This window comes from Pituophis catenifer, unplaced genomic scaffold, assembly GCF_029215685.1.
Source record: "Pituophis catenifer annectens isolate HBS135680 unplaced genomic scaffold, rPitCat1.0.hap2 SCAF_4, whole genome shotgun sequence".
In the NCBI taxonomy this organism is placed as follows: Eukaryota; Metazoa; Chordata; class Lepidosauria; order Squamata; family Colubridae; genus Pituophis; species Pituophis catenifer.
Window position 1 is genome coordinate 37,818,318 of NW_027256884.1, and position 72,089 is coordinate 37,890,406.

The 72,089-nt window shown below is 37.2% G+C and overlaps 1 protein-coding gene across 6 annotated transcripts; it reads right to left on the minus strand.

Annotated features, from left to right (window-relative positions):
* Positions 1–4,431: 4,431 nt before the first annotated feature.
* On the minus strand, positions 4,432–47,412 carry UBE3A (ubiquitin protein ligase E3A). 6 transcript variants are annotated; one of them, XM_070943375.1, is made up of 16 exons: positions 47,062–47,412; positions 36,411–36,479; positions 34,702–34,865; positions 32,357–32,471; positions 31,897–31,962; positions 30,875–30,927; positions 29,810–29,854; positions 16,554–16,864; positions 13,985–15,246; positions 11,598–11,742; positions 10,172–10,377; positions 8,977–9,141; positions 7,570–7,725; positions 7,405–7,478; positions 5,513–5,656; positions 4,432–5,144 (listed from the first exon to the last, which is right to left on the minus strand). In XM_070943375.1, exons 5-16 carry the CDS (start codon positions 31,924–31,926, stop codon positions 5,024–5,026), a joined length of 2,712 nt encoding a protein of 903 aa, XP_070799476.1. In that variant the 5' UTR covers positions 31,927–31,962; positions 32,357–32,471; positions 34,702–34,865; positions 36,411–36,479; positions 47,062–47,412; the 3' UTR covers positions 4,432–5,023. The 6 variants fall into 6 exon arrangements, with proteins under 6 accessions (XP_070799476.1, XP_070799474.1, XP_070799475.1 ...); XM_070943373.1 differs by lacking the exon at positions 31,897–31,962 and having other exon boundaries at positions 30,875–30,976; XM_070943374.1 differs by lacking the exons at positions 31,897–31,962; positions 34,702–34,865 and having other exon boundaries at positions 30,875–30,976.
* Between the last annotated feature and the right edge of the window lie 24,677 nt (positions 47,413–72,089).

Sequence of the window (72,089 nt, forward strand, 5' to 3'; positions counted from 1 at the left end):
GATTTTGTATGGGATAACACTCAGGAACAGAGAAAATGGAATCCAATAGGTTCAGAGATCAACCATCGAAGCATTACAATAAAGAAACTGGACATGGATTTCACCAAAAAAGACAAGCCATTAGATATTTTAATATGGGAAAATTACAATAAATTACTTACTGAAGAGAATCTCATTGAAAGACATTGGCTGAATAATAACCCTAATCATCTGGTCACAAAATAAGACTTGGACAATTTTCTTTCCAAGATTAAGAGCTGTTCGGGATTAATATTGACTAAAACAGACTATCCTTTTAGGTTTCTTAAGGGATGCTGCATCATTTACTAGAATCTAAGTATATATTGGGAATATCTTCTGCAAATGTTTTCAATTCCTGCCCTGTGAAAAACAGGCAGGGAAAGTTAGTGATCTTAACTGTCGTATTTTAGAATGATCCTTACCAATCTTCTATACATTTGATTAATAAATATAAAAAATATGTGAAAATCATGTACTTTTAAAGTTTTTTAAGTTAAAGTTCAAGCTTGTGGAAACAGACATTTCCTATCTTTTCTGCACCATATTCCTATTAGTTGGTTTAAATGCATGTTGATCTTCAGTATAAGTAATCAATTTTTATTCTACACTTTGTCACCATTCAGATTGTATTGATTTGAGTAACCTGAATCGTGAAAAAGTGTAGAATAAAAATTGATTATATTACTTATATTGAAGATCAACATGCATTTAAACCTCATGATTTTAAAAAAATATAATTACTTCTTAAAAGTTGAGAGCTTAATTTGAAGCAAAAATTAAACTGGGACATTTCAGCCATAGCATTTTATAGATCAAGTATTCTTTTAATATAAAAAAAAATCATATATTTAAATCAGATCTGACCATTTAGCAAAAGTAACAATAATGCTGGGATCCTCTTGGTGTCCTTTTCAAGTTGCTTTTTCTTATCATTTTTAAGCATTTGATGCTGCTAAATTCTAAAATCATTGATTATAGTTGTTTTTTTATTGTATTTTTGATTGTATGAAAAATTAAACTTGTGAAGGAAGGGGTTGGATGTAGTAATCAGCTCTCAGCCTCTCCATTTCTTGGAACAGTTGCAATTTACTACTATAATTATTTTTCTGTCTCTATTAATATGCAAGTATGCGATTTATGTAAATAAAAACAGGTTAAGAATTAATTTTCATAGTAATTTAAATGATTTAAGCCTGTGAACTTTTATTACATCAAATGCGTTAGAACCAGGTGCAACACCTTTTTTTGAATCTCAAAATTATCCTGTACTTTTGTCATTTTATTTTTGAACACTTATAGGCCTGTGATGAAATGAAAACTAAGGCCACTCAGAAAATGGCACACTTTTCCTCCCTCTTAATATGAATAGAAGACCAGGGCAGGCTGGCCCCAGAAATGTCTATGGGCACATAAATCCATGTATGCCATGTTGGTCTTGTATTAAAATGAAAATGGCTCTTTCTTAACTTATTCTCTCTTTGAGTTTATCCCAGGATGAAATTTCTGGTACTGGGCTAAAACTGAAGCCTTTATTTTTTTAATACTTAAAGACTGTGCATGAGCCTAGTAAGGAAAATCAATAGTTCTAGTACATCCCAAAAAACTTCTTGGTTGTTACTGTTTAAATCAGAATTACATGCAATCCATGTAATTTTAACCTATTATAATTCTTTGCCATACAATTGTCATACATGGAATCAAACATGGGTCTTATAACTCAAGTGGAGGTCTTGGAACGGGAAAATTCTCAGCAATTTAAGGCAGCTGCTGGTGTCAGCTCTACTAGGCCAGCTCAGAAACTATTCCCACAGGAAGACTTTATCCTAAATCAATCTAGCATAATCCTAGCCTTCCTTTCCTGAGCTGGTCTATCTCCTATAGCTGACATCAATCTTGGAAGGCTGCTAATGTTTTACTTTTCCACTCTCATACACCAATGTGTCAGGGAGGAGCCAATCTGAGCATCTTCCTAATACCATGGTCACCTTAAGGCAGCCCCCAACCTTTTGTGCACCAGGGACCAGTTCCATGGAAAGGTTTTTCCATGGTCTGGAGTGTGTGGTTGGACAAATTAGTATAGGCAGTCCTTGACTTACAAGAGGTCACTTAACAACTGTTCAAAGTTACAATGGACCATCCCAGAGCTACTTACAACTCTTTCAGACTTATAAAGGTCATACACCCCTTCCATAATCATGTAACTACATTTTGGGCACTTGGCAACTGGCTCAATATACAGCAGTTTGCAGCGTCCTGCAGTCACATAACTTTGTGACTTTTTAAAAAATCATTTTTGGTGTTTACTTTTGATTTCTGGCAAAAAAAAAAAAAAACTATTGGGGAAAAATGCATTTGCTTAATGACCATTGTAAAAGCAGGTTGTATATTCAAATTACGACTGTAACTTTGGGTTCAATTCTTTTGAGAGTACCTGTAGCCATTCACTTCACTCATGAATGTATATCATTTGTCAAGATTCCCACAACTGCTATTTTTAGCACATTGAAAGTAATTGCAGTATAAATCCTTAGCTTATAAAAGAAATTAGCAATCATTTTCATTTACATTAAAATGAGATATTTACTATGTGTAATTCTAGATTAACGTAACATTTCTGTTTAAGGACTATTAATGTAGTCTTGTATTTTTTGAAAACAGAATCCTAGCTATGCAAATCTTATTGTACAAGTGAGAATTACAAGAAAACTTTGATATTAGTTTTTGCTTTCTGCCTTCTGTAATTTAAAATATTACTGTATGTATCTCATAATTATTGGCAAGTGATCACTAAACAAAATATTTTCCTTCTTTCCTACTGGCATGTTTAATGTGAGTAAACATTCCACTTATTTCCACCATTTCTCATTCCATTTATTTCAAGAAATATTTGAGTGGCGAAAACCATCAGCCAATTTCTAATATACTGATTGTGAGGCCAAGCTTTACACTAACACTGAAGAATAGAATAATAGAGTTGAAAGGGACCTTTGAGGTCTTCTAGTCCAACCCCCTGGTTAGGCAGGAAACCCTATAGCATTTCAGACAAATGGTTATCCAATCTCTTCTTAAAAACTTTCAGTTTTGGAGCATTTACAACTTCTAGAGGCAAGTTGTTCCACTGATTAATTGTTCTCTCAGGAAATTTCTCCTTAGTTTTAGGTTGCTTCTCTCCTTGATTAGTTTCTACCCATTGCTTCTTGTCCTGCCCTCAGGTGCTTTGGAGAATAGCTTGACTCCTTTTTTGTGGCAGCTCCTGAGCTTGGAATACCGCTATTATGTCACTTCTAGTCCTTCTCGTCAAACTAGATATACCCACTTTCAGCAACCGTTCTTTATATGTTTTAGCCTCGTCCCCTAATCATCTTTGTTGCTCTTCTCTGCATTCTTTCTAGAGTCTCAATATATTTTTTACATCGTGGTGACCAAAACTGAATGCAGTATTCCAAGTGTGGCCTTACCAAGGCATTATAAAGTGGTATTAACATTTCACGTGATCTTGATTCTATGCCTTTGTCTTTCTATTCTATGATTTTATTCTTCTTCACCAAGAAATTCCAATGATATTTGGACCTAATATCATACTAAGAACATTACTTTTTTTTAAATTTGTCACTGAACCAGCATTGTTATTTTATTTGACACTGTAGTTACAGAAGAATTGTCTGTTTCTATTGCTATCACCAAGGCACAAGTTCACTTCTACACACCAGCTGACATTTACAGTGAGAGGAAAACCATCTTATTGTCTTGATAAAGCACGTATGATCCTTTTATTCATACTGTAATAGCAGCAATGAGCAGTGTGTAGGGATGCTCTGTAGAAAGGTAAAAGTTTTACATTCTGAACTTATGATATGCCATGTAAAAGAGAGAAGTGAATTTAGGATTTACTTTCTACACATTGAATGAATAACTTGGAGTATTACAATGCAAATGTCCTTTAAAAAATCATTTCCCCCTATTGCTAGATGAGGGGGAAAAAAAGGCATCTCCTTGCTGTAGCACTGATCATATGCCTTGATAAAGAAACAGCAGTATATTTTTTTTAAAAAAGCTTGCAGGGAAGACTGAATTATCTATTTAAAATGTTAATGTAAGAGAAACCAATAGCTTCTTTTTAAGTGCACTTCACATGCTTTTGTTTATAGACCCAACATTCCGATTTCTTCCATATTCCTATATTCTAAAGTTGTTTGGCTGAAATGCACTTTTCCCAGTAAATATTTCCTTAAAAAGAAAAAAGGTGAAATTAACTATGCTCACATTTCTATATGGCTAGAAATCTTGCTAATTAAAAACCCGGTATGCTACAAGACAAGACATGTGAAAGACAACATATATAATGAAATGACTTTTTGTTTTTGTTTAATTGTTGTGCTGTGGCTAAAAGTAAAGGTCTGAAGGCTGTAATTTAACATTCCAAGTTCTCCCTTCCATCTTTATTGATTCTAATGCTTTTCCACAAATGTCTTTGGGGGCTAGAACAGCAGTCATTGCATCACACCATTTTGTTTTCCAAGACTTCAAGTTTCAAAAGCAAAACTGTTCAAAAAGTACAGTTCCCGATTTTGATTTGATAACTGGGACAAAAATGTAGCACATACTTAAAGGTTACACAATCTACAAATGATGGCAATATTTTCCTTGGGAGAGTACAGTTTTGTTTTCTTGTAAATACTCAAAAAGGCTCAACTTCAAGCAGTAATAAAACACAAGCAAAAGTGATTTAACCCTTTAAAATAAATATTCAGGAAAACCTCTCTGTACATACAAGTGAAAGAATATGTAACACTTTCACGCTAAAAGAAAATAATTTGTTCATAGAAGCAGCTGAAATCTGCTGTTCCAGCCCAGAGTCCCCAAGTGAAGAAGGGAGGCCCAAATACAGGTGACTACGGTAGCTTGCTTGCTATAGCTTATGGCCTTTTGTGGGTTTTCTCTTATTGATTTTTTGGACAGGGACACATTGCCACCAATCGTTTTATCCCTTTTATTTAATTCATTACAGCATGCCAAATCCTTTGGCATATGTGATGGCCTTCAACAATCTCTCCTTAAGTTTCTCTTTGCTGGAATATTCCGGAAGCAAGAGGACATTAAAGCATGTATGAGATGTAGGTAACCTGGAGAAAGAAAAGAACCGAGTCTCAGAATTGTCTTGAAATATAAACAGTTCTATTAGCTTAGCATAAGAAATATTGACATGAGCTTGTTAAAGAAATGTAAGCAGTTATACCTATCTATGACCGGATCGAGACTTCGTTCTTGAAAGATATATTTTATGTTTATGTTTGAAAAAATAAAAAAAAAGATTAAAAAAAAAGAAAAAGAAATACTGATATTTTATCCATGTTTTATTTTTCACTTTTTAAAGAATTAGGTTATTCAAAAGCTGTTATGGGTGAGTTTATGTAACCCTCATTTAGGATAAAGTTGAAAACCTATTGCTTAAGTACATTTTCTACCTATTTCTGAATTTTAAAGACTTTACCTTTCGGTGTCAGGGCCATTTTTGGCTATAATCATCTTTAGTTTTCCAAGTCCTCCTACTGGTGCCCTGTCTGTCCCTGTTGTAAACTGGAGGAAGAGTCTTTTTTGCTCATCTGTAAATGAATGGACTATTTCCCAAAATTCCCTGCAGAAGTGAAAATTAAACAGAAAAAGAAACTATGCAGTGCAAATAATACAAATGAATGCTTAGAGATAATCTGCATAAAACTTGCCTTTTGACATTTGCTTCAGAAATAGCCAATACAAGATTATAATCATCCCAAAGGTGCTTTTTCAAGAGGCAATTGGACTTTCTGGTTTTTCTTTGAAGACATTTTTGCTTCTCATCCAAGAAGCTTCTTCAGCTCTGACTGGATGGTGGGGAATGGAAGGATTTATACTCCTTGCAACAGTCTAACATGCTCATACTCATTTGACCAGCTGTCTGCAAGGAGTATAAATCCTTCCATTCCTCCCCATCCAGCCAGAGCTGAAGAAGCTTCTTGGATGAGAAATGAAATGTCTTCAAAGAAAAACCAGAAAGTCCAGCTGGACCTTGAGAAGGCACCTTTGGGACAACCATGATTTGGATGACCGAGAATCTCCATAGGCACAAGATTATAATATAAAATATAACTTTCTGTCTCATTAAAGACATAATCTCTAAGATAATTTATACAGAAGGAAATCTGGTTACATCAGTCCAGCTAAAATATGTGGAGTGCAGAAAGCTCAGCATAGATTTATTTTCTTTTTAGGAATAATTGATTGGGGTATTTCAAAATTATATGAAAGTGACTGTCAAAATTTAAATCTTTCTATGTATGGTGACTACAATAGGTCAATTATGATGCCTGCATAAACAGAGTATCTCATATATCCACATGGATCTTACTATGACCAGATTCCATCTTTAATACTGGTGACTTTCTAATTACCCTCTTTTGAGGGATGCAAATAGCTCGCTTTCACCAATACAATAAAACTCTCAAGTTACTCAGCTGAGAGTAAGAAAGCTTTACTCACTGTTAGAAAAGAGATTTCTAATGTCTCCCTTATACAGTCCAAACATGTTGAAATGCTAGTAAGCAAACACTGATAGCTGGTAGAAAATACAGGAATGGTGAGACAACTTGGTTTTGTCCTCTTTTTTGGAAAAGCCCAAGAGCCAACACAACTAACTTTATCAGCCACTCAAGGCAGTTATGAAATATAAGTTATTTATATACGATACCTAAAATAATAAATTTTAAGGCGTAAAGAGACTGATTGTGACTCCAATATATACATAGAGAGTTAACTGATGCTTTATAGCAGTGGTGAAATGCAATTTTTTTTTGCTACCAGTTCTGTGGGCGTGGCTTGGTGGGGGGGGTCATGTGACTGGGTGAGCGTGGTCAACTTTTTTTTCTTTTTTTTCTTTTTAAAGCATTTTTTACTACCTATTCGCCTGAACCGGTAGTAAAAAAATGCTTTTAAAAAGTAAAGAAAAAGGTTCTGACGATTGCATGGCACAGCTGTGATCATCAAAACCTTTTTTTAAAAAAGCTTTTTAAAGCATTTTTTTACTACCGGTTCGCCGCAACCGATAGTTTTTATCGCTATTGGTTCACCCGAACCGGAGCGAACCGGTAGCATTTCACCGCTTTATAGGATCTGGCAGTTTGAAAAACAGGAAATGGAGATCACTCCAATTTTTACTACTTTTATTTTAACAACCATGCCCATCACTTGAAATGTCTTGTCTGAGAGTCTAGCTAAAGATTGAACACTTTCAAGTTTTCCCCTTTCTTTTATAATTGTGAGACTTGTATCATATTTGGCTATTCTCCTTGTTTGGAGATATAAGTACCACTTTCTGTAACTATACAAAGAAAAGCTTATTCCCCATACCTAATTATAAGAGAATCTCTGGTGTAGCCACCATCATATTCTGTGGTTTCTTCTAGAGCTTGGAAGTCTAGATTCTGTAAATAGAATATACTGTATCACCATTATACAATTTAGCACCAACAGCAAAATCAATATTTTTTTTCCCATTCAATTAAAATGCCTTACCCTACTTCCGCAAATAAGCAATTCAATCTCCTCAGGTCTAAATAAATATTTTAGGGGAGATTCGTTGGTTACCATGTGGAATCCTCTTCGAAAGGCCTTAAATTGTTTTTCCACTGATTTGTTCAGAATGTAGTCAGAATACAGATTAACAAATTCCTGTTTAATAAAAAAAGCAGACACACCAAGCTTCTTTACTAAGTCAGGTATGAGCCTTTGTCTCAAATAAAGCTAACTATGCTCTTCCCACCATCCTCTCAAAAACTAGATATGAACTTCCTCTTGTTTAGTAGCCCTAAGACTTACACATCTATAAGATTTTACGGATTCTTCAAACTATTTCATAAACAAGTATTTCATGTTTTCTTTATTTACCATTCACCCTTACAAAGCTAAAATCTAATGAAGTTATTAGAATTTTTCTTAAGATAAGTTGCTAGTGAACAGTGGCTTTTGATTCCTTAACAAAGGAGTCCCTATCTAACACAAGATATATTTTTATTCAGAGTAGCCTCTTCACTTCACATGCTATGATTGTCAATTAACTGAACTTAATTAGTAACTAAAAATGAAAGTTACTGATGTGCTTTCCTGACTTGCTTTTACATTATTTGTCATTCTTTTATTTTACTCTTAAATTAAAATTAAAATTAAAAAATATTACTTTAAAAAAAAACAGAAATCCTTATTTTACATCAAAGCACAGGGTGCACTCATGGTTCTTTTCCTTATATACTATTCTTCTGATGATAAAGAATATATGTAGCTCAGGGCTGAAGGTTTGGGTCGCTAGGATTCTCTGGGCTTAGTTTCTCATTGGCACTTGTTTCATTACACCCCTGTTTCCATAACATCTTCAGGACTAAAGATGGATTTAAGTAGGTAATGAAATATCTGTATATGAAAATCTAAGCTTAGAACACATAACCATTACCATTTCCCCTCAATTTAGTGCATTCTAGGTAATAGTTAGGAATTCTGAAAGTTGTAATCTCAATGCTTGTTTGGAAGCCAAATGGATATATATCATGAATACCAAGATGCATCAGAAATGCAGTTAGAAACATCAGAGAAATTCAGCTTCTAGTCAGGCACAAACTTCACTTATCTGAAGTAAAATTCTAGCTCTTATGAAGCTCTAGTTGAAAGCTTATGACAATACTTGGAATGGTTAAAAAAAGTTTGGGAGCAGATTTTAGCGCTCCATATACTTTTGGTCCCTACTGTGGCATGGGTCATTGTAGTATTCAAAACAATGCAAATCATATAAGCAAAGATCCTGAAAAAAATAAATTTGCATAATACAAACAGGATGCAGAATGTATTTACTCAATATGCTATCTTTGCAGTTTTAGAATACCACTTACTTAGATAATCACTGTATAATTGGTGGCAGCCATATTATATTACCTTTCTGTTTTCATTTGTAATAGGGATTTTGTCTCCATTTTCCTTTAAATCATGCATCATTGGATTACCAAAGAGATCTGTATGAGATATCTGGAAGGTTATCATCATATCGTCTTCCACACTTCCCTCATACTGCAACAAGTCTCTTAAGCTCTGGTAGAGAACCTAAAACAGTAAATATATTTCATGAAGCCTTAAAAAGCACTTACAAGAAGCCTGATGCATAGAAGGTGTACAAACATTAAGAACCAAGCTAGATGTAGGCATCTACTTATAACAGTCATTTGAATATTAAAAGTAACTGTTGGAGATTGAGAATTTGATGAGAGAAGAAGGAAGTGCCTTAATTTGTTTCTTTCCCCAAGGGATGCCTTGTTTTAATGAAGCTACTCTTTAAAAGCTGTTTTTTTTCATATCCTGGGAAAATACTTCTTTCAATAGCTGGAAAAAAGATGGCAAGCCACAAAATTTAAATCACTCATCACCAATCCTCTAATCAGATACACCGTTTTTCCTCATTTAAAAACCTATGCAATATTGGGAGCATACTGATAACTTAATCACAACTAATTATGCTTCAGAAGCTAATGAACCTGGGAGCTGTCCCCTCCTCAAAATGTGGCTTCGCTATCTCATACTCCGCTAGCCTGTTTCACCTGGAACAAGCTAGTGTGCAATGTTAAGATTACACAGCCATTTAAAAAGAAATAACAAAGAACCTTTGTTAATTAAGGCATCCTGAGGAAAAGCCACATTATACATTTCTTAGCCACATCACTGCCGGTCATGGCAGTGTTTTTATAAATTAAGCCTGTAAATGCTGAATTCTGTTTCGGACAAATAACAGTGTGTGGTCATCTTTTTCAAGGTTAGCAGAGAGTTCTACAGTATATTTATTAGATGTGTACAAATCTTATTTGATACTAACATTCTTAAACTCCACATTAGCAGTCATATGATTGATAGCCTGTATAAATGCAGTGCCAGAAACAATCTCAGCAAATTATTATTACTTCTCTATGAAATTCTGAGACAATATTGATCCTCATTTCACACATTTTTTTTAATTAAAAAGAAGAGATGTTAACACACCCATACAAAGGTAAACATTCAGAATATACTATAGTGTCACCAGGTTTAAAATATAACAACACTGAAGTGCGAACTTCCAAACAGTAGGAAAACTTTTACTTACAGGATGAGAGTCTGCCAGATCACGAAAAGTTCCTTTTTTGCCCATTAATTTCCTGTAGACAACCATTGGAAAATGGACATCCAGAATGCAATTATTGTAAATAGCCAGGCCCAATACAATCCCAATCAGTGTAAACTGTCCCTCAGTTTCAAAAGAGGATGGGTTAAACCAAAACAATTTTGTGGACTCATCGTAAGTGAACATTCCTATAAAAAAAAAAGTTACAGGATTTCAGATTTAATGAGAACAGTTCAATAACCAGCCAATTTCTGATTATGAATTTTTCACTTTTAAATTCCATGTGTTATTTAGTCACTTTAATTCACAATATACTGTTCAGCACATTGAATAGACATCTGCACTTTATACGAAAGCCCAAAATGATAACGCCACTATTGTTCCCTAATATTCATTTTAAATGAATAGAACTTAAAAAACTGAGCATTGAGAGAAAACAGCCAAGAGTTCAGGCTTTTATCAAGTGTAACAAATGACTTTTGTATGTATCTTTAACATTATAGAGATTCAGGAAAAAGATATAGTACACACGTTCCAAACTTTTGTATATGTATACAAAGCACAATGGAAGAGAGCATGATATAAAACTCCTTATTAAAAACCTATGTCAAAAACAACTTGCACACTTTTTCTAACATTTCAGGGAAACATTAAACTGTAACTATCTTTGAATGTGCAAGATATTTCTGCTGAAAGAGACATTTTATGTGCATTTTTACAGGCAAAAATCACATGTATCTTTTTTAGAAGGATGTTATGTAATTTTACTGAAGTAGATTTTTTTAAAAAAATCTCAACAAAACCCAATCATCACTGAGTGAATAGAAAGCAAACTTTTCTGAGATAAGAAAATGAATAATTTCCATCTTCTGTATTAAATAGATTTAATGCAAAAGCATTCAATCACAGCAGGAATCAACAATCAATTTAGGTAAAATCAGGACCATGTGATTTCACACAGTACGTGTTTGTATTAATATAAATATTTAAACATCTAAACAAATTAATAGTGGCTGCAAACTCATAAAATCATATAAAAACTTAAAGGTATTTCAATAATTTGGGTATTGCATGAAACTATATCAATTTCATTTTTATTTGAAGTCAGCAGATTCCACCCAATGATGTCATAGGTAAATGCTTTATTTATTTGGTAGATTTTTATCTCATTTTCCTGCCCGAAATCAGCTCAAAGTAGCTTACAAGGAGATCTTTATTCACTTTTTCCTCAGAACAGCAAGACTGGGCTGGTGAGTGTGGCCCTCAACCAGCAAATGTCTTATGAGAGGGGATGGACTTCTGGTTGGGTATCCTCAATCTTGGCACAATACTTTAATCACAGAACATGCAGTGAGAAAATGGTGGAGTGCAATTAACCACACACTAACCATGAAAATTACTTACTTACCAATATCGGGATTGAAGATTTCTTCTACAACTAGTTGAAAAAATTCTTTGGAAACTCCTCCTTCATCAACCCCTTGTTCTCCTTCAAATTCTACATACAACTGCTTTTTCAAATCAGCTGGATTTTCCATTGCAATCATTTCTAACTACAGGGTGAGAAATAAAATAATCTTTGAGTAAGTGCATATCATTGGACAGGAATGTAATTTTAAAATCATCGAATGACACAATGCCAAAGCTTCAAAAACATCTTTTTAAAGTACATACTGAAAACACTGCGACTTCATTTTGGGGAATAGCTACAATGGGTTTTTATAATATAATTTTACTCTGCTAGAGAATAGGGTCATAATGAATTTACAAGGGAAGGAATATACAAGGAATCTGTTTTTGGCTTACCTTGTCGAGAAGCATGCAATTAAATTAACTGGGTTGAAACTCAAGGGTTAGAAGCATGGTAGAAATACACCACATGGGTGACATTTCAGTGAGATAGGTGTGGAAAAAGGACATATAAAATAGTAACTTGCTTTATAAACTGTTTATCAGATTACTGCCAAAGAGTGAGAATCAAATTGTGGTATCACTATTTTCACTAATCTTCATTCTGGGTTAGCTTTCAAAAGACTGCATCTTCTGTCAGCTGCGACTAACTTTCCTTAAAGAGAGGCCTAGCATTGCAGTCTTCTGTACTTTTCCACTGTCCCCACTCAAAGGGGGGGGGGGGGGAGAGAGAGAGAGAGAGAGAGAGAGAGAGAGAGAGAGAGAGAGAGAGAGAGAGAGAGAGAGAGAGAGAGAGAGAGAGAGAGAGAGAGAGAGCTTTCTGCATCCAGTACCACCATGAAAGTCTCCACTGTACAGAATGACATTTTCAGGAAAGTGCAGGTAATATTTTCTTAAACATTGTCCCATTTTATGATTTTTTTTTGCCACAGTTGGTAAGTGAATCGCTGCACTTGGTAAATTAGTAACCCAGTTGTTAAGCGAATCTGGCTTCCCCATTTTGATTGTCAGAAGGTTGCAAAAAGTGATCACATGACCTTGGGGCACAGCAATGGTCATAAATATGAACCACTTGCCAGTCATCTGAATTTTGGTCACATGATCATGGGGATGCTGCAAAGGTCGTAACTGTGAAAAACAGTCATTAAGTCACATTTTTCAATGCTGTTGTAACTTTGAATGGTCACTAAATGAAGTGTTGTAAGTTGAGGACTACCTATATGCTGCAAGAAACTCAATGAATTTCAGGATATACCCAATTAGTCTGAAGCATCTGGGATCAATCATATATTAAAATATCAACAAGCAAATACTTTTGTTTTGCATATTCTACTATTGGTGTCTTTCTCCTTTTCCATGAATGCACCATTTAAAAGGAATGTAAAGTTTTCCCTGGGAAAAGGAATTCTCTTGAGAATCTTGATTTCAACATATTCTAATCACTAATGGCTAGGTATGACTTGGATGTGGATCAACATAATATGTGACAATAAACAATTTAGCCTAAGTTAAGGTTAAACAAACAATTGCTTAACAAAGTAGCAGCACTTTATGTTTTAACCTATTCAGTCCATATTTTCAGAAAAATAACTGTATTACTGGATTGCAAAATGGAAAAAATGTTTTTTTAAAAAATATATAAGAATTAATTAACAAATGAAAATCAGCTAAGTCAAATAGCATGTACTTAAACAATTAAAATTTAAGGAGTCCATCAGAGCTAATAACTGGCAATATTCATGATTTAACAAAACTGTACCACTTGCTCAAAATAAAAAAGGCAATAACTGAAAAAAACACTAAAAAAAAGGCAATAACTTCCTGAACTGAAAAGCACATTTTCCAAAAAATCTGCTTTTCAGATCCATATTAAAACAAAGATGGTAGTGATTTCCTTTTTTACTCTTGTATCGTTTTCCATGGATACATCAATATGATGAGGTTATCATGATGTTAACCCATAGCTACTATTGTATATATTCCAAACTTATCTTTCAAAAAAATGTATGTAGTGCAATTATTTCATCTTTGTAAAGTCAAGTTCAAAATGCTTACACTTTGTTTGAATAATTATATTTGGAATGAAAACTGAAACAAAATACTGTAGAAATGTTCATAGCTAATTGCTTTGGTCTTGGTCAAAGACAAGCTATCAACTATTTTTTTCGGTTAAATTTGAACCAAGCAGAATATGGAATGATTTTCATTCTACTGCACCAAACTTTTTGTCTTTGGTCAGAAACTCTATCTAGTGTGTAAATAAGTTTTTAGGATACATATCATTTTGAATATGTCCAGAAGACCCCAAAGAATATCAACAAAACATTAAGGCTCCTAATTTTTTTAAAAAACAGCAATATATGTTTTATATATCAAGCCACTTACCCGAACAAGAGCATCATCTATGATGTGATCACGTCTGACTTTGAGTCGCAAATATGGGTTTAACTGCTGGCCTTGAACTAAACTGTAAAGGACAGTTATACGACGTTCACTGTACATACGGATTCTGTTGTCATAATACAATCCCAGGTTCTTGGTAACGGCATTCAGTATAAAGGGGCATGTCATAAAGGAGAATTTATTTTCTGTTTCTACCTTGAAAAATGTATAATCTTTGTCCATTTCTAGAACATCATTCAGTGGTTCATTGATAAACTCTTCGAAGGGGATAAGTGGCTTTCGGCAATCTATAGTTTTTACGCCAAGTTCAGTTTCCAGAGGGTCTACCCGAGGTCCTTTTTTATTTCTTCTTTCCTCACCCAGGAGTTCTTGTAGAGTTAATTCACTAGATTCTGGGATAGGCTCTTCATCCTCCTCTTCATTATGATCTGTGTCTATATCTCCTCCTACTACATTTGCATAGTAAACCATTTTTAAGCACTTTGAAGCAGCAACAATAGCATCATCATCATTCACTAAGTTACGACTATTGAATTCATTGCTTATGACTTTGTAGGTTATAAGCTGCTGAAAAGTTTCCATCATTCGTCGAATCTGGTCTGCGCTGTACTTTGACCACAGTCTGACCAATTTTGCTTGAGCTGCAAGGGGTAGCTTACTCATTGCTTTGCAAAACAACGGTAGTGCCATTTCCAGGTACTCAGGACTATGAAGATTGCCATTTTCCATAACAATAATAAACAAGTTGAGATAGTTAGGATCTCGAGAGTACACATTATGATAAGTCAAGTCACATTCAACATTGGGTGACAAGTACACAAGTGCATTTAAAAAGGCAGTTTCTATCTTTTCATTAGAAAGTAATCTATTGTAGACCCGTCTGATTGCATCGATATCTACAGATACTTCATCTGGGCCTAATTTTTGTAGGTTGTTATCCCCCTGTGTACTGTCACCCATTCTTGATGACGACGAGGATGATGATGATGGTGCAACTAAATCTTCTTCCATGGCAGAAGAACATGCAGCCTTTTCTTTTTCATCTTCATCTTTATCTTCATCTTTTCCTTGTAAAGACTTCAATTCTTCCTTAGTATGCTGCTTGGCTTTTCGAAAACTCTGTACCAAGGCCTCAGCACTAGAAAATACTCTCCCAACGACACGGATTAAGGGAGAATAGTCTTCTTTTTCTCTACATAGTTCAAGAATTTCATATACTTTTTCTTCTGTTAAAAAAGTCACATCTAGATATTTAAAAACAAAAACAAAAATATTCTTGAAGTCAAGTTAAATACATTTACATAGAAGGCATTAAAAGAATGACTATTTACAACCTTCAGCAGTAATTAAGTTTCTGCAATCAGAACACACAACTTAGAGTTTCCTACTTACAGAAACTGTATACCTTACATCTGTTAATTAAGTTTCCCTTTACAAACGTTTAAAAGTATTCTGGTTCTAAATTCTGAATGGAGGAATAAATGATCCCAACCTGATATATAGATATATTTTTAAAAATTATGCCAGAATGAGAGATTGTTTTTTTTGTTAATATAAAAATCATAATCAAGTTACAGGTAATCCTTGATTTATGATTATAATTGATCTTGTAATTATGGTAATTAATTGTGATTGTAGAGTGCATTGGCATGTGACCTGACCCAACTTTAGAACTGCATCCTGACTTTCTTTGTAATCCTAGCTTCTTCAGCCTAGCGCTGCAGTTCCCCTCCTGCCTGCTGGCCAGACTTAGTCTTACACAGGATGAAATCAATCCATCAGGCTGAGCTTTTGCTCTCAAAGAAGCTGGATAAAAAAAACCCTCCATTTTTATTCAGCTTCCTTGACAGCAAAAATGCTACTTGCCAGAGAGATTCCACCTTGTTTGGGACAAGGTTTCTCCATAGGGCAGCATTTTTGGTCTCAAAGACGCTGGGTGAAAATGGACTTTCTCACCCAACTATTTTGAGAGCAAAAATGCTGACTAATGGAGGGACCCAAGCCTGTCAAGCAATGCTTTTGTTTTCAAAGAGGCAGCAAAACCAATATTTGCTGGAGACTGGAGTCTGTTAAGTAGCTTTTTTGGATTTAAGGAGGCTGGCTGAAAAAGGTTTATCCAGAAATCCAAGCAGAAATCCAATCTTGGATTTCCGGACAGATCTTTTTCAGCAAACCTCTAGGTGGCAGTGTGTTGTGACCTTCCCTGTTGACTTTCTGGGGAAGCCGCAAGAAAGATTACAAATGGTGATCACATGATCGCAGGGTGCTTGGTGACCTGTCGTAAGTGCAAACACATCACCAAGCATCCAGATCATAATTATGTGACTGCAAGACTCCTGCAGAATCCACAGATTCCAATGGAGGTTGTGAGTCCCTTTGTTCAGCGCCATTACAATGTCAAACAGTTGCTGAACGAATGATCATTGAGTGAGAACTATCTGTATTATTATATATAATCAGGATAATAAATTGCTCTGTTGTATGATACAACGCAGACTATACAAAGTTGTATCCAATGTTGCATCCTTGCTGAACATTCTGTAATGCTCACCTTTAAAGTCATCTCTTGGACCTTGCATTTCCTTCTTGTTCATTTTTCTGTCAGTGCAGGCGTTGTTGTGGGCACCTTTGGAATTATTTTCTAAGTAAGCCGAGCTTGTTCCTTTCTTGGAGGGATGAGGATCACAGAGTTTTGCATTAATCTTATAAAGGTCGAGGGCTTTAATGGCTGCTGCATTGTTATCCATACGCAGAAAACTTGGACAGGAAGCACAAAATTCATTCGTGCAGGCTTCATTTCCACAACCCTCAGTTAACTGATGGTAATAGCGTTCTATTAGATGCTTTGCAGCTGCTCGCTTCCTGTACCAAACATTCAAACAGTAAGTACATGGATTAGTATGGCTTGCATATACAACCTCATTCAATTGGTCAGCAAAGCACAGATTAGTAAAGCTCTCAAATAATCTCTCTCAGTTTAAGAGATCTAGAATTATAAGATGCATCTAGTAAATAAAATAAAATGTAATTTTATGTTTAATTCTGTATAGCTTGGCCTAGTGGTTTTTTTAAAAATTATATAGTGTTTAAGAAAGCAGTATTTCTTAGACAAAGCTTAATTAAACATTAACTTTCAATTCATTTCATTAACAAAAATCTAAGGAAGAAATCCTTAAACTAAGGCCTAAGCTCCATGACAGAAGAGTAACTGTCTTCATTGTATAGAATTTTAGTTAAAACCATGTAAAAATGAAATGAAATATCTTCTTTTTTGGAATCAGTTCATAGCAGTTTATTTCTGCAAGCTGCCTTGACTATTGAAAAGCAGATAGGCGGTACAGAAATTCGATCCATCAAACAGTGCAAGTTAAGTGCAACCACTACCCAGAAAACAACACATAACCTTGGTACAGGTAGTTGACTTAAGACCACAATTGAGCCCAAAATTTATGTTGCTAAGTGAGACAGTTGTTAAGTGAATTTTGTCTGATTTTATGACCTTTCTTGCCACAATTAAGTGAATCACTGCAGTTGTTAAGTTAGTAACAGGGTTGTTAAATGAATCTGGTTACCCCATTGACTTTGCTCGTCAGAAGGTCACAAAAGGGGATCAGGTGACCCTGCAACCATCAAAAATATCAGTCAGCTGCCAGGTGTCTGAATTTTGATCAACTGACCATGGGGTTGCTTTAACGCTCATAAGTGTGAAAAATTGTCATAAGGCACTTTACAGTGACATTGTAACTTCGGACAGTCACTAAATGAACTGTTGCAAGTTGAGGACTACCTGTATAAGTAACAGAAACTAAGGTATAAAAAAAGTCTCAGGCAGAGTCAATTCCTTTTCTGGAGTTATGATCAAGCTCAGGATAAAAATGACATATTTTGTTCCATGTTGTTTCTCCAATGTTCCATTTCCCCATAATTGGTTTACAAAAATATTCTAAGCCAGACCTAGGCATTTTACCAGCTCCAGGTCACATCTAGTCCTTTGGTTGTCCCTGTCTGGCTGACATTACATCAATTGGAAATTAAAAATAGAATATAAATAAAGTACACAATACAACTGTGTTGCTTTTACTTTGAAGGCAATTACTGTTTCCCCCAGTTTATATTTGTGGAAATAGGCACCTACATGCGTGCCTATACACCTTCACAGCCCAATTGCTTCAACTGTCTGCAACAGTTCCAGTTTCTCATGCGATCTTTTCCGATTGATGTTAGTTATGTGCTCATTCCTGTTCTAAGCCATGGAAATTTGAAGAATGCATTCACCAATAAAACAGCAGGCACAAGTTTGATTTCTGCTGTCTGTGGATGGAGCCTCTTAAAAAAAGGAGGTAAATGACAGAGAGTGTTTTAAGCACAGGTTCTGTTACTAAGAACCATCATTCTGGACTGCTGTTTTGTGGAGACCCTGGCATAAATTGAGATCACAGATGGACCTGAACATTTAGATTCATTGTTAACTATTACCTACCAAGGCAATAGTTCTTCCACCTTAATATTTCTAATTATTATACTTGGGCACTCATTAAAGTAATGTTGAGTCCAGTCTGGGGTCAGGTTAAAAGAATCTGAAGTAATCTAAAATTGCATGAAAGGTATCTCTTGGTGATCATTTACAGTATATGTGCATTATAGACTTCCTATGATGCTGAGTTGTCATGTTGTTAAATACAAGTGCACACTACACATTTACATTATAAAGAAGCCTCAAGCCAGTATGCATAATTTTACTACTGTAATGGGCTACACTGAAGTGACTCAATTATTGCTGCTTCATTACTGTAATGGAATGTAGTAAAGAGGTGGATTCCCAGAATGGAGGGAGTGCATTCCAGAGGAGTAAGAGGCAACTCAATACAAATATTGTGTATGAGAGAAAGAGGGTAGACAGTCCCTCCCTAATAGTTCATGGGGTATATTGTAGATGTGGACAGTAGAGTCTTGAGTCTGGCAAGATTTTGTCTACTGGTGTAAAAACAATAAAGAACTCAGCTTGGAAAACATCATTCTTGATTTTGGGCCTGATAAATTAGTGGACTCAAACTTGTGAATATTTGTGCAGGTTTGCATGCCAAAAAAAAACAAAAAAAATAAAAATAAAAACAAAACTCAACCTACCCACCCCACTTAGCATTTGCTGTCACTGCTTGCTATGGGGATATTAATTTTGCATAAACAAACATGATCTTGGCCAAAATGTCTGTAGGTTGGGTGAGACTTAGCAGTCAGCAACTAAAGTAAATTCCATTTACTTTAGTGGCCTAGGATGAACAATAAAGAAGTGTGTTTTACATCCCCATTATTCTCCATGGCAGAACACTGGAAAGATTTTTGACATTTGTTCTAGCAGTTTTTGTTCTAACAAAACACTTAAAAGGTTGTAGTAGAAAGTGCCAAGTATCTCTTCTGTTCTAAGTTCAAAATAAAACTTTAAAAAAGAAACTCTGTTCAAAACTTGTCTGAGATACAAGAAATTAGATCCACAATTACACAAGAAAAAAAATCTGCAAACTGCTGCAGGCAGAAAAGGGATCCCTTCTTTCCACAGCAACCCTTTTAGGCTTTCAAACATCTGCTGGAACAACATGGAGGTAACTGGGAGCTGCAAGCAGAAAGGGGAACGAACTAAAAGTGTTCTCTTTTTAGCAACTAATTATCTGAATGACAGATTCTACTGAACTAAATTCATTTCTATAAGTAGAAGGAACCTCCTGTTTGTGCAATATCTGGACTTAATCCATTATAAAGAGGTACACAGTATGTATGATAAACAAACATATTAGTACAAGGTTGTGATTTAAAATCTACTGATTCAATTATGGATGACTCTATAAAAGCAGTACATTAATTTTAATTTTATAATAATTTGCATATTTGGCAAAGAACAAGAGAATTTTTTTAAAAAAAATCAGCAGATTAAACAGTAGGAATGAGCGATGACTTAAGATGATGATTTTTGATAAAGCCGGTAATAATTTCACATGAATTTATAGGTAATTAAATGGTTTGGCCTGAATTTTACTTTGTTCTCAGAATGGATTTGTGAGCACACAAAATAGTAATATGATTGTACACAGATAAGAACATGTGACCCAAAATATGTCCAAAATGAGCTAATTTATCTCTTTAAGATTGTCTAAAAATTTAGATTTATTTATTTATTTATTCATTTGTAGCCTATCTTTATTATTTTTACTAATAACTCAAGGTGGTAAACATATATCCAACCACCTTCCTCCTCCTATTTTCTTCACAACTCTGTGAGGAAGGTTGGGCTGAGAAGCCCTGGTGGTGCAGTGGCTAGAACACAGCATTGCAGGCTAACTCTGCCCCTGTCTGAAGTTTGTTCCTGAAAGGCTCATGATTGACTCAGCTTTCTATCCTTCCAAGGCTGATAAAATGAGGACCCAGGTTGTTGGGGACAATATGCTGACTCTGTAAACCACTCAGAGTGCCGTAAAACATTATGGAGTGGTATATAAGTGCTATTGCTATATACTGAGAGACTAAGTGACTGGCCCAAAGTCACCAAACAGGCTTACAGGGCTGAGAAAGGACTGGAATTCATGGTTTCCCAATTTCTAGCCTAGTGCCTTAGCCACTAGACCAATCTGACTGTCTGACAAATCTTATCACAGTGAACTAACCTTATACCTTGTAAATGACCATAAAAACATGGTTTGATACTGTTTTATAATTGTGGCTTCTTAAAATCTCTAAATACTCACTTTGAATTTAAATTTAATTTAAAATCAAAGTAGACAAGCAGCAGACTTACACCTTTAAAAGCAATTTAAATATGCCCCAATCTTATACAATATTAATTAAGGAACATTTGATTTTAAGAGTATGACAAATGGCTGAGTACAAGGATTAATCCTCTTGTAATATACCTGATCACTTGGTACTCCCCCAAATGCATTAATGCTGCTGCTTTGTCCCAGGATAAAGATACTGGCAGGAGATGGGGGAACTGAAGCAGTAAGATAGGGATAGTAGGAGTATGCAATCTGATGCTTCTTAGATGTTTCAGACTATGCCTCCTTCAAAATCAGAATGAATAATAGAAATCACGAGAGTTTAGTCTGAAAATATCTGGTATGGGACTTAGCATCACTCATCTGCCAATTTTTCTTTAAAATGGATTGTCTATGTTATTCCCAACTCGGACAGACTTGGATGTAAAGACAACTGTTTGCTATATATCCAGATTTTTAGTACTGTATTTTACTTAAAATAACAGAGAAGTTAATATGTAACAAGATTGGTATTGAGAGACTGGGATACAAGAATAATTAAAATGCTTTGTTTTGAATAGCTTTTTTACCAGAATCAAATAACTATGGAAGGTTTTGGTGGGCTTGTCTTAGCTAGTATGTTACCTCCACAGCTTAATAGGATACTATGCAGGAGAGAAAGTTTCAAATTTGCCTATAATTAGACACATTTCTTAAATAAAACAAAAATACTATTTGAATTGATCCAATCCAACTTTCAAGAAGAAAAGAATTGTAAATCCCTTAAATAGGAGAGGTTCAAATATTTATAAAAATAATTTCTCAATATGCAAAAAACATTAATACTTTAAAATCAGTTTCATTGACTAAAGAAATATTTCAGAACAACCTCATGCAGAGCTTTTTGTCAGCTTTATACAATGAGATTTTACATGCGAGGAAATACTAAAGAAGAATATTAGGTAATTTATAGCATGCTGTAAGTTCATATGGTAAATAAAAAAGGAGAATCATCAATCTTTAAGACTGGCAAGATCTTTCACAATTTTTTTGTGGCATAGAGACTATGGATTTCCCCCAAAAAACAATGAACTAAATTGGATTTAGATCGGTTACAGTTCTTGGATAGATTTATTTATTTATACTACTTTTATGCTATCTGGCTCAATCATGACTCCTGACAGTTTACATAAAGTATAAAAATATTGAAACAGCAGAATAACATAGAACCAAAACAAAAAATGAAAATAAAATAACATAAGCAAGTAATCATCTAAGTCACATAGAATTTGGTTAGCTTTGTTTATTTTATATTCATTTTTTCTATTACAGTTGCAACTCTAAGGGCAAACAGGTACCATTTTACAATAACATTATTACAGTTAAGTTTGCTTCCAGACAGAATTCAAAGGCAAAGCTGGAATTTGAAATTTATTCAGGTAAAGAATTTGGACTGTTTCTGCAAAAAAACAGAGCAAATCTGAGGTCTTCTGTACAGGTTTTGCTAGGGGTGATTCCTCTTTTATTGTACATATGAGGTACAACTACATGTTTTTCTTTTATCTACAATGGCCTAGTCATGCTTATGAAATGTGTCTCTACGTGTGCAGGTGCCTTCAAGTCATTGACTCCTGGCAACTTCCTGGACCCTGCAGTTTTCTTGGAAAGATTTCAGAGTGGCCTGACACTGTGTCTTTCCTAGGGCTATGAGTAACTGGCCCAAGGTCATACAGCTGGCTTAGTGCCTAAGGGGGGGTGGGGGTGGGGAGGAACTAGAACTCAGTCTGCCAGTTTGTAACCCAGTATCTTAGCTACTATATTAAACTGATTTTTGTATAGCATGAATATGTTATTTGATGTTAGGATGTAAGGAGTACACTGCTTCGTATAGGTAGGATCGTGGATTGACAAGCAGCCTGTGAGATCCAAGTGCTTCTGTGGAACGGGATGAGCTCCTGTCCTTTGCTCCAGCTCCTGCAAGGGACATGAAAGGAGCCCTCAAATAGGTGTCCCCCTGGGCAAAGATGATGTCTTTTCAACCTAATCTTTTCAACCTGGAAGCGCCTTGGTGCTTCTGACACGAGTGTGATGCGATGTTAGGATATACAAAACATTTTGTGTTATGAGCCATTCCATGCACAGAATAGCTGGTTTTAGGTGATTCATGCTCCTAATGACATATGTTCCTGTGATGCCTGGTTCTGCACAGAGAATGAAGCAGATACATTTTGTTCCGGATGAGGACTGGAATGAGATTGTTTCAGAAAGAAATGCTATTGCTGGTGGTATGAGGCAGGAAATGGGGAAAAGTCAAAGCCAAGGAATATCCCATGCAGACATCAGTAATAGCAGTGGCAACAGGGAAATGAGGCTTGGGTAGCTCTAGGAAGAATCAGGTGGCAGGAGAGTTCCATGCAGACGATGCAGAAGAGGAAGGGGCAGCTGTGGTTGGGAAGCATATACCTGTCTTGCCCTGTAAAATCACTATTGTCCCTTCATATTATGTTTGGATAAAATCTGGAACAACCAGAATATCCGGCCATGAATGGTGTGAATGAGTTTTAATGTTTTTAATGTTTTTAATTTTTAAATGTTTTTTATAATGATTTTAAATGCATTGTGAGCCGCCCTGAATGTTTGGAGTGGGGCGGCATACAAATTGAATTAATAAATAAATTTGGGGATTCATTTCTGTCAAATCACAACCAACCCAAAAGGAACAGCACGCAATGGTTTTTCATTTCATACAGGCTCCTACATTTCAGCCACCTTGGAAATGCTTTACTGGATTTTATATTCCTCTCAAAGGGGCATTTTTTAGCATCAAGTTTAAGTGCAAGAATGCCTCTGGGTCCTGGGTCCCGAGGGAAAAAAAAACCATGGAGGGCAGTAGCCCAGTGCTCCATTTGCAAGTGAGTTATCTAAGCAGGCCAGAAACAGAAACAAAATGAACTCGAGATGGTAGAGAGTAATCTAAAGGCAGAAGATGAAAGCAACTTTATCAGCATGTGATCTAAAAGATGTTTAATGACTAGTAGTTATTAATATTCCAAATGGATAAATTAGCACAAAACATTGCCCTCATCTTCTTTGTACTATGAACAATTAAAATATTTATTTTGTTTCAAGAGAAATTATGATAGAGGCAATGCAAGATGAGATAAGACTATGAGACTAAAAATCAATTTAACATTATAGTTTGAATAACTAATGAAGTCAATTTTGCTTATCTGAATATCAGAAAGAAAAAAAGCAATAAAGTAACTGACAATCTAGTGTTGAAAACAAACATTTTTTTATACAGTAATTTGGGTTATGTTTGCTTCTCATCCAAGAAGCTGAAATCAGAACTGAACTGAAGAAGCTTCTTGGATGAGAAACAAAATGTTTTCCAGATAAAAAAACCAAGAGTCCACTTGCCTTTTGGAAAAGCACTTTTGGTATATGAAATGTCTTCTTTATGTAGTTTTAGGATGGAACAGCAAAAGGATGCATTCCCTTTCTAAATATTGGCAAACGTTTACCTAAGTTTAACAAAGCTTTTAGAAAGTTTGGTTTGGGAAGATGTATGTAAGTGAAATAACACGCAACAGGTTTTACAATACATGGTGCTACCACAAGTGAAAAACCTAACAAAGAAAATACCCTAAAATTTTGGAAGAACTTGTGGAAAAACAACAAAAAGCACAATGGTAATGCAAAGAGGATCAAGCAGTTGAAAACACTATAAAAGTGACTAGAATGGAAGAATGTTCACATAACAACAGAAATAGTGCAAAAACAAGCAAAGAAAGTCAAGAACTGATGTGCCCATGGTTTAGATGAGCTGCATGGATTCTACTGAAATTATTAACAAGTTTGCATGCAAGATTAGCAAGCCAGATGAATCAGATTCTGGAAACATCAAAAAGCTAACAACTGGAAGAACTTTTTTGATTCAAAAGGATGCAGAAAAGGGAAATAAATAGGCCAATAACTTGCCTGCCGGCAACATACAAATTATTTACAGGAATTATTGCAAACCAAATGTATGGATTTTGGAAAAAATAAATTGAAAAACAAGGATTTGCTGTCTGTAGAACAGAAAGGGTGCTGCAAAAATTCAAGAGGAACTAAAGACCAACCTGATTATTGATAAACTGGTTTTGAAGAATTCAAAGAAAAGACAAACAAATTTGTTTGTGGCGTGGATTGATTATAAGAAAGCATTTGATTCTCTTCCACACAACTGGATTGAAAAATGCTTAGATATTTTTGGAATTAGCAGCAACATCCAGAAATTCCTGAAGACTTCCATGAAGCTATGGCAAATTAAGTTGATGGCATGTGGAGAAGAACTTGGTTGAAATCAAACAAGGAATCTTCCAAGGTGCCTTATTGTCACCTCTGTTATTTGTACTTTCAATGGAGCCACTAACAAGCATTTTGAACAAGACAAACTGTTGCTATGAATTGGCTAAAAAGGTTTGAAATTTCCCACTTGCTCTACATAGATAATTTAAAATTCTTTGGAAAAAACAAAAGCTAAATTGAGCTCACTGCTAAAAAGCACCGATGAGTTTAGTAGAGACACTGAAATGCAATGGCATTGACAAATTGCAACGATACCCAAAGGGTTGTCTAGATATATGCAAATTTATCAGATTAATTTATTAGATCTGAATATTCTGACTTTGCAAAAAACCATCTTACTTGGAACTGCCTATATACTCAGATGTTACCTTAAGAGCTCTTAAAGGGTCCTTGGTTAGGACTTGAACTGTAAAGTTTTGAATCTGTAAAGGACTTCAACTGTAAAGTCAGAATCGAATTGAAGATTAAATCAACAACAATAGGTACCATACCAAAAAATCTTAGATGGCACTTAGAAAATATGCACATTGACAAAATTTCCTTCTGACAATTACAAAATGCTTGGGTCTGAACCTACAGTAAATTACGGTGATACATTACAACAACATTCTAAATTCTTGAGAACAGGATGTGTAGGAAGGTCAACTCCAGTTAAAGAACTGGCAGCTGTAATTTCGCATTCTTGTGCATATGATAACAATAAAGACAAAATCACCATCAGTCAATTGCAAAAGGCATCTTTACTTGGAAGAGCTTATATCTTGTCATAATACCTTTAACACTATCAGACATCTGCCTATCCCAGGTGCTTGGGAACAATAAAAATGCCAAATCCAGGCTAAACATCTACATTGCCCAACAATAATCAAAGAAATTACAATAAAATAAATAAAAGATAAAACTTAAAAATGGCAAATGCAATAAAGCATAGGATTAGATTTTCTAAACTGGTTTTTGAAGAAGAAATATCAGATGAAGATAATTTTTGATTATCTTAATTTTTAATACAGGCTTATATACATTTGTTCAGTAACTGTTCAAAATTATGGTGGCATTGAAAAAAATGGAAGTTATGACAAGTTCTCAAAGTTCTGGCCATCATAGCATAGTCATGTGATCACCATTTGTGAATTCCCCTGCTGGCTTCACACAAGAAAAGTCATTTGGGAAGCCAGCAGGGAACATTTTGAAAATTGCTCTGGTAAGTTGTTCCCATTTTTTCTCATGCCCATAGAACCCCATACCTGCAGTCTCCACTGGCTCTCCTTGGACGTGATAACCCAATGACTACTTGTACTTAAAGTTAGATTAAAAACCACTTAGCATTACTGCATCCATTCCCTGGAATAAATGCATACAAGTAGGCCTCTGTTAATTATGGTAACTGGAACCAGAATTTCTATCATTAAGTGATGCAGTGATGTCATTTTACCACACTGCTTAGGAATTGCTGTCATTAACCTAAGTAAGGTAAGAGATTGCGTCCTCTTCAACATCCCCCACCATCTATCGTCCCCCATTTCTGCCTTTTTGGCCGCTCTGCCCTCTGCTACCTACTGCCTTGGCTCTTCTTGCCTTGCCACCCTAACGGACTTTCACCATTTTTTTCCTCCTGCTGCTGCCAAGGCATGCCTGGTTTGGCCCTGCCACCCTTGTCCAAATAGCATGCAGCCTTCTTGAAAGACTTTGGAAGGCTCCAAAGCCTTGCAAGAAGGCCAGATGCCTTGGACAAGGATGCACACAGCTCTGGGAAGAAGGCACAGCCAGCAGGATCTTGTGAAAGGCCAGGCTAAGTGTGCCTGATCAGCAGCAGGAAGAAGAAAATAAAGGTCAGTGGGGTAGTAGAATGAGTGAGGTGGGGCCCAAGGCAGCAAGGCCAAAGGAGTATAGGGAGACATAGGCAGTGAAGTGTAAGACAGCCAAAAAAGCAGAGATGGATGGGGGGGGGGGGGGAGAGATAGATGGGTGGGAGGAATTGAAGTACTCTTTCGTCATAAGTGCAGTTGGGTTGCAAAGCATCCAAATTTTGATCACGTAATTCTGGAGGCACTGCAATAGCCAGAAATGGCTATAACTACGATTTATTCAGTTGCACTGTAACTCTGAATAGCTGCTGAACAAATGATCATTAAGCAAGGGTACTTGTAATTGTTTTGAACATCTGTATGCCCAAGTCAATGGTTTATTAGAACTATGGTAGAAGAGTTCTGAATCAAATCCGTCCAAACCTGAGTCAAATTATATTCTATGGTGTGATTTTTGGTGTTCTAACAGTCATGCCAACTATGAATTAGCTTTGTTTTATTCTATGGAGAAAATATATTTTTCCTGGCATTTCATTTTTTAGTATCTAAAGTGTGACACATTAAAATTAAAACATGCTATTGTTTCTGACTGTGTATCAATGAAACTGATTTTATGTGATAGCTTTTTAGAATATAAATATATTATAAGTGGATCTCAGTTAAATAATAAACAATTTATTAAGCTAATGTATTAGGAGATAGTCCATTATTTTATATTAACAGAAAACTGCTTTGGCATGAGACGGCAAAAGCATTTATTCATTGGCATATTATTATTTATGCTTCTTAAAGAAGAATCATTTAAAGTTAAATCTCTAGATGAGAAAATTAAAGTACTGGCAATGCTTTAGGCATGCTCCTTAGGGATACGGATCTTTAATTTCTGCTAATTATAGCTTAGGAAGCTCAAGGGCTCTGAAATAGAATTTTTATTGCATTTTATCATGTAACAATATTTAGAAAAGAGAAATTTCAGTAATTTTTAGACAATTAAGCCATGTAGTTCTCTATTAGATGCACTTTAGCAAATAAAAACAGGTATTAGATCAAGTGCTTTTAAGAAAGACATTCTAAATTATGTAGTTACACATTTTTAACAGATGATGATGACGAAGATGCTTTTCTACAACAACTGAGATGTTCTGTCTCAGGAACTGTGTTTGTAATGAATTTTATAAAATTTGAGTAGAGTGTACCGATGATACAAAAAGCAAGCTAGGTTTATCTTTTTCAAAGACAGTCTCATGCTTTACCTTCAATGAGGGAAATATTAAAGCTTATCTTGACAAGAATCCAAGCTTGACAAGAATCCAACCAAATAGTGCAATTATATAATTTTTCCCCATCTATGTGAATGCTACAATTTTAATAGTGACCTTACTTGTTGGTTCAGCTTTTCTGACAAATCTGTATAAACTGGATTTGTTAAGCCATTAAGCTTCTGATAATATTGGATTCATAATTAAGTTACTTTAAACTCCAAATAGTGAAAACCCAGCAGCCATTATTTTATTGGATATTGAGAAGCTTTTGATGGAAGACAAAAATATCAATTGTGTTATTATTTAAATTATTCCATTTACATACACATAAATTAAAGAGGCACTGATGTTTAATGGACCCCTTTCTCCCAAAACCATCAGTTAAATAAAAGTTGAATTGTATACCACCTTAAATTTAATTTTATACTTTAAGACTAAATCTATATTGTTGCTAAATCTGCAGCAATGGATGTCTGAAATATGTTCTATTTAAATTACTCTTTTTTGGATTAAAAAAAAAATTAGTCATTTTTTTAAAAACTGATTTTTTTTATGATGCAGTTTACCATGATCTTTTCTTCTTTTAATTTTAAGGGCACGTTGTTAATAATTTTATGTATGACGTTACTAAAATGCCCTCAAGCTTCAAAAGTTTGGAAATATCCAAGTTATGGTTAAAAAACCAGGACATGGCTCAATTGTAGTTGCACATAATGAGTAGTAGGAAACTATGGCTGTTTAGAAACAGCTTACCTTACTGGTTTGAAGGTGGAAAATTAACACTACCAAAACTACCATAGGCACTTCATCTGGAGCTATCCATGTTGTATTCCAAAGATTGCAGCTGCTACAGAATGCAGTGGTTACGCTTCCAAGTGGGTGCCTGACTATCAATATCTTATTCCACTTATGAAGTAACTGCCTATTAACTACATGTACATCATTTTCAAACAATCTGATGTAGGAAACTGTACACAAATATTACACATATGTATAAATTGTAGGACTGTGCAGAACCTTCAAAAGGAGATCTGTGCCTCTTTAGAAGGACTTGTATAAGCCCTAATAAATTGTATACTTTAATTTTAGTTAATAGGGTTCAACCAATCTCATTGCACATATATGTTGTGCACTGACAATAAAGATTTGAATTGAATGGGACATTGAATATTACTCAAGCACTAAACTATAGTGTTATATTTGAAAAATATAACTTTCTGAAAGCTGGATTTTATAGCACATTAGGATCTTAATATCCTTATTATCCATAATGGGCATTATTTCTGTCATTCTGCTGGGAGAAACAAGCTTTCCAATTAGAAGAAGCAACTGAATTTATACCCACTCCTCCATTTCTCAAATCTTGTCCAGCACCATGGGGACTGTCTGGAATAAATTTTGGAGCACAGACAGGGAAGACAGTGGGAGGAAATTCAAAGAAAATTCTGTTGCATAAGCACCACCCCATTAGATAAAGTTGAATACAGTCTATAGGATTTCAGTGTTGAGTAATTTCTTTGAAATACAATTTAAAGGTAAAGGTAGCTGTTACAAAACTGCCATAATACAACCCTGAAGTTGCATCTGGCTTTAACACACAATATACCAAATGCATTCTTTAGTAATGCTATTTATACTTACATTCGGCTAGTTTCAATGGTTTCAGAGTGAGGTTCTCCTGGTGATCTGAAATGTTTAAATAAAAACTTAAGAAACTTTGTATGTAGGTAAGAAGAATGTGATATGGCTCTATATTATGTGATGTTAATGCTTCACTAATACCTAGTTTTCATAGGAAAGATGTTTACAAATAAGGATGCCTACAGCCAGGAGAAGGATAAATACAAGCTCTGGTCATATTGCTTACAATTAACTGCTTTAAATATCATTTTATAAGGCAAATAAAATTTGTAAAAAAAAAGAGCTAATGAAAACCTCCAAAACCTCCAAGTATGGAGATTAAATTTCAGAATATATCAATTTTCCTCTTCTGAACTGCAAAGCTTCAGATCCATGAACGTTAGTTGATTATACAAATATTATGTCATTATTTGAGGCAAAGTTCAGCTGAACTGTTTATTTGAATAGTACTATAGCTGAAGCAATGAGATTTGTTACCTAGGAATATACAAAATGTTTCGAGTGTGGGACAGCTGTTTCAAGTGCAAATCAAGATAAAAATAGCTAATTTCACATGCAAGGTGTTTCACATTCAAAACAGTTTGTTTATTGCTATTGTTGTCTATTTGGGTTCCTCTTTTTGCCTTGTCTTTAAGATTTTTAGGGGCTAGAACTAGAAATGACATATTCTTTAGCAAGGAGAGCATGTTAAATAACTTTTTAAGAAATAACAGAAAGCTCATTATGAATATACTTTTGCCTATGGTTTTATTCCATGGTAAATTGCTCCAGCTTGTCTAAAGAATTGTGTATCACATGATGAAATTGTTAATATATATATAATGGAAACTAGGATCTATTTGGGCAACTGCAGTAAAATTTTGAAAAGTTTGTTAAATCTAACACTAAAAATGAGAAAGAAAAGTCATCCAGAAGCATTCTAAACAGAATAAAAAAATGTTGAAATTTCTGAAATAATATGATGATGTATATGTGATTGTTATATTTTTGGATAAAATAAGCTCCAAAATTCTAACAATTTGATTTGATGTTTAAAATTAATTTTTAATAGTTATAAAAACTAACCTTTCATTCTCATTGATCTTGTTAGTGTCTCCTAAATAACAATTTCGGTCCAGCTGTAAACAACAAACAATGGTTTGCCATAAACCAGGCTCAATTTCAATGCTGAAGGGAAGATGAAATGTAAAACCCTTGAGGTCCTTCCTAGATAACTCACTAGCCATTAAATTTGACTTTGGGTCATGTTTGAGTCAATGACTTAGCATACCAATATTATTTTATTTTATTAGACATTTCAAGTTCAAAACTAGGGTGGATTTGGATGACCTATAAAATTAAAAAATAAATCTTAATTTCCAGATTTTTAAACAGCACCAGCAGATTCTTATTTAAGTATACAGTCTTCTAAACTCAAGTTTGGAATATATGTGTATTCTGTGATTTATTGGCCAGAATGTTCCCTTTTAACACTTAGTCTGATGAAGAGTACTGGAGAACACAAAAGTTTAGCAACTATTTTGTGTTACTTATGATGGTCTAATAAGGGTATTGTAAAAAAAAATTACATGACATTTTATTTTTATATCCTAAATGCTTCTTCAAAACCTCTTTCCACGGAGCATCAAATATACCCTTGATTCAAAGGTGTATTTATTTTTCTTGTTAGTCCATAAGTATCAACTGAGATGAAAAATAATTTCCATGTTACAAAACAAGTGTTTTAAATTTTTCAGAAACACAGCTGACCTGGTTTTCATCATCAAAAAATGTAAAATTATTGATTTTATAAAAACTATTTAAATTAATGCTGATCAGCTTCAATGTGTCCTGCAGGGAATTTGTATGAAAACTTTGAAATTCTAAAAAATTCTTTATATTAAGTAATCCAGAAAGAACTACAGAGTAATCAAATGTTCAGCATAAAGCACTTGCAAACCTTTTTAGTTGTTACGTATTTAATATAATTTTATCACAAATGCTTTAAATTTTCAGCCCTGAAATATACTGCAGAAAATGTGATCACAACACACACCCACTAATCTGAACACTGCAGCATGAACTAGCAATTTCAAATGGTGGCTCACTTCCAAAAACCCTCGGAGCAACTTCTCCATTCTGCAAGCCACTCCTTTTACCTCCACTGTAACTCCCTAGGAAAGAAAAAGCAAAGGTATGCAAGTTTGCTGCATTTAGCAAGATTACCAAGTTTCCTAACAAAACAAAATTTTAAAGCAAAAGATAAAATTTGTTTGTTATATGAAGGATTTTTCTCTTTAAAAAAAATTCAAACAGATTTAGACAGTGGTGGGTTCCACCAACTATATGGTGGACCAAGATAAGTATCTTCCAACGATAATTCTGAAATGATAATATTTTAAAATATTATCACGAACGTTCAAAATTATACAAAAAGGGATTGTCATCTCTAATTTACTTGCCTTGATAGTGTCCTCCTAAAATTTAGTAATTAAATAGTTATGAATGCAGTTGATTTGTATTTAAAATATTTGTTTTATAAAAGTTTTGCTTTATCTTGATATTTACCTTTTACAAGCTGTGGCCATTCGGTGACATTGGGGTGATCACAATTTTGTGTCGTTGATTAAAAATACGTTCTCGCCAGTCTTCTTGTACTGAGCCAAGCATAGGCTTAACAATGCTAAATAAACAAACATATGGTAATTAATTGATATACTCTGTATCCATTTTCCCCCCAATAGTTCAGTTTTTAAGAGCTATTTTGACTTCTATAATCAATTCTGAAATATTCTTGAACAAGGAATATTTGTCAGGTCAGTAAAAAGCCATTCCTGACAGAAGTCATTTTGAAAACATGATTAGTTCAACATTTCATATCTGCAAAATTCTATAAAGATCTGAAGCCTGCTCCTTTTGGTACACAAATATGTAAAAGAGACCTAGTCGTTGCTATGATCCAGTAATGCCATCTAAAGTTTGTGAAGTTGGTATACCATATAAAGAGGTCCAAATACATGACAATTAACTTTCGCTTTTCCTGAAAGCTTTTCCTGCATAATCCCATTTGTACAGCAACGTAACTGCTGAAATCGGTTTGCTTCCAGTTTGTACCAAAGATTAAGAAAGTGAGTTTAGTCATCAAGTGATTTGTGATTTTTCTGGCTAGAGATGAACTTTTTTCTTGACTATGCAATAAAGCCTAAAGGGGCTAGCTTCATGTTCTATAAAACAGAATAGTACTCAGAAGAGAAGATGAAGGATTAAGAGAGTCTGCCTATCAACATCTGAACAGTAAACTCATATGGCTTATTTTAATGCAAACTCCTTGCAAAGAATTCTGAATACACATTAAACCTCCGGACCTTCTGCAACGTAATAACTGGTTTAGCTAAGATGACCAAACAGATCCCTTATGGAAATCACTGAGTGTGAATTCTTTTGTTTTTTTCCCTTTATTTCTCATTGCAAGAAATTCCTCCTTATATCTAAAGAATTAGCTTCATTGGTTTAATAAGACCTTTTCTAATAAAATTAAGACCTTCCTTTTGAAAAAGAATAATAGTTAAACAGTTGTCTTTTGAGTTTCAGGATAGGCACTTTCTTAAGTTTCTTAAAATTCTTAAATTTTATACGTTTTGGTTTGGGGCAGGAGGATCAAAAAAACATCTTTTTATTTTGTTGGAATTGAGCTGAACCCTATTTTTACTGGAGAAGCTATCATAATGTCCTTGCAATCATATGTTCACAATTCGGGCACTGGCAACTGGCTTGCAATTATGATTGCAGCATCCCGTGGTCACATGATTTGCAACCTTTACTTCTGGCTTTCCACAAGCAAAGTCAACAAGCAAGCTGGCAGGAGGTTGCAAATAATGATCATAAGACATCACACCTAATGACCAAGTAGGATTTGCTTAATCACAGCAACCAGAACCGTTGCAACTACTATTGTATGTCAATATGGTGACATGACATTGTGCGTTAATGACTACATCACTGAGCGACAGTGTTACCGGCCCTAATGACTTGTTAAGCAAGGAATACCTGTATAGGTCAACTTAGAAGTGCAGCAGAGCACAAGATTATTCTTCATGCCCACAATGGAATATTTTTTGGTCTCAAAATCATTGTAAGTGAGTGAAAGATGGATTTTCATGGGTAAAATCAGAACGGCAGAAAATATTTATTTGCAAAGGCTCTGTTTCAATATTTATCCTAAGCTCAATAGATGAATAAATTACAAATAACACACATATATTTTCAAATTTTGATCATCATTTGTGAATATTTCATCAACCCAACTGGTATGATTGAAGATTACAGATGATAGAAGTTGTAGTTAGGCCTCTAGAGGTCATCTGCCTCTGATCTAGAATCACAGTTTTTCTAATAACATGAGACAGAGCTTCAGGCCCAATCATGGGATTGGCATGAATTTTCAATCCTTTTTCAGACTTGTCTTTTTAAAATATTGATTTACATGGGGACCCATCTCACAAATGTGAGCTGGCTAACAAGGATTAAATATTATGAGTGCGCTAGTAGATAAAACTATTAGCTAACCCACTATTAGCAGATTAGCTAACCCACTAATCAGAATGACATTTATTGTCAATGGACTGCATCCCCACTGATATAAAATGTTACATTCAAGGAATATATAAAAAATTAGGTACATAATAAAAATAGTAAGAATATGAATTCAGTGACTGCATACTTAGCAATGTGTAGTTCAATGCAACTTGCTGAGTCTTCATTCACAAGATATGCAGCATTCTTTTTACCCTACGGTAAGGTTTGATAACCATTGTTTCATATTGTTCTACTACTTACAAAAAATATTAAAAGAGGGCAATACAGTTTGACATGCTTTGACTCTTCCCACATATTTGCATTAGTTTCAAGCTTACTTGTCAATTGTTTCCTGCAGTTTGGCTTCACTGATATCAATCGTAAGGCTGATCTTCTACTCTGTCATGTCGCTATCAGCCAGTGATTATTCAGCAATACTCGTACCCACAGTACCCTGAGGCCTCCCATTGGCTTTCTTCTCTCCAACTGAAGACATCCATTGCTGAAACAGAACCAGACGATGTCTTATACGTTTCTATTACCTTACCTTGTTGCTTTTAATATATAATTCTTAATTGTTGGTTTTAAATTGTTTTAACAATTTAAAACATTTTGTAAGCTAGAATACTATAAACTATAAACTAGTTATAAAGTGGGATTATCAAAAAGCAGAGATAAAAAAATTGTAAAGTATTGCCTGTTCAGGCTATCAAATGCCAGTTACCGAGTAAAACAGCTCAATAGTGACAACATTGTAAAGTTGAGTAAAGTGACATAATCTGCCCTTTGATAATACTATTTAATTTTTCTTAAATTAAAAATTAAGTTGACTCGAATCCCAAGAATGTTCTTAAGGCATTCACAAATTATGACTGTGCAATAGTAATGCTTCACAATACACTGAAGTGCAAACAAAGCAACAGTGTTCAGGTTTTTGCATGGATGAAGGAAAGTGACTATGCATTGGAAGTCATGAAGAGACAGTTGGGTTAGAGTTTGGAGCAATTTCTGAACAGTTGTGTAAGCCTTGTAAAAGACATTGCTGCTTTAATAATCTAAATGGAGCAGCTTTGTTTGTATACCGTTGATTATGGAGAATGTTATAAATACATATGCCTCTGGTTGGGTACCTATATAGATAGAATGCCAGGTTCTTGTATTTTGCTATATATATATATATATATGGGAATCCAATTGGAAAGACTACAACTTCGTTTATTTGCATTGGGTTGGAAACAGCAGTTGCATGCACGGACATTTTCAATATACAGGCTGCATTTAGGATCCAAAATTTTGGTCAGAGAAGAGAGGTATAATTGAATTAGTTGTATCTTTTGCCTCAGGTATAATAAGTCTTTAGTGAAAAATAAATTGCTAGCAATATAGAAATATGTAGAAAACATGATATAAGAGCCATATGCTCTTATGTAGAAAAATAGACTAAATGATTCTTTAAAACTGTGTATTAGAAACTTCCCTTCAGCAAACGTCGTATTTCAGTTTCAGCATGCAATTTTTCAGCTATAACAAATTGAACTACAAAGAAGCTTGATGGCTTTTTATTGTTGTAAAAGTAGACCAAAACTCATTTAATTGGAGCTAATAGCCATAAAATTAGTTTTTAGCATTACTCCAAGGAAACAAGCAGGAATATTTTTAGCATATAAATAAATTATTGGAACAAAAAGCATAACAGATGGATGACCATACATTTTAGACATACAAAATGTATGAAATCCATTTTTGTGTTATGAAAGTTCATTGAACAGTTTAACTAAAATAAAAGTAGCTCAATTTGTATTCTATCCACAAACAATTGGCATATAACATTCAAGTAGAGCTGTTATCAAACATTATCATTCCCTTCTTACAATTATTACAGGCCAATACTTACATTCCATAGACACTTGTATATTACATGAAAACTGATACTTAGCAACTGAAGATTATAAATACCTGTGTAAATATTTCTGTAAATTAGATTTAGTAAGTGCAATTATTTTTGCTATTAGGAATACAGTAATCAAGATATAACTATTCTACTTACCATGTTTTTCTATCACTTCAGCAGAATGTTCTTGCACAGTTGCCAAATAGCCTTTGGTGGGTTGCAGACCTAGAACATATTATCTTATTTAATTTTTGAAATAGTGATATATAATTTAAAATACATAAACTCAATGCTAGCCTCTTTGTAGACTCATTTGGGAAATTGATTCTACACTCAAGATGTTTTTTTTTAAAAAGCTATGAATTAAAAGTTATATTTTAATTTTTTTTTTAAAAAAAGTTTCCAACAGTAGTATGTAAAAGAAATAGATTTCATTTTACAAAAATAAAATTTATGGCTTATAATAAAATCTACATCTAATATCCCATAAGTACATTGTTATCATCTCAAAAGCTAAATAAACCTTGTACCAAAGTGCACAAAATCTTGGGTTTCTGGACTGAAATTGCAGCAGGAATTTGGGTGGGGAAAGGTATCAACTTGAAAAAAATGTATCTTTTGTACTAAGATTTTTAATATAACTAACATTTGTATGCATTTAAGCATTAAGTTAGCATTCAGCATGATTTAGGAAATACTTGAATCACTAATGAGGAACTGATAATTAATGCAACTGTATGTACTGTAACCACAAACTCAATTGGGTAATATTTCCTTTGAATGAACTGATTCGCAGTTTGGTGAATTAATCCTTAATTTGCCTGCCCAAATTTTGGTGGTGGCCAACAATCTACTTCCATAGCTAAGTCTAATGCCTAAATATATGTCTTTTTTTTTCTTAAATATATGTTCCTTTGTTCTTTGAGAAGCTATATCAACCCATGTTTCACTTAAAGTATTTGAAAGGAAGCACACTGATATTTAAAAGTTTTGAAAACTTTTAGTTAATCCAGAATATGATAATCATTTAGTAACTGGTTTCAATTTCCTTGCTACAACAAATTCATCAGTTCCTGGTCACTTCTAAGAATGACTATAAATATTGATTATAATCAATAAGATCAAGAGTAGCAATGGGCAACCTGTACATTCTTATCAATTTCAGTCAGCACGACCAATGGTGATTGTTGCTGATAGTTTTAGTTTAGAACTCCGCATATTGCCCATCCTTGTTTTATGAAGCTTTTAAAAGATCACATATTTTCATGTATATTTAGGCACTGTGATTCTTTGGAATGAGTCTTCTTACTGTTTTACCACTATCAGAGTCATAATTAATAGCAATATGAAAGAAGAATTTATCCTTAAGATTGTTAAGGGGTGTTAAGAAACAACATATTACAGCATGCTTTATTCAAACTTGTGTTTGCCATCCAAGCACAAAAAAGTTTTAATCCAGGATATGCTTTTTCTCTTAGTGATGTGATTTTATTAGATGGTCTTATAAAAGTTTGAAATAAACACACTGGAAGCTCTCATTTATTGTTGGCTGTGCTAGTTGAAATTCTCTACTCAAAATTCAACAAACAACAATAAAACTTTCCATAACATTCAAGGCTTTATAATTCACTCACTATATTAAAAATATAGCAAAAATATAACAAAAATACTTCTACTATAATAGACTAGAGGAGTTTTTTTCTGTTTTCAGAGGCTAAAGGACCTAAGGCAACTATCAGCAATAACTATAGCCCTTTTAAAGTATTAAATATATGTTTACAGTTAAAAAGTGTTCTTATTTCTAAATATGATATTGAATTTTGCTGGCATGAATTTGAAGGGTTTAGGACTATATGCAGATTACAAACCATGGACTGCCTGCACATTTTAGATTATTTTTCTGATATTGTTATTTTCCCGAGTCTTTCTTCCTTAAATTCAGCCAAAGGATGACTTTCAGCTAATATAACTTGACTTTTAAATAATTTTGGATTAATCCCCTGGTTTAAAACAAATCTCAGTTAATGTTGAAACAAATCAATATTAAATCAAAAATTTGTAAGTAGCTGGTTAAACAAAATACAAATTCTTATTCAAAAAAAAATATTTGAAACAAATTACAGTAAACTTGCCAAGAATCTCCTTCTAGCTGGACCCAGCAAGAAAGATGTTCATCTATGTCCAACATTTTATCTGCATTCCTAAAGCATCATCCCAACTGTGCTAAATCATAGTTCAGCATTATATGCAAACATTCCTTTTATATTCTTAGAGCAGAATAAAAATTACTCAAGCTGTTTACCTTTCAAAAGTAACTTATACTTAATAATTGCTTTAATTTTAATGAGGGGATTTCTTAAAGCAACTACAACTTTTTAGCATTGCTCAGAAGCTTTAAAATGACTTTCTTTAACGAATAGCAGATAAGTGCTGATCTCATGCTCACAAGGGATTCAAAGACCTTTTATCTAATTATTTTCCAAGTGTGCCCAGCCATTATATATAACTAATCACACACCAATGTGTCATACACAAATCTAAACAATTCTTCACAATCAGATATATTTAATATGGAAAAACAAATATAACTCATAAAACTTGTAATGATAAACAATTATATGGCATCATTCTATTATTCAATAATCATGATATTCGTTCAAAATGTTAATGTCATCAATTTATACATTTTAGCTTTCTACTCTCATCTATGTATCTTTTTCCATTTAAAAAAAAAACAGCATTAACTATAGTTTGATATCACAAACAACTTTTGTTGGGGGAAACCTGGAAATTGAAGGAGGGGTGGGGGGAGTAATTTTTCCTATATTTTTGACCTTTTGAACTAAGCCATAATGAGCCAAAGTAAACCTCCAAATCTGAAAGTCCATTTCACCATTATCATGATGTTATGGCACCAATCACTGCAGAACTTGCAGTTGTTGCAAGTTTAGTAGTGAATCTGACTTGGTTCTCCTAATGGATGACTGTTGTTGGGCAGTCTGAAATTTCTTTTAGTTCAAGCCAACATAACAATGGTGACAGATTATGAAGGTTTTGGACAGAAGCATCTGGAGAGCAGGAGTGAGCAAAAATACTCCTGTCCTCCAGACAAACCTTAGCCATTTTGAGTTCAGCTAGGGATTTCACTGACTTCAAACCAATCAAATAAGTTAAGATGTCATACACTTAGCTTGCTTCTCTCTGTTAGAGTTTAATAGTTGTCCTGCTTTCAGCAGAAAGATTTTCAGCAAAATCTTCAAACATATTGTCTGGTGGAAGCTTCTGTAAAAACTATTGAAGTACATATGCACTACATGCATTCTATTTAATTTTTGTAAACTATGTAGATGTAAACTAGAGTAAAGCAAAAATAATTTTGCAAATTTATTTATTTAGAAAATATATATATGGCTGCCCACTCCCGCTCAATGACTCTGGGTGGGTCACACCAGTTATCTGCTGAGGACTTTCTGTACGTAAAAAAGTCAGCAGTATTTATAGAATTTTTTTTTTTTTTTTAATTTGATTTATATGCCGCCCTTCTCCGGAGACTCAGGGCGGCTTACAATGCTTTAAGCAATAGCCTTCATTCTTTTGTATATTTTATACAAAGTCAGCTTATTGCCCCCACAAACTGGGTCCTCATTTCACCTACCTTAGAAAGGATGGAAGGCTGAGTCAACCTTGAGCCTTGGAGAGATTCGAACCAGCAGAAATTGCAGGCAGCTGTGTTAATAACAGGGTGCACTAAACCCTTGTACTATCAAGGCTCTTAAGATTTTCATGGCAAAGAAATAGTTTTAAGGGAACATAGAAATGAAAGAATTATCTAAAATGTGCACCAAATCTTTCTGCATATAAAAGACAATTTTACTTTTCTCTCCAGGTTACATATTTATCATACTGCAGTTTACTACAGTTTCTGATAAAGTCAGAATAAAATAGGGATGGATATAGGTCAATATTTCTCATTCCCCACTGACATCTCCACTTCTTAGATATGTTCCCCACTTCAGGGGCTAGTTTGGGTACTCCAGTCAACTTGGTTTCTTGAGAACACTTTTCCATTGCCTAAGAATAATTCAGTTCCACATATATGCTGTCTTAAACCTATGGATGGGTGTGAGAACAGAATGGCTTGTTGGCTGTTCAAAGACAGATATGACAATAAAAATATAAGACACTGAAACTTATCTAGTTATATTGACAATATAGTCCTAATCTGCTTTATTTATTGATCAAATCTAGATCATTGCCCATCTCACAGGAAGTAACTCTGGGCAGCACACAATTAAATAAAACAACAAATATATAAGAACAATCATTATACAATTTTAAAAAATCATTATTAAAGATTAAACATTGTAAAAATTAAAAATATACAAAGTACAAATATACCAACTAATATACAAATTACAAGGCATGGACAGAGTAAATAATACTACAATGTCTCTGATTCCCTGAGATCCCCGGGCATGGTGTCATAATCAGTCTTGAGGGACTTCTGAAACATTTACAGGGATGCAGCCTAATCTGACTTGGGGTGGGGAGGGAAGAATGTTTCATAAGATGGGTGACACAGCCGAGAAAGCTAGCCTCTTGGGTCCCACCAAATTTAAGTCCAAATGTGATGGATTACAGCAACCAGCAGCTTTCCAGGAAGAAGGGAGCATATTCCAAGGATGGGGGTGATCTGCACAATCTGGAGCTGGATTGGTAGAGATTTAGGATAGCTACTCTCTAGAACTCCCAGAGAATATGTATTAGTTTATGGTAGTATAGTTTAGATTGGCAAGATTCAGTCTATATGATGTAAGCAAATAAAGAACTGAATTTTGGCAGCATTGTGCCATGTCATTGTTGGGCTAGGCCTGACAGTAGCAGATGGTATCTGCAACATGCCTTCTCTCAGATCTAATGGGACAGGGTGATGTAATTGGGAGAAGCAATTTTCTACATAACCCAGTCCCAAGCCATGAGCTACTGTCTCTCCGATTACAAAATTTTCAAAGTAAATCTAAGCTTTTCAAAACACAAGAGGTCTATTATAAAAATTAAAAGATGTGAAGGGACTCTGTTGCAAATAATGCTTGTGATATCATTATGCAAATATCTCAACTTATATATTTGCTTTGGACACTGGAACACAAATATTAATGGTAGGATTTATATCCTGTGTCATTCTGGTTTGCTGTTGAAATTGTCAAACTGAAAAATGTGCGAGATGCTGGAAAGATTCTGTTTTTAGTTTAATCTAGAGTTACGCAACCTGGGCTACAAAAATCCAAACAACCAATAGAAGATATGAGAAGAGAGATATAGTCAACTTTAAATCTCTATTGAGATTTCGACTGACGAACCAAACAAGCAAGCACTGTTGAGAGCATGCTTTGAAGTTTACACTGATAGCTAGTGGATTTTTGTAGTTCAGATCCCGGAACCACAAGTAATATCTGCTCAATAGCCACCTTAATATCCTTCAGCAGTCAATGCAGTCGATTGTAGCAACTGTTGTCCAAACCATTTGGAGAATAAGATATCCAAAGCCTTTTTAACCATAGAGTTATGTTGCAAGAATTCCTAGCCTTGAATAAATTCCCCACCCAAACTTTAAGAGACACAGTTTCAAGTCTTTGAAGTGTGCTGAATGCTGTGATCGACTTTGGATTTTAAAATGTTTCCAACATAGCCAGTTATATACAGAAACCAGAATAGTTCCATTCCCATTACTGGTTTTTCTCAGAGAAAAGGGGATGAGAACTAGTAGCCATTTATTTAAGCATATGCTTAGAAGAATATATTGCTGATGGGTTCCAGTCACTGACTCACCTGGATCAGACAGGATGTTGTAGCTGCACTCATTAGAGATTTAAATTAACTGATGAAAATTACTCTTGGTTGCACATCTGCCAGCTAAGTTAACTACTATTTTCAATAATGTCTTTGCTATAGAAAGGGTGGGTAGAGTCACTTCTAGGCAAGATGGGCAGCATACAAGTTGAATAAATGCCTGAATGCATGCATGTATGTATGTTCCTGGTTTTGATAGGTCACCTTTTGAAGTTAGTCATTATACAAAATGGTACATGTATGTGTGTGTGTATTATATAAAGTTTGTTAATACTACTGAGGTTTTAAGTTATGAATGGAAATACTACATTGCTATCTGCCAAACTCTGGTGTATATATAGGGAGAACATTGTGTGGATATTCTTGCTGGTTAGAGCTTTTAGGCATTATAAAAAAATGCAAAATTTAAATGAGATGCTTGTCTATTTTATGCAGATCTCTACTGGAGGATAATGGATCACTACTATCCAAAACAAACTATATGCTTTTTTTGTTGATGTTTACTTCTAGCTATGTTTAGTGAAGCAATGGTTAGGTTGACACATACCGTAGTTTGGGTTTCTGAAGAAAAAATTGCTTGAGGTCCATGCTCATTCTACAAATTCTTGAAATTGGTAATATTTAAAATCAGAACTTGAATCACCATATGAACTATTGAACAATCTATTTTTTTAAAAAAATCTGCTCTTTGGTACTCTCTCCTGGTATCTCCTGATGATGAAAAGAAGTATTCATCAAAAAAAGAATACAGAATTAGTTATTGTTCAGTTGCTAAGGTGTGTCCAACTCTTTGCAATCCTGTGGACCACAGAATACCAGGCTCCCCTGTCCTCCCATTTTCTGGAGTGTGCCCATTCATGTACATTACTTCAATGAGACTATTTAATCTCATCCTCTACCATCCCCTTTTCCTTTTGCTTTCAAACTTTCCCAAAATTAGGGTCTTTTCCAGTGAGTACTCTCTTCTCTTTAAATGGTCAAAGTATTGGATCTTCGTACAATGTTGGTATTTCTATCCTTAACAAATTTTATTCTTAAGCCACCTGATTTACTAGTATGCACATGTTCCTTTTCAATCTAGTTATGAAAAATAACATGGCATAAACATGGGGCTCCCCTTGAAGAGCACTCGGAGGCTCCAACTGGTCCAGAATGCGTCCGCGCGGGAGGTTATGGGCGCAACCCGTTGTGCCCATATGACACCCCTCCTGTGCGAACTGCACTGGCTCCCAGTGGTCTTCCAGGTGCGATTCAAGGTGTTGGTTGCCACCTTTAAAGCGCTCCATGGCATAGGACCCGGGTACCTTCGAGACCGACTGCTGCCACCAGTAGCCTCCCACTGGCCAGTTCGCTCCCACAGAGAGGGTCTCCTCAGGGTGCCATCGGCCAAGTTATGTCGGCTGGCGACACCCAGGGGGAGGGTCTTCTCTGTGGGAGCCCCAGTCCTGTGGAATGAACTGCCCCCGGAAATGCGTAAGATCTCTGACCTCAGGGTATTTCGTTGTGCCCTTAAGACCCTGCTGTTCCGCCAGGTCAGGCTATCAATGTAATAATTTTAAATCGGAGTTTTAAATTTTTGGGGGTTTTAATATTGAGCCGAAATTATTTAATAATTTTAAATTATTTTAATTGTTGTTTGTCTTTGTGCTTTTAATAGGCTGTACACCACCCTGAGTCCTTCGGGAGAAGGGTGGTATAGAAATAAAATTATTATTATTATTATTATTATTATTATTATTATTATTATTATTATTATTATTATTATTATTATTATTATACTTGCAGGGAAACTGGCTTTCTACTTTCACTTTTATTTCTCTGAACTAGAGGATCTGGATTCTGCTTGGTGGTTGCAGTAATTTATTTAAATAAAATTAATATGTTATGGCATTCATCAAGCTACTTCACACGTGTCCAAATTATAAAAAACAGGAACGTATTTCTGCTTGGAATCCTAATTTACATAGGGTTTTTTAAACTTCACAAAGATCACTCAAATTCAGTTGTATTCTTTTTGCTCAGGCAAATATTTGGAGTGTTGACCTGAGGTAAGAAAAAAAAATAATACATTTGTAATACAAATGATAAAATCCTCATGTTACAGTTCAATCTTGCTAGAACACCCCCCCCATGGTTTTTATGTGGAAACAGCTCAACACACAGAGACTTGTAATTCAGGAATCTCTACATACAAGTTTCTAATTTCACAAAAGACACTTATTGTATTTTTCAAAGTATAAGACGCACATTAGTTTTTGGGGAGGAAAACAAGAAAAAAAAATTCTGCCTCTGCCTACCAGCATCCATCGGTATTCATCTGGCTAGCGTCCTTGCAGCAAACAGCCTGGTCAGCTTCAGCACGTTATCGCAGCCTGATTCAGCACGAGCATCTGATTGGCGGTTGGATCGGCCTCCCAGAATACCGCCAATCAGCTGTTCCAGGCTGCGGAGATCACCACAGCACATCGCCACTGATCGCCGCCTCAGTGCATCGCGTTTTCAGCCTCCGCATGCCCCAGTTTTGGCCTCTATGTGTTGCGTTTTCAGCCCACCGCCTGAAACTGGCTGAAAACGTGATGCACAAAGGCCAAAAACGTGGTGTGCGGAGGCCAAAAACGCGACGCGCAGAGGTGGCAATGTGCTGTGGCGATCCCGGGCTTCGGCAACAAGAGTTGTATAAGACGCACAGACATTTCCACCCACTTTGGGGGGGGGGGAAGTGCGTCTTATACCCCCAAAAATATGGTATATGCATATATAGACTAGGTTCCATTTCTTTTAACAATTCAACCCCAAGCTGTAGTGGGTGGCAAAGCCTAACCACTGGGACCACAATTGGGCAACAGAGGATACAAGAATATTCCTTCTTTCCCACACTTAAACAACTACTTAAGTCTAGTGATTAAAGCACCATGCTACAATGCTGGGTGACTGTGGGCCAATTGCTCTCTTAGCCCAATCCACCTCATAGTGTTGTTGTTATAGAGAAAATAGAAGGAAGGAGTACAGGTAGTCCTTGACCACAATAGAGCTCCAAATTTCTGTTACTAAGTGAGACAGTTAAGTTTGTTTGCCCCATTATATGACCTTTTTGCCACATATGTTAAATGAATCACTGCAGTTGTTAAGTTAGCAACATGGCTGTCAAATGAATCTGGCTTTCCCACTGACTTTGCTTGTCAGGTCATAAAAGGGGATCGCATGATGCCGGAATACTGCAATTGTCATAAATATGAGTCAGCTACCAAGCATCTAAATTTTGATCACGTGACCATGGGGATGCTGCAACGTAAGTAATTTATTCCAATGCTGCTGTAACTTTGAATGGTCACTAAATAAACTGAGGTAAATCGAGGACTGCCAGTATTAGGTACTGTTTGTTGCTTTGAGCTACTTACAAAAATAATAAAGGAAAGATAAACAAATAAATACAATTGAAGTTTGTTAGAACTTGAGTATTGACTTTAAACTTTAAAAAGCACAAGATTAACTAGGACTAATGAACTGTTGATATTATATGTTGTCTGAAAGTAAAGACTGGATATGTTCCCTGAGGTGAAGAACTAAATGCAGCTTACATGTCAGTTACCTGAATATTGGTGATTTCTGTTTGGCAAAAATAAACAAACAAGTTAGGAAGGCTAAACAAAACAAAACAAAACATATTGCATTCAGAAGAAGGTAAAAATCATATCAACACTGATCATCTAAATCAGTGGTTCTCAACCTGTGGGTCGGGACCCCTTTGGGGGTCGAATGACCCTTTCACAGGGGTCACCTAAGACCATCCGAAAACACATATTTTCAATGGTTTTAGGAATAATTTTATGGTTGGGGGTCACCACAACATGAGGAATTGTATTAAAGGGTCATGGCATTAGGAAGGTTGAGACCCACTGATCTAAATAGTTCAGAATAGGGATTACCTGATTACCTTACTTGTTCTATGGGAAAAAAATCAAGCATAATAAAAATTGCATGAATATTTCTCAAAAGCAATTGTCACATTACAAGACATAGATTGACTCCAAACACAGTCTTTGTTTTTATGTTTATGTTTTAAGCTATGCTTCTTTGGCATTACTTATCACACGCTGCACTGATTTATGTTATTTTATACTGGATGTCAAACAAAGCCTCGGATAACTTTTTAAAAACGACCAAAAAGCAACTGTACAGGATCTACACAACCCTGTGAAAATTTAAAAGTTGATTTCGCTGCTTATACTATAATGAACCATCTCACTCTTGTGTGATGCAGCCATTTATATTTCAGCACAATTTCAAAAACTGCACCGGAGCCCAGTGCCAGGGGCAAATTGTTTCTAAATCTCAGATACAGTAACTCCCCATAGAGTTCTCACTATTGTGTGCGGATGGGTGGCGGGTAGCGAGTGGGGTGGAGGCCATGGAGGAAAGGAGGCCTGAACTGACAAGCAAAAATACCCAATTTTCAACGCCAGGCTCCAAAATCGGCACCCGGAGTCTGCGAGAACCGATGGGCTTGAACAAGTCCTTCCATCCGATTCAAGAAGGCCGTTTCCTCGTTTTCACAGCACAATCCTACCCTCCGCCCGTCCGAAGCGAAGTTGCATTGTGAGTTCAGTTGGGCTAATCTCCCAAGAACGTGTGTCCGGGACAGCGGCCTAACGTTGCCCAAACGTTACCATCTCGACGTTTCTTTCTCGGCACCTGGCGGGCATTGCGCTATAAACCGCGCCGCCGATAAAAGGAACTTCCAGCGGCTGCCCCTCGCTCAGCCCCGGATGGCAGGCAGCGCCTCCGCAGGGAGAAGAGCGACCTCCCCTTCCTCGCACGGGGACAGGCGCCGCCGTCTCCCCTTAACAGCGCCAGCAGGTCCGAGGGGCTCTGACGGGCAGAGAGGCCTGACGAGACCGGCGCGATCCCTTTCGAGCGGAAAGGGCAGCGTGCACACCGAGCCCAGCCGCCGACTTACCTGTCGTTTCCCGCTGTAAGCCCTCAGGCTCTGGCGAGACCGGCCAGCTCCGGACGCTGGGCAGGCGGATGATTGCTCCTTCAGCCGACGCCTAGGCTAGGCCGTGCGGCCAATTGCAAAGGACGTGAAGCGCGCGGGGAGCCGCCGAAGGCTAAGGCGGGGACGGCGCTAGGCCGGGCCAGGCGAGGCCTGGGAATGGGAAGACCGTCGGCGCTCTAGGCGTGCGCGTGGCTGTCGAGATGGTGGCGGCTGAGTAGGGCCGCGCTGCGCCTCCGCCTTTTCCTCTTAGATCAACCAGAACGCAGCGCCACCATCTTGGAGGAGGAGGAGGAGGAGGAAGAAGAAGAGAGGAGGGGGAGGGGCGGGTTTGCTGAAGAAGGAGAAAAAAAAAAAGGCAGAAGAGACGGATGTCAGTGCGACGCAGCCTCGGAGGACTGACGGAGAAGGAAGCTGCGGCCCGGCATGCATTGCGCGCGGGCAGCCGCGTGGGGGGGACAGAGCGGCGCGCGCTTTGGTGTTTCTCCCCCCCCTCTGCCGCTCTAGGGAGATAGAGCCATAGAGTCTTGGAAGATAAAAGGGGCTTTGGGTTGACATGTGCTCCTTTCGCGCTCTTGGTCAGCTGAGGGGTCATCATTCCCCGGCAGTGTCAGAACACTTGGATGGCGGAAGCAATTAACCGGACGGGGGAGGGCGGAGTGTCAGTTCTCTAGACGGCCAACTGTCCGAGACGATTTTAAGAGGGTTCCCGCGTTGAACAGGAGATGGGATAGATAGACAGCCATCCCAGCCTTTCTATGGCAGCCACCCCGCTGGTCCTTGAGCTTGGGAGCACGAGAGCAATTCCTCCAGTCGAAGCTGGCGGGGCCAGGAGAGGCAGCGGCGCGGGGGATTAGGGCAGTGTTTCTCAACCTTGGTAGCTTGAAGATGGATGGACTTCAACTCCCAGAATCCCCCAGCCAGCGCTGCTGGCTGGGGGATTCTGGGAGTTGAAGTCCACCCATCTTCAAGCTACCAAGGTTGAGAAACACTGGATTAGGGTGATGCTGCAAGAGGAGAATCCAGGGATTGATGTGGGGTGGGTGGGAGCCCGAGTGTCAACTAAGTGCAAATCCAGGGAACGGACAGTAGTAAGCAAGTGAAACACTGACTAAACATGGGTGTCGGAATAGAGTTGGAAGGGACCGGCGGTTCCCAACCTTTTCTATACCTTGCACGCTAGAATGCTTCTGATATATTCTCGCACCCCTTACAAAAGTAATACCTGGTTTGAATTATGCATATGCACTTCTAAACCCAAGTTTTAGAAGTCTTGGAATATCGTCTTGCACCCCCAATTGGGAATCTAGTCCAACCCTCTGCTCAAGCAGGAGACCCTATACCATTTCAGACAAGTGATTGTCCAGTCTTCTTAAAAAAACTCCAGTGATGAAGCGCATACAACTTATGAAGGCAAGCTGTTCCACTGGTTAATTGTCCTCACTATTAGGCAGTTTCTCCTTAATTCCAAGTAACTTCTCTCCTTGATTAGTTTCCATCCATAATGTAGGTGTCTGATGGAATCAGTCTAGCTGCATGAATGCCATTTTTAAATTACTATGGTATAGAAACAAATGGTCAAGTGCCTCGCAATATTAGTTGAAAACCTTGCTGAACTAGGATGCAAATTTTCATGGGTTACAGGTCATTGCTTCAGGGTGAATTATACTTAGGAGAAAAGCACGACTTGAACAATTGTATAGATACATGTCATCCTCTTATTAATTATCCCAAATTTTGGATATACACTGCTCAAAAAAATAAAGGGAACACAAGCAGAAGACATCCGAGATCTGAATGAATGAAATAGCCTTATTAAATACTTTGTTTGTTACATACAGTAGTTTTGTGTTCCCTTTAGTTGTTTGAGCAGTGTATAAACTACTGTATGTAAAGAACAAAGTATTTAATAAGGCTATTTCATTCATTCAGATCTCGGATGTCTTCTGCTTGTGTTCCCTTTATTTTTTTGAGCAGTGTATATTAGAATAAATAGCATTAACCAAGAAACTCAGTAACTGGTTCTCTAGTGTATAAAATTATAAATTTTCTGTACAGGGTGGATATCCGTGCGAGACAGGATGTAGTACTTAATTTGTGTTTCTTGATTTGGTGGTGTGGGAAGGGATTGTATCGAGAACACAACTAAACTTTCCTCACGACTTTGTCTATTGTAATGATCTAGGCTAGTGATAGTGAATGTTTTGGGTTTGGTGTGTCAAAAATTTAGAAAATGCCTAACTTAATTGCTGGCATGTCATTCTCTCTCTCTCTCTCTCACACACACACACATATTGAATAAAATAAAAACAAATTATCTCCCCCAGTTGTAGGCCACTCTGAACAGTGGCGCTCGGCAACAGCGTCAAGGTTAGGCCTAAAATGGAGACCTGGGCTTTGACTTCAGTCCTAGTGCCGCTGCTTCCACTCAAAAAGGCTACCTTGCGTTGTTCCCAAGGTATGTGAGCCTTGGGGAATGGCCCAATTATTCCTGCAGCTCAGTGCTCCCTAGGATCTGTTGCATGCCATTTACCTTTAGGCAGTGTTCTCTTTCTGTTGACAAGCCCCTGCACCCTACCCGAGGTTACTCCAGTTTGCACAAGGCATTTGTTTTTGAAGTGGCTTCAGAGAATGCTCCTTTGCAGCCTCTGAAAACCTTGCAAACGGAAGCCCTGTTCTCAAATGATTTTTAGAGGCTCCAGAGGCTACACGAGAGCACATCCCCTTCTTGCATGGCCTCCACAGCAGTGGTGGGTTGCTCCTGGTTCCGTCTGGTTCTTTAGAACCGGTAGTAAAAGTGGCTGGAGGCTCCGCCCAACCGCCTGGACATCATAATTGACGATCTGCGCTTGTGCAGAAGTGCCCGCGTGCAAGCAAGCAAGCACATGTGTTTCCGTTGTGAACTGGTAGTAAAGGTAAGTAGAACCCACCCCTCTCCACAGCTTCTGAAAATCACATAGAATAGGGCATGCTTTGGAGAATAGTTGTTGGTGGGTATTGGTAAACACTTGTGTGTCATCCAAAATGTTATGGTGGATCACCTTTGACACACTGATAGTTTTGCTATCATTGATTTAGGTAGTGTGTAATGGCTGGGAAAATTTCCTTCAGTATTTTTTTACATTGTTGATAAAAGAAAATTCTGTCAAACATACAATAAAACCTTATGGAAATAAATACTACACTTGTGAAAAAGATCTGCCATTATAGTTGATTGCAAACTGAGCATGAGCTGGTGGTATGATGTGTTAAAATCACAGAAGTAATTGTTCCACTTTATATTGCTTGGGCAAAGCTCACCTCACTTACTGAGTCCACTTTTAGGTATTACACTTGAAGGATTTACAGAAACTGCATTAGTTTCAGAAAAAAGAACGATCAGATTAGAAATGAAATCCTACGAAAAGAGATTGAAGGAGACGGATATGTTTAACCTTGAGAAAAGACTGAGAAGGGTTGTGATAACAATCTTGAGTTATCTTCTGAAAGAAAGATCTGCTGTTTAAATTGGAGGATGTGGAAGAATAGATTTCAGTTATAGGAAAATAGACTTTGATTCCATTTTGAAAAATGTCCTAACATAAGAGAGAGAATATACACAGAAGAGCTAATTAAAAATACTCTGAGCTCCCTTCAGTGGTGGTGTTTAAGCAGAACCTGGGCAGCTTGTATGGGATGGTTTAATTTGATTTTCTATGCTTAGCAGGGGATTTGACGGCCCAAATGGCCAATGGTATTTCCAAGATTTTATATCCTTAGATTCTCAAGTATTGAAAAAGTAATTATGGAAGTCTTCACATTTCTTTCATAATGCATTCCTGCTTTAAAAATTAATAAAATTGCAAGGAAATAATCATCATCATTAGAAACAAAACTTAGTCAAGGGAATGTAGGTGGCATTTCTTTCATAGTCACTCTGAGATATCACTCTATTATTGCTGCACAGTCAATATTCATGTTATTTCTTTCAAATAATCCAAAATAAAATTGTACCCAAGAAATGTTTGCATTTGATATTCCATGTATAGATAGCCCTCGGCTTACAGCAGTTTGTTTAGTGGCGATCAAAGTTACAACAGCACCGAAAAAAGTGACTTATGACTGTTTTTCACACGACTGTTGAAGCATCCCCAGGGTCACATGATCAAAATTCAGACGCTTGGCAACTGACTCATATTTATGACGAATGCAGTGTCCTGCATGTGATCCCCTTTTGTGACCTTCTGACAAACAAAGTCAATGGGGAAGCCAGATTCATTTAACAACCTTGTTACTAACTTAACAACTGCAGTGATTCATTTAAGAACTGTAGCAAGAAAGGTCGTAAAATGTGGCAGAACTCAGAAATGTTTTGCTTAATAACAAAAATTTTGGGCTCAATTGTGATTGTAAGTCATGGCCTACCTGTACTCTGTAGAGAGAGAAAAGAAGAGTTAAACGAATAAAAGAAATGGGGAAAATGAGGATAAAACAAACAAGAACAAATTCAGTTATGTGTCCTTGGACCTTGTTTAATTGGGAACAAAAAACAACGATTTCCCAACCTTATGCCCTTAAAATACATTGAAATTCAGCTATTCAGAGGTGCAGGTAACATTATGTAATCTCAGTATTTTAAAATAGCAAATACAATAAAAAGACATGGCAAGGTGTTTATTTCATGGACTTATAATAGGGCCATCTAACTCAAACCAAGTGACTCTTAGTGTGCAACTAACAAAAATATGTTAAAAAAGAACAATATATAAAATACAATATGGCAGCTAAATAGGATAATTAGACAACCAAAAGGGGATTCACTTAACTTGATTCAACCCCCACTTCCTAGTATTTTCTCACAAGTGCAGGGTCAGATTATTTTTCAGATCAACTGAATTTTGATCCCATTGGCAACAGGGACTGACTGCCAGCTTGTTGCTTAAGCTTGACATTGTGGGCTCAGCGAAAATGATTGGCTCAAAGTCACCCAGCTGGCCTTCATGGTGAGTGAAGGTGAGACTAGAACTCACAGTCTCCCAATTTCTAGCCTAGTGATTTAACTCTTAGACCAATCTGATTCTGCATTTAACTGGATCCAAATATCTGAGGAAAATGCCAGGAGTTAACAGTTTTTCTATAGGCAAATAGAATTGGGCACTGGTTTCATATTGGATGGAGATTCCAGAAATCAGGCAGCAACAAAACAGCACACTTCCTAGGTTCCATATGATGGCAATGTTTAAAAGAGAAAAATGGGAGGATGCTATTGGAATGTGTGGGGTGGGACAGATGTTCTTGGGAGAAAGTGGCCCTATTCTATTCCATGTACGACAAAGGGTGACAAACAACACCTTGAACTGCACACAGAAGCCTGTTAGGAGGCAGTGCCACTTACAGAATCGTGGTCTCATATGATTATAATGAGGTGAACACATAACTACCCATGCAATAACTACCTACTGCATTCTGCACTAACTGAAGCTTCTGAGTGGTCTTCAAGGGTAGACCAATGTAGAGTGTATTGCAATGCAATAATCCAATTGTGAAGTGACTTAAAATGTGAATGACCGTGAGGAATACCTTCCAATTCAGTAATGGATGTAACTGATGCATGCTATACAAAGGCCCCCATGATCACAGTTGCCATTGCTCTCACATCACACATGAGTCTAAAAGGGGCAGTGCCACTCCATCCAGAATTAAAGATGGAAATGCTCCAGTTCCTGGATATGTGGGACCCAGGATTCACAGCCATTTAATCTTGCTATGTTTGCCCATCCAAACCTTCAAAGCCTTCAGACATTGGGAAAGAATCTTGATGGCTTCCTATGTTGGGGTCATGGGGTTCAGATGGGCTTGCTGCTTGCGTACCTGGCTCCCTGCCGCGTGGCAGCAGCCCTGCCTGAGCTACTCGACATGATAGCCGCGGTGGCAGTTGATACACCCAGGCTTATGGTCATGGGTGATTTCAACTTGCCATCCGTTGGTGAAACGTCTGGGATGGCTCGGGAGTTCATGGCTTCCATGACGGCCATGGACCTGACCCAGTTAGTTCATGGCCCCACTCACGGGGGGGGACACACCCTAGACTTGATTTTTGTCTCTGGCCAGTGGTTGAGTGATCTTGTTATAGGGGATATAGATATGGAACCCTTGTCATGGTCAGATCACTCACTCCTTCGTCTGGACCTTCGTACCGCTACACCCCGCCGCAGGGAGGCGGACCCAATTAGATGGGTCCGCCCCAGGTGCCTGATGGATCCTGATAGGTTCCAGACGGAGCTTGGGCCAATTCCTGATGATCTGGCACACGACTCGGCCGAGGACCTAGTAGCTGCCTGGGACCGGGCGGCTGGTGGGGCCTTGGATCGAGTCGTGCCTTTGCGGCCTCTGACCCGGTGTCGATCCCTCGTGGCTCCTTGGTTCACCGAGGAACTGAGGGAGATGAAACGCCGGAAAAGACGCCTAGAGAGCGGTTGGAGGGCCAGTCGCGCTGAATCTGACCGAACACTGGTAAGGTCGCATATTAAGACCTACCTAGTGGCGATAAAGACGGCAAAGTTTAATTACTTTTCCGCCTCTATTGCATCATCAGGGAATCGTCCGGCCGCCCTGTTCAGGGTAACCCGCTCCCTGCTCCACCTGGGAGCGTGGGAGGATCCCTTGGAAGGCAGGGCGGAGGATTTCGGACAATACCTGCATGACAAAATCGCTCAGATCCGGGGGGACTTGGACTCTGACTGGGTAGATCAGGGCAGGGTGACGAGGAATAGTCTTGAGAATGTTATCTGGGAGGAGTTTGATGCTGTGACTCCCGATGATGTGGACAGGATTTTGGGGAGACTTAGTGCGGCCACATGTTTACTGGACCCGTGTCCCTCCTGGTTGGTACTGGCCTCCCGGGAGGTTACACGAGGCTGGCTCCAGGGTGTTATCAATGCTTCGTTGAGTGAGGGTTACTTCCCCGCGGCCTTGAAGGAGGCGGTGGTGAGGCCTCTCCTCAAGAAGCCGTCCCTGGATCCAGCAATATTGGCCAACTACCGTCCTGTCTCCAACCTTCGCTTCCTGGCGAAGGTTGTTGAGAGTGTGGTCGCGCGACAGTTCCCGCAATTCCTGGAGGAAACATCCTATCTGGATCCGTTCCAGTCTGGTTTCAGGCCTGGGCACAGCACGGAAACGGCATTGGTCGCGTTGGTTGATGATCTCTGGAGGGCTCGGGACAGGGGTTGCTCCTCTGTTCTGGTCCTGTTAGACCTCTCAGCGGCTTTTGATACCATCGACCATGGTATCATGCTGCACCGGTTGGAAGAGTTGGGGATGGGGGGCACCGTGTTACGGTGGTTCTCCTCCTTTCTCTCCGACCGGTCGCAGTTCGTGTTGGCAGGGGGGCAGAGGTCGACCTCGAGGCCTCTTATATGTGGAGTGCCTCAGGGGTCGGTCCTCTCGCCCCTCCTGTTCAACATTTATGTGAAACCGCTGGGCGAGATCATCCGTGGCTTTGGGGTGAGATACCATCAGTACGCTGATGATACTCAGCTGTACATCTCCACCCCAGGCCACCCCAACGATGCCCTTGAAGTGATGTCCCAGTGCCTGGAGGCTGTACGGATCTGGATGGGGAGGAACAGGCTCAGGCTCAACCCTTCCAAGACTGAGTGGCTGTGGTTCCCGGCATCCCGATATGGTCAGTTGACTCCATCACTGACCATTGGGGGCGAGTCTTTGGCCCCCACAGAGAGGGCTCGCAATCTGGGAGTCCTCCTGGATACGCAGCTGTCCTTGGAGGAACATCTGACCGCTGTAACCAGGGGGACCTTTTATCAGGTTCGCCTGATTTGCCAGTTGCGGCCCTTTCTTGATCGGGATTCCTTGTGCACAGTCACTCATGCCCTCGTAACCTCTCGCCTTGATTACTGCAATGCTCTCTACATGGGGCTCCCCTTGAGGAGCACCCGGAGGCTCCAACTGGTCCAGAACGCAGCAGCGCGGGTAGTGACGGGAGCAGCGTGGCGCTCCCATGTAACACCGCTCCTGCGCGAACTGCACTGGCTCCCGGTGGTCTTCCGGGTGCGCTTCAAGGTGTTGGTTATCACCTTTAAAGCGCTCCATGGCATAGGGCCTAGCTATCTTCGAGACCGCCTACTGCCACCGACGACCTCCCACCGACCCGTGCGCTCCCACAGAGAGGGCCTCCTCGGGGTGCCATCAGCCAAACAATGCAGGCTGGTGACCCCCAGGGGGAGGGCCTTCTCTGTGGGGGCACCTACCCTCTGGAATCAGTTGCCCCCTGAGATAAGGAGAATCCATGACCTCAGTGCCTTCCGCCGTGCCCTTAAAACTTTCTTTTTTCAACAAGCCGGGCTGGCTTAATTTCTTTTTAAGGGTTTTTTTTAATTGTTCTGTTTTGCTTATCGTTTTAATTAATGGGGCCAAATCTATATATATTTTTAAATGTGTTTTAATATTTGTATCTGATGTTTTTATCTGGCTGTTCACCGCCCTGAGTCCTCAGGGAGAAGGGCGGTATACAAATTCAAAATAAAATAAAATAAATAAAATATATGACTGGGGGCAGAGAAGATGTATCACTGGGTATTATCTACATATGTGCAATACTCCACATTGTGCAATATAGTCCAGGTTTGGTGTATGTGTTGAAAGGTAGGGAAGATAAGGTACTGTCCATAGACACAAAGTAAGCTTCTCCAACAAATACTGACTTGAAACAGCCCCAGAGATGTTCTTCTTTCCTAGCCCCCAAAGCAGGTACAGAAGGGTACCATGGTTGATGGTATCTGGAGCCATTGAGATAAAAGAACCAGGATAGTTGTACATTCCCATCCCAAGCAAATCACAAGTAATTGATAAGCAGGACCAAACCCATCTCATTTTAGTCTGAATCCTGACTGAAAAGTATCCAGGTAACCCACTAAAATTAAGGTCTTCTGAAGTTGGAGGCCAACTTCTTTTCCAACCACCTTCTCTAAAAAGGGAATGCTGGAGACTGGATAAAAATTGTCCAGATCAGCTGGATCCAAAGATGGCCTCTTGATCTGTGTGTTTGTGTATCACCACCTCTTTGAGGGCCATAGACTCCCTTCATTTACCACTGTATAGATCCATCCACATGCCCATTCTCTGGAAACCCCTAACCAACCAAGAGGCACATGTATCTAAGGGCTTTTTCATGATCTTTATTGCTACAGTATAGGTTCTGGAAGTTTTTTCTGTCACCTCATCCTCCAGAGGGCCTCTGAAAACAAAGGTGCACAATGAGGTTGGTGCACAGGGGATCTGTATAGGCCCGGTCCAAACTAAAGTCTCTGTGGCCCATTTGTTCCAGGTAATGACTAAGGTCTTAGTCAAACAATGTGTTAAAAACGCAAGAAAATCCACCTAATGAAGTCCTGGGTGCCTCAGAAAGGCCTCACCTACCTGCAAAGGGAAAACGTTAGTGTAAACTTCAGGGTCATTATGTACAATCGAAGTCTGGAAAAGGGTTCAATTTTGACTTGTGAGACTCATACTGTAATCCTCTCATGCCCATTATGTCACTAGAAATATTAAATCCCACCTAACCTTATATCATACTGATATAGACAGCATGAATAAGTATATTAAAGAGGTGAGGAAGTGACATGTGGGGACACAAACAATGAACACTTAGGAGTAAATATTTGAGACATAGGTATTAAATTTATGGTTGATACTCTTGTTCTGATGCCAGTCATACACAGTGAGTTGGGCCATTCACCCTATGAAGTTTTCAGTACAATTAAAGCTGGACTTTTGGCTAAACTCTTTAAGTCTTCATATCCCAAGTCCCCAAATGACCACTTAGGATGTCTCTCCACCCCATCTAATAATATGGGTATTTTGTGACTCACCAGATGTCACATAGTTCTCCCATGGTATTATTACCTTATAATAAACATGTGGTAGGGACATTTTGGTGGGATTATTTATCTACTGTGTTTCCCCGAAAATAAGACCTTGTCTTATATTTTTTTGAACCCTGAAATAAGCGCTTAGCTTTATTACCATGTACTCAAAAGCCCGATTGGGCTTATTATCAGGGGATGTCTTATTTTGGGGGAAACAGGGTATTTACTCCATAAATTTGTATAGTGCTATCCCACATATATGATTGTGACTAGTGTGCAAAATTAAAAACAAAAACAATACAACAAAATAACTAAAAGCATAGCAGCAAAAATAAGTAAAAACATGAAAAGCAATTAAAAAACATGAAAAAAAAAATCTATGGGAGAGCGCACTCAGTGTCCCTAGCAAGACAGCTATTTTTCCAGCTCCATGACCACATTACCAGATCCCCAGGTCAGATGACAAAGCCACATTTTCAGGCCCTTCTAGGGAGTCCACTAAAACTAAGGCCAATCTGATTAACAAATATACCTCAGGAAAAGAGTACTTCTCAGTTAAACATTTCATATTCAGAACACTGAAATGACTGGGTATATTCTGATGCTGTTCCAATCATTTTGGAATAATTTTAAAAGACTTTGTTAGATTGGAGCCAGCTGTTTTGAGTTTGAATTGTTTTGAGTTTGAATTATTTTTGCTCATCCTTAGTTTAATTTATTCTCACACTCCATCTCTCCATTGCTACTTCATATTCATTCATTCATTCATTCATTCATTCATTCATTCATTCATTCATTCTTCATTCATCTTGGCTTTTTGAGACTGATTTTGATCTGTTTTGTTCATCCCAGATTTACTTTCTAGTCTGTTTTCATATTCCACCTCTACATTACTGCTTCATCTCACTCACTATTTCATCGGGATGTTTTTTTGGGGAGACTGATTTTCATAGATGCTCCCACATTTCTAGTCATGTGAAATTTTATAGTCACAACCAGATTCACATGAACCTGGTATCAGTGGGGAAAGGGTCAGGGAGGCTCTACATTTAACCTTACTTTGAAAATTATATCCTGCTTCTCACTTTCTCTGTGCTCTTATAACTGCTGAAACAAGGAGAGAGATTTTTCCATATTTGCATATTCTCCACAGAAGGTGGCTCTAAATTGTCTGAGGAGTCTCCGCGGTAGAAGAGACTCCTTGCTGAGAAACAATGCTGAACATAATGACAGCAGGAGTTGGAAAAAAGCTTCATTTTGCTTTTTATGCAATTTGTTCATCTGTCTGAGGTTTATTATGAATATTAAAATATTAATGTGAAATAAAGAAAGCAGTGCCCATTATTTTCTTTTCTTTTTCCTATTACCTAAATGTATTTGCTGGTGATGTGATATAGTTCTGGCTAACAGTTATGTTCTAATTTCAATGTTTGGGAATCCTATTTTGCCTTCAATCAGTTTTCCTTCCAGGTAAGTGCAAATAGAATGGATGCTTTAGATTAGTTGGCTATCATTGTTTGTTACATTCCAGCAAGCAAAATACACATTCTGATACCACCAAGAATGCATAGCATAATGAATGGCCTATTTGAAGTGGCTTTGAAAGTAATCCATAGGAAAATCTATAGGCTTCTGTCCTGAGATAACCAGCAAGATAACTTGCATGACCTAAAGTTTGCAAGGTGTTTGCAAAATATTGTTGTAAATATTATTATTTAATGTATGGAGAAAAGGAAGAGAACATAAGGAAATCATTCATCTGAATTATTACTAAGTTCCTAAAATTCCTCCAGAAGTGTGTCCTTGGGTGAATATAAATATAAGTGCTTCATCAGTCTCAAGTCCCTTGTGCCTGTAACAGAACTTAAGTCCAGCCTACCTTGAATTCTGTTGACTCTTTTTTTTTTAAATAAATAAATTTTTATTTGTTTAAAAGTTCAAACAAAACAGAACTAGTGACAACAAAACATACAGAACAAAACATGTAAACAAAGATTTCAAATATACATTTTGTCAAATATATATTGTCAAATAAACAACAGTAATGTATGTTCTTATTTGTGTTTTGACTCTTCCCTGTTTGATCTTACTCATATATCTGACTCTTATCTACCGCCAATTTGCTTTGACCATTGGTAGTTCAAATACTTTTAGAGAGTGTTAGCAAACAATACAGGGGTGGGTTCTAGTTACCTTTATACTGGTACTCAATGGGGCCACACCCGCATGCGCTTCTGCACAAGCGCAGAAGCATTTTCATGATGTCAGGGTCAGTGGGTGGGGCCTCCCGCTGGTTTTACTACCGGTTCTATAGAACTGGTGCGAACCAGGGGCAACCCACCACTGAAGCAATATACCTGTATTCATTGGTTGCTTCCTGATTTCTTGTACCTGACATTCATAACAGAAAGGATGACTTAATAATTTATGGTACTTATAGTGAATGAGCAAGCAAGCTGCTACTACCTCATATACGCTGACAGCCTCTCACTTCTTAGTTTCAATCTACATTCATTCATCTCATTCACATATCCTACAACTGCAAGAAGAACAGTTGAATGCCTGGGTCGTGTATGGACTGATAATCTTTTTTTTTGCTAGAGGTGAATGAGTTTTGTCTTCAAAACAACTGAAGAAGAATTCTGTGGGGAAAAAAGAATAAGAAGTAGTGCACCGAGGTGGGGGAGAATGAGTGAGCCATGGTTCTTCTCCAACCTCTGATGAACATTGGGAGTTTTAGGGCAAAGTTATTTTTCAGGTAATGAATTGGCACAGAGATAATTTCCATTTCAAGAGTTGTTTGGTCTCTAGAAAAATAGGAAAAAGTTAGCTAAAGTTTAACTTCTTGACTTTTAGTTTTAATTATTTGTCTCTATATAAGCTAATCTTTTGGAATTTTGTGTAATTGTTTTCAGGCCCAGGAGGTAAGGAAAAGTGGCTGATTTCCCTAGTCACCCACCTGAAGTGGCCTATAAGTTTATCTTTTTTGTTTTATTGGCAGATAACGAATAACAAATTCTCTTTATCGTATGCCAGGGATAGGGAGAGAGACACTAAGTAAGGCATCTCTTTGAAATATGGGTGGTGGCAGCAATAACTACTAAGGCTCCTAGCAAGGCAAGCATTGGAGCTATGGCATAGAGCACGGGTGTCAAACTCACGGCATCATGATGTTGTCATGTGATGTTTCACGGGGTGGATGTGGCCTATGTGTGGCGCATCTGGCTCGTGGGTTGCCAGTTTGACACTCCTGGTATAGAGCATTTCTAGAGTTTAAAACTTCCAGCCTTTCACTCAAGGCTGGATCTTTGCTACAACAATGTTAATTCTAATATAGCCAGGGTAACTTAAATGAATCTTTATTTCTTGAGAAAGTTGGCAAGTAATTCTGCTAACGTACAGCTAGTCCTCGACATTACCATTTGTTTAGTTACTGTTTGAAGTTACAATGAGACTGAAAAAAGTGACCATTTTTCACACTTATGTCCGTTGCAGCATCCCCATGTCAGATGATCAAAATTCAGATGCTTGGCAACTGGCATGTATTTATGATGGTTGCAGTTTCTCAGGATCACGTGATTTCCTTTTGTGATTTTCTGGCAAGCAAAGTCAATGGGGAAGCCAGATTCACTTTAACTTTTGAAGAGCCCTGGTAGCGCAGCAGACTAAAGCACTGTTTGCCACTAGTATAGTATAGTATAGTTTATTGAATAGCCCGAAGGCCTTTTCAAACAAAACAGAAAAGAAAAAGGGAAAAAGATAAAACAGTTACAAAAATAGCAATCTAAAAATATATGATAGATGACATTAAAATTTTACCATATCAAATTTCAATAGCTAAGTTGCCAAGACTAGAAGACTAGATAACCCAAATAGGATAGCTCCTCTCTAACTGAGCTCATCTTTCTTACAATCGATAAAATTTTCCTTGATATAACTGGCTCGTATTGCCGTCAACCTTTTAAAGTATCAAGTGATCGCTCTTATCAGGGGAGGAGAGTCAGCCCTCAACAGAAATGCTAATTTTTGGCTTATATTCCAGTGGGGAAATTTATTTATAATTGGGGACAGATATTGATTTCTAACTTCCTGATAGAGACTACATTCGAATATTATATGCGCCGTGTCCTCCACGACGTTTACCCCACATATGCATATTCTTTTGTCATACGGGATTTTCCGATAACGGCCGAATCTAACGTTGGTATCTAGAAGTTCGAATCTAAACTTAACAAATAACTGTCTCTCCACTGATGGCATTTCTAAATGTAAATACTTTTCCAGAGTGAAAGTTGTTTTAACTGCTGTTAGCAGTTTAAGGGAATGATTAGTTGAAAGGGTTGCCATATCCATTTGCCCATGTATATCTTTAATCCGTTGTTTAACTTGGTTCAGTGTGTCACACAATGGGAACCCTACGCCATATCGGTTCAATATTTCTGACAGCCGGGTTAGCCAGGAATACCTTTGAGGATTTGAAATCTGCTGTTCCTCTAGACATATTTTAGGGAGTCTGCTGGCATCCATCTGGGTCATTTTTAGCCAGTAGGCTACCGCCCTAGTGATTGTATAGGTGTACAGTGAGAAATGTCCCAATTCAGCTCTGACGGCTGCAGCTGAAGTGGAATTGTTTACCCCAAGCATCCTCCTTAACAGATTATTTTGAGTTCTCTCTAATATGGGGGCCTCTGTAAGACCCCAAATTTCAGCACCATAGAGCATGATCGGAACAAGTTTAGCCTGAAAGACTTTACGAAGAGGTAAAATGGAGGTTGGTTGGATTCGTTTACTTAATTTGGATACAAGGCTTGCTCCTGCTCTAACCTTTTGAGAAAGGTATTGATGGTGCGGAGTCCAACCTCCTGCACTGGAAAAAACAATTCCAAGATAAGTATATTGGGTAACTTGTTCAATTTTTGTGTCATTAATCTGCCAATTGTGCTTTTTATTCTTGTTGCCAAAGACTAAAACTTTTGATTTAGCTACATTTATAGTCAAGTGGTTTGCAGTACAGTAACGTGTGAGCTTGTCAAGAAGTCTCCTCATTCCTATTTGGGTTCTAGAAAACAACACTAAGTTATCGGCATACATTAATACGTTAATAAATCTAGAGCCTATTTGGGGGCTGTGCATCATAAGATCATCCAGCTGCACTGGGATATCATTTATATAAAGGTTAAAAAGAGTAGGGCCCAGCAGGCAGCCCTGCCTCAGTCCTCTAGTTGTCGGTATGCTGTTTGTTGAGGCCCCATTTGCTGCATATCTGACTCTAATTGCCGTATTAGTATAGAGAATCCTGATCAACAAAATAAGTCTGGGATCCATCCCCATAACTTGCAGTTTCCTCCACAAATGGTTCCTATCTATAGAATCAAAAGCAGCAGTAAGATCAATAAAGGCGGTATACAGCTTTTTCCCCTGGGTCTTGTATTTATTAATTAAGTGGGAAAGGACAAAACAATTGTCTATGGTAGACCTACCTGATCTAAAACCTGCCTGCTCATTTGCCAGAATTTCCTTATCCAAGCACCAGTCCTCTATTTTATTTAGGAGATGTTTCGTATACATTTTTGAAATTATATTAAGAAGACTGATGGGTCGGTAGTTGGATGGGGCGGCTCTGTCACCTTTCTTAAAAATTGGAAAAACTATAGCTAACCTCCACCCTTCAGGGATTATCCCTACTTTATCGATATAAATAAACAGTGCTACCAGCACCGGTACCCAAAAGTCAATGTTGGATCTAAAGAGTTCAGGAGGCAACAAGTCCTCTCCAGGGGCCTTCCCGGCCTTTAAGGATTGAATTATATGCTTAACTTCGGTAGGGGTAACTGGTGTCCATTCCGGACATTTCCTTAATTCTTGCTGGAGGATATCCAATTGCAAGACATTTGTTGTATTGTTACCATCAAATAAAGCAAGATAGTGCTTCTCCCATTTTACTGCTGATATATCAGTGTCCATAAATGGGGAACGTTGTTTTAATATACCGGCTATCTTATGCCAAAAGATCGTAGGGAATTGGGATTTCGCTGCCATTTCTACCTCTTTCCACATCCTGGTGTTATAGCTACTTTTCTTGTTTTTCAGGAGGGATTTGTATGCTCTCCTGAGTTGAACCATATTTGAATAATCACCATCCTGTCTGGATCGGTTAACTTTCTTAACTGCGGCTCTTAGATTTGACCTCAAGTTATGACAATCATCATCAAACCACTTTCTAGAGATCCCATCTACTTTTCTATCATTCTGGATCATTAAGTTCCTAAGAATAGAAGTTAGCTCCGTATAAGCTGGAATTGGGGTGTTGTCTCCGGGCTTAGATTGGGAGATTTCCCTTGCTAGGTGTCTGGCTTCGTCTGAGCCCAAATAAGTGGTAACAGATTTGACATCAAGTCTGTGCCAATATAACCTTTTATAGTTATAAACCCGGGCGTTTGCTAAGGTGTCAATTTCCTCTCTTGAATGAGGCCTAACTTCTGAAGAGAGTGAAACCAGAGCCGTGATGGGAAAGTGGTCACTTTCCTCTCTAAATATAGTTCTTACTTCTGAAAAATGGTGTACTAAACTAGAGGAAGTGCAGATATAATCGATAGAGGTTGAGGTTTTGTTGGATGAGAAAGTATAGGGATATATATACCCATCACTCGAGCCGCTTAGTACTTGCATATCATTCATAAACAGGAGGGAAATTAACCTCTGGGCATATTTATTGGTCCTCTTGTCCATTGAGGACCAAGTGAACTCATTATAAAAGTATCCAGTTGGTACCAGGCCTCGGTTAGCATAGCTCTTCATTGAGGGACCTAGTCTTGCATTAGTATCTCCAGCTAATATAATTTTTGCTTGGGGAAAGCGTCCCTTTAAGGTAGCTAATACTGAGTCTAATTCATCCCACAAATCCCTTCCTAGAAGGTGGAATGAAAAAGGAGCGATATATACATTGATTAAGATTAAGTCCATCCCCCTGTACGTACATCTAATAGGCAGAATATATTGGAATTGAGGATCTAAAGAAATGTCTTCACCCTTCCATCCTGTATCCCTTTTGACCAACGTGGTTAAGCCCCCAATTGCCCTCCCTCTTAAATTGACTTTGCCTGCTGGTTTATGCCATGAGGCAAAACCCGGTAAGCTGATCTGTGGATCATTAGTAGTCAGCCAGGTTTCTTGAAGGAGGATAAGATGATGTGTTGAAATCAATTTTATAAAATCCATCCAGTTTGCAATGCCTTTCCAGCCCGCTATATTCCAGGACAGGAGGGAAAGGCTGGGGATATAAGGTACCCTAGTTGTTGGCCATTTGTTGTCTGACTTTATGGAGAGGTGTAATCCAGAACTTCGAACTTTGTCTCTGTCGACTGTATCACTGGGAGAGGGAGATACAGAAGGGGAGTTTTCTTCCCAGATTTCAGATTCAAACTTGCTGGCTAGAATAGGTGATTTTTCAAGCTCTATCCCCTCACCTACTTCTAGCTGCTTAAAAGAAGTTCCGACATATTCAGACCTCAGAGAGATGGTCTGTACTCAGAGTATGTTAACTGCGCACACAGTAGATTCAATATATGACTTACTGACATCGATCAAAAGAGACATCAAGAGGATCTTCCAATTCTTAAATGGCCCTCACTCTGCAGCTAAGGAGGGTGAGATTGCACACCGTCCTGACGCGCGGAGAGAATGGGAGGGTGTAAGACCTCAACCCAAACAACAAAGCATTGCAAGTACTGATGCTAACCCTCATCAAGGAAGAAGGTTGTTAAAGAAACAAATCGCTTTAAGGATAAGGAAAATCCCATGCAATAGAGGACGATGGACTTCAAAGGAAAGGATAATCCTCTCACTTGCACAGCTATTGAAATCTGATCCTTTATTAATAGATTTACTCAGATATGAAAAACTTCCCCAGCATAGCAATTGTGTCCGACTAATACTGCATTTTGACAGCAATACTATACCGAATGCTGTAATGAAAAGAAAAGGATCCCTGCTCAGATTTGAAGTCATTCCTACAAAAGTCTTCTTGAGTGGGCCTATTAAACCGCTTTTACAAGGATTTAACCAAACATCAAAAATGGTACCTAGGAACCACTCTGCTACCTCCAGGGTCTTTCCTCCAGAATCTGGAGAAACTATGGAGGCAGGCCAGATCAGGGAGGTCCCATATATGAAGGCAAGCACCGACAAGCCAGAGGATGTTATAATCAGCGAATTTGTCTCCTTGTCTCCAAAGGAGCAAAGGTCAATGTTAATTGAATTTGACTTATTAAGATCTTCGCTAGCAGAAGCCTGCAGTTCAACGAGAAGGCCATCCAAGTCGGAAGAATGGGGAAAGCACGTGCAGACAAGGCCTAAAGTCATAAAGTCCGTCCAGCGGGATAGAAGGGAAGGCAAAAGTCTTTTCAAAGAAACAAAGACTATGAATGTAGCAGCAGAAGTTCACCCTCCCCCAACAGTGCAACTGCCCTCACCTGTCTCATCTTCTTTAAGAACGGAGGAGGCACTTCCGCAACAAACAGAGGCCACTTTTGACTCCTTTGGCACTCCAGAGAAGGCGGTGGTAGTAATTCCGGACCCCTCCACCAGAAGGGTGGAGGAAGAGACACAAGGAGTAGTGCCTCGGGGTGATTGACTAGACTAAAGCACTGTTATTAACATCAGTTGCCTGCAATTACTGCATCAGCTGCCTGCAAGTACTGCAAAGTTCAAATCTCACCAGGCTCAAGGTTGACTCAGCCTTCCATCCTTTCTAAGGTAGGTAAAATGAGGAACCAGATTGTGGGGGCAATAAGCTGACTTTGTATAAATATACAAAAGTATGAAGGCTATTGCTTAAAGCATTGTAAGCCGCCCTGAGTCTTCGGAGAAGGGCGGCATATAAATCAAATAAAAAAAAAAAAAACAACTGGGTCACTAACTTATCAAGTGTGGTGATTCACTTAACAACTGTGGCAAGAAAGGTCGTAAACTGGGGCAAAACTCACTTAACAACTGACTTGCTTAGCAACAGAAATTTTGGCCTCAGTTGGGTTCATAAGTCGAAGCACTACCTGTATAAGTATAATAGCAATAGAATTTGTGGTGTGGTTTTTTTTTTTATCCTGCTTATTTGTTTTCACTTTAGTTTGCTGAAGAACAGGTAGGGATAAGCTGTCTGTCCCCTGACTTGTAATGTGTCTTTGATATTGAATGCCTTGTCCCCATTTCAAAGCCTAGCAGCTTTCATAACGCCCCTTTATGCGGCTTCCCTTCTGCCATGCCGTGAGGGGGCAACGAGAGCCCTGCTGGTAGAAGAGTAACAGGAGTGGGCTTGCTCTGGCAGCAGCTCTAAAAATGATCTTAATGGGTGGCTGTTCTGATAGCATGAATTACACCATTTAAACACAAATTAGCAAGGTAATTAAAATGGGAGTTCAGAAGCATGAGCTCATGTTTTTCAGTGCATGTACATGAGTCAGTATTCTTATTTCTTCTTATTCTATAAATACAGCAAAATACAACAAGGGTGTCTTTTTAAATGCAAGCAATGCTTGTAACTCCATATTCAAATACAACAGCTTGACTGAATCACTTCAGGCAAGGCAAAATGTTACATTCTGGACAGAAGCCAGAATTCATGATAGATTAAACATTTGCTGAGGTAAGGTTTTCTAGTGCAGAATTTTAAAAATCAGGGTGTAAACAAGGGAACAGATATTTATTGGCTTATGTAGTTCTGTCTGCCATATGCAGTATTGAGGCTTTTACTTGTAAAAAATGCAATCTTCTATATTGATTGGCTTCATTAATTGAGGCCATGATTTAAAATGAATTTTATTCCTCTATTATTTTGCTTTTCAAAGTGCATAAAATATGCCCTTAAGAAGCTGAGATAATGCTTAAGTTTTTTTTAAACTAAATAAATTAGATAACGTAAAAATTTTTCAACCAATACAAGTGACAGTAAAAGTATACAATAATAATTGTTCACAAAGTTAATGCATTTCATTTCATTTAAATTTTATTAAGAAACCTACTTACCTAAAAAGTAAAGTATAAAATAAAAATTAAAACAGAAATAAAAAAGTAACAGGGAAAAGAGGAAAAATGGGAATAGCAAAGAAAATATCTAAAAAAAATTAAAATTACAAGAAAAAAATGCTATAGTGCTGTAAAATATTGTGGTTTTGTTTTGCTTAATATTTGACTAGTTTTGTGTGTTGACTAGTTTTATTTCATGAATAAAAATAAAAGCGGTTGCAGAAATTCTGATTCCTGACTAATTTAGCCAAATGAGTCCCTTCTTCATTGCCTCCTAAACTAGCAGAACGGAGAAAAAACAAAAGTTAAGGTAGTTAGATCTGCTATTGTCCTCTATAATTTGAGTACCATTCATGAATCAAATAATACCGTATGTTCCAAGTATTTCTCTCAATTACTTTGCATGCCTCCCATTGATCGTGTTTTCTCCTGTGCTGAATCCATTAAATTTATTTTTACTGAAAATGAGATAAAATATGAATATACAACATAGAAAATACAACATAGAATCATAATAAACTCATCCTTGTACAATATAATTTATTACTCTTATTAAAAATATACCTATTAGGCCTGTACTACTTTGTCTTTCCCATATAACTTTAACAGCAGCCTAGAGTAATAAATCCTTCTATATTAGAATTAACATACACTATAAAACAAGACTAATGTATTGAGAATTATTTTTACTTAGTACAATGTTTTTCAAAGTTGGCAATTTTAAGATGTGTGGACTTCAACTCACAAAATTTTCCAGCTAGCATGCACACAATATGTGTTACTGGCAGCAAGATAAACAATTGCAACAACTAGAATCAAAACAACTGACAGAGAAAACTATGTGAACAAAAAGTAACATGAACCAAATTAATTATAAACAATTAATGACTTCTTAGAACAGTTTCGCATCCTCTGTCATGTTCATTATTTTTCCACACAAATGAGAATTCCAATTTGAGCAGGTTTGTCTCTCTACTACTTCCCTAAACAGAGGCCTCAAATCATGGGACCTTGTAGAAGTTTAAAGTCTTTTCCATGTTGCAATTTTCATTTCTCATTCAGCCTTTCTTTGTCCAATCAAAACTTACTATTCAGAGCCAATATAGGGAACAAACACCTTTCTTACTCTTATCTTTACTCTGGCCTAAACAGACTTCAGCTTTTAATATGTGTGAGGGCAGTATATATGTAGTATTTTTCAATTTAAGGAATAAAGAAATGTTGTCTTTATTATTGAAAATCATAGAATATTCATATAGATATTATGTAGTCTTAGAAAGGTGGATCATAAATGACAGGTGCTAATTTGAAGCTAGAATTGTGCACTTTACCCACCCAATATCTGACCTTCATGGGGGTCAAGTAAACCTTTCTAAGCTGAAACAGCAAACTTTTTATGCAGATCTAGAGGAAAATTTAAGTTATTGTTATGTCCTTTTAAAGCTGGATTTGTTCAGAAGACAACACTTGCTATCATTTTATGTTCTACTCACCAGAGTCTTTATTTTAGCTGATGTTTTACCAACATCACAATTGGAAGATTTAATAATATTCCTTTTCAATATTCCAGTATTTTGGTGCTGCCTGATGGAGAAAATAGAATCCATTATCTGTGTCTTTCCTCCCTGCCAGGTTTTTATATATATTTCTACAAGGATTTAAACATGCTCTAATATTAATTAATTCCATGAGAATTCAGAAAAGGAAATTATTGTTTTCCTCTTATATGACACTTAATGATGATTTCCAAAAGATTACAAAATTCTGTTAAATTAATCACTGCCCTCTGTCATGTAATAATTAGAGCTCATTGCTCACTATTTTTATCTACCTTCAATCTACATAATACACAAGTACATGGTCCATCTGCCATGTAGGCAGATTTTATAGAAAATTTTGTTGTAGAATTGAACTTATTAATTGCCTATTGTTACATTTTAATTATTGATGATTACAAATGAAAACAATAGTTTACTGTTCCATTTATATTATATTGTTCTTTAGAAAGATTAGGATTCTTTATGCTGTTAACTTGATCAGTATTTGATTCTTATCCTTCCTGAAAGGGATCCCTGAATGATGGTTTCTGCCTGTGTCTGTAAGATCTGATAGAATTGGCTTTCTTTTTGTTTTGTCAATTAAGTAATGCCATCTAGGACAACCCAGAAGGTAGACCTTCTCTGTTACAGCACTTAATCTCTGACTAGCATCTTCCTGGAGATTTGTATAGCCCCCACATTAAAAAAAAACTTTTCACAACCCTGTAATCTCTTAATTCAGGGTAGAATCAGGGCAACTGGATGGAGCTGAGCATTTACTAGCTGGATGCCCTTCCTGATGTTACACGGAGTTCACAGCAGTTATTTTTTCTTTGCACCCTAGGAGAGAAACATCTGCCATTACCCAGGATTGAACTCTCAACCTTCTGAGTGGAAGATGAGCATCTTCATCACTAGGCCACCACATCTCTTGCATAACCCCCCACATTATTAGCCTTTAAAACAGCATTAAAAACACAGGTATTTTCCCAAGCCTTAGATTAAAGCAGTGGTTCCCAATGTGGGGCCCATGCCCCATGGGGGCAATTTGGAAACTTGTTTAAGCCAAGTTAATGGCTTTTTAGGCTTCCTCCGCATGAGTAGGAGTTCACTTTTTGAATAGTAAGAATTATATGTCACGGGGGGTGGGTGGGCATCACGATTTTAGAGATGCTTAGGTGGGGCATGACCAAAAAAAGGTTGGGAACCACTGGATTAGACCGATTGGAAGTGTTACATCTGTTTTTAGCACTATGGGTCCGTCCAAATTTTGTTTTTAGGTTTTGTTTCACTTTTGTTTTATTCTTTTTATACTGTATGTTAACTGCTCAGAGGTTGGGGATGGCTGGCCTAGAAATTTGAAATATAAAACAAATAAATAAATCCTGGTGTCCAGAGTAACCATATTAGATCTCTGGTCTAACAGCTGTTATGCTGCTGCTTCGTAAACATAGTGAAATTGCTAGTGTTAGAGAACTGAAAACCAACTCTGTGTGACAGATGAAAGGTGCTGGGGATAAAATTTTACAAAACTCTACATCAGAAGTGAAATCCAAAGACTGTTATTGATTTATGCTTTTTCGAACTCTTAAAAATGATGTCTTCAATGAGAAAATAGGAGGAAAGCATATTAGGCACGTTGCCTACTTGAGTTATTTATAAAAAATAATAAAGGCAAGATAAAAATAAACAAATAAAATGAATTTAATTCTTTAATCTTTTGGTTTTGGCAGCTTAAATAATGCCGTATCAAAATTGGAGCCATGTTGTCTGAAGTAAGAAAATAATGACGCACACTTTATGATCAAATAGATAGCAATAACATTATAAACCAGGCTGTTATGTTGCAGAAAAGGAACTAAACCAGTTATATCCTGTGAAATTATTGCAGTTTCTGAAAAAAGATTGCCTTCTAGGCATAACAGCATTTACAGCAATTGGATTGCAAGCTTGAGATGGGTTGTAGAGTAAATGTGTCGTATTAATGTGTTTTCACATTTTCAGTTGAAGCTTGGAGATATGCATACAATATTTCATATTTCTTCAGGGCTCTTATGTATCTTCAGAATTTTGTTTTAAGGGACATTGTGGAAGAAAAATGAGCGGAAAGTTGAGTACCTGATTTTTTTTTTTTTTTTGCGTGTGTTCTCATTGAAAATCAGTACACCAGGTAAGTAGTCAAACATCAAGGGTCAGGGGAACATCTTGCATAAGGTGCCTCTCAATAACATAGATATTATGTTCTCAGTCTTGTTATAAAAAGCTTTCTTGTTCTGATGTGGATAGAAATTAAGAATATCAGTGCCAGGAAATAAAAGTTGGTGCTCATTAGGAAAATTAGAGGGCAGGACAATCAATGGTAGGAAGAACAAGGCAATATTTGAAGCCCCATTTTATAATGAAAGGTTAGGATTGTCTATGCAGTGAGGTTAGATTAAAGCTGTGACCCTTATTTGCATTGTTAAAAATAAATAAGATTGTGTGTATTTGTGGCAGGGAAAGAAGGCGAGGTTAAAATTAAAGTTGCTACAAGATGCTAGAATGAGGGGAGGCTTTGGTTTGCCTAATTGGGAACTTTACTATCAAGCAACAAGTTTGATGTGGATTAAAGAATGGATAACTTTGAGAAATACTAGATTATTGAATTTAGAAGGGCATGATTTGTTGATGGGGTGGGATGCTTTCTTGTGGTATAAAGGAACAAAAATACAGGGGTATTTTAGAAGATGTCAGTTATGTGAAGCTTTTTTACTGAATTGGGAGAAGATTAAAAAGCAACATTATATGAAAATTCCAGTCTGAGTATCTACAATAGAAGCATTTTCATATTCGGTAGTGTTTAGAAGGGAACAAATTGTTAGATATAATGAATTAATGGATGAAAAGGGTGAACTTAAATTGAAGCAAGAATTGGAAGAACAAGGTCTTAAGATGGATTGGTTTTCTTACTGGCAAATACGTTCTAGACATGAAGAAGATCTTAAGCAAGAAGGTTTTTACAATGTTATGACTAACTTAGATAAGATTTTAATGGGTTCTGATGACTATGTAATTAAAACATTAATGGATATTTGCTAGAGGTAAAATTGGAAGAAGAACAAGTTAAAGAACCAATGATAGCATGGGGGAAAATTTTGGTCATGGTATTGATTTAGAGAAATGGCAAAAATTGTGGTTGCAAAATTATAAAATGACAATGTCTACAGCATTGTAGGATAAGGAGAATTTGTATAAGATGTTTTACAGGTGGCATCTACCCCCGACGACAGAGCCAGAATGTTCAAGAATAAATCGGAGAAATGTTGGAAGTGTCATCAAACTCCAGGATCATACTACTATATGTGGTGGACATGTGTAGAAGCTAAGAGGTATTGGATGAAGATACACACGTGGTTGGAAAAAATGATAAAGAAACAGATTGACTTTAAACCAGAAATATTTTTATTATGGATTTTACCAGAAACATATAATAGAGAATTGCAATATTTAATTGTGAATGTTCTAACAGCGGCTAGAATCATATTTGCTAAAAATTGGAAAGGAGAGAAGTTACCTACTGAGGAAGATGTTA

Coding starts and splice junctions, on each gene's coding strand:
- UBE3A (XM_070943374.1), bottom strand. CDS start 32,376: ATGGCCACAGCTTGTAAAAG. Junction 5,657..7,404: donor AGAGATTCTCTTATAATTAG/GTATGGGGAATA, acceptor TCACTTCTGCAG/GGAATTTTGGGAAATAGTCC. Junction 5,145..5,512: donor AATGGCCCTGACACCGAAAG/GTAAAGTCTTTA, acceptor TTCTTTCTCCAG/GTTACCTACATCTCATACAT.